Genomic DNA, 72089 nt, shown 5'->3' on the forward strand with positions numbered 1-72089 from the left:
ACCAAGTTGTGGATATGTCGTTATAATCTAGTTTTTTAAATCTTCTGCATTGTTTACATCACCTGTAAAAAGGAAAAGATAAAGCAACATTTTTAGAAGCAAAACTTTTGTTTAAAAACTTTTGTCTATAAACAAAAACTTACACAATACCCACCAAAAAATGTAACCTTTTGTAGTCCTGTAGCTTTCAGTTCCTCCCTTTCAAACTTTGTTGGTGCAACACTTTGTGTCATTCTACTTAAGCAGCAGAAAACTCTTGTGAAGCTACTGCGTGGTCTTGTAGAACGACTACGATGACTTAAAGGTCTCCTGCTGGCTTCTGCTCCATAGCTTGCAAAAAGTCTATTTACTTCAACTGTAAATTTGAAAACAATGTCAATGTAAACAACGACATTTTAAAAATGCTTTGTTTAAACTATTTTTAAAAATAAAGTTAAAAAAACATATGACAGAAGTTTTTGTACTGTATAGACCTTAAAAGACCAACATAGATATCCCACAGGAATTTGTGAGACTACAGCTGTGTCTGAAACTACTCCCCATCTCCTATATCAGTGTTTCAGTATAAGCGGCTCTATCAGGAAGCCTGACTACATCAGACTTCATACTTCCACTCAATTTCATTTCGCTTCTGTACTCAGTCTGAGAAAGCGTCATAGCTTTCCGTTTTCCTTCGGGTATGCCAGACTCTGTCTACGAAGCAAAGCGAAGTTTGGTATTACCAGGCTATCTATCAGGTACATCTAGCAGAGACGATTGTGCTTCAGTTTGATGATGACTGAGGTCATGTTGGGCAAAAAACAAAAAAGCTTCTTCAACTGTACAGTCGTGGCCAAAAGTTTTGAGAATTCCATAAATATTAGTTTTCAAAAGGTTTGCTGCTAAACTGCTTTTAGATCTTTGTTTCAGTTGTTTCTGTGATGTACTGAAATATAATCACAAGCACTTCATACGTTTCAAAGGCTTTTATCGACAATTACATGACATTTATGCAAAGAGTCAGTATTTGCAGTGTTGGCCCTTCTTTTTCAGGACCTCTGCAATTCGACTGGGCATGCAATCAATCAACCACTTAGTTTTCACTTTTGCCTTATGGCACGGAGCTCCATCGTGCTGGAGAATGCATTGTTCTTCACCAAACTGTTGCTGGATTGTTGGAAGAAGTTGCTGTTGGAGGGTTTTTTGGTACCATTCTTTATTCATTGCTGTGTTTTTGGGCAGAATTGTGAGTGAGCCCACTCCCTTGGATGAGAGGCAACCCCACACATGAATGGTGTCAGGATGCTTTAATGCGGGCATACACTGTGCAATTTCTGTGCGATTTCGGCAAGGTACCAACTCACACTGTACGGGTAGATCGCATGCGATGTAAAGCCAAAGCTCATGATTTTTGTGCGCTCACTGTACGGTCCGATTGTCGAGTTGCGATTTGACTGCTCACACTATACGTGAGGAATCAACCGAATCAACACGTAGGATCCCTCAGAACCCGGATGTTTGTGGTTGTTTCAGAATAAACATGCTTTCCCGAGATAAACGCACTGCTTTGGTGATATGCACAATTATGTGTGCTGAAACGTAAAAAAAAAAAAGGCGTCGTCGTATCTAGACGCGCAGGTGGCTGGGAAGACGTGGCCAATATGGTCAATCCATTTTGCAACGCGAACTGGAGGGAAGCAGGCGTTTTTTTCCCTCTTTTTAAAATTTATTTTTCTTTGCCATAACTCCACAAGTTATCCCTCCATCACTTCAGTCCACACTACACGCTGTATCAGGTGTCACCATGGTTTCGTTTATGGTTTCACGCATGCGCAGTGAGGGAAACACGGAAAATCGGTTCGTGGCCCTGCTTCAACAGTGCGATACCTCACGAGAGGCGACCAAAATTTCTGACATGTCAGAAATCCATCCGACCAACCGATTGCCGGTCGGGAGAGGCTTATCGCCTCTCGTTTCCCCTTGTACACTACACGACAAACGACGCACGAAAATGATGAAATTCGTCCCGACCAGAAAAAGAGTCGCATGAGTCAGAATTCGGCTCAAAATCAGATGAAAATCGCACAGTGTATGCCCGGCCTTACTGTTGGCATGACACAGGACTGATGGTAGCGTTGACCTTTTCTTCTCCGGACAAGCCTTTTTCTAGATGCCCCAAACAATCGGAAAGGGGCTTCATCGGAGAATATGACTTCGTCCCAGTCCTCAGCAGTCCATTCACTATACTTTCTGCAGAAGATCAATCTGTCCCTGATGTTTTTTTTGGAGAGAAGTGGCTTCTTTGCTACCCTTCTTGACACCAGGCCATCTTCCAAAAGTCTTGGACTCACTGTGCGTGCAGATGCGCTCACACATGCCTGCTGCCATTCTTGAGCAAGCTCTGCACTGGTGGCACTCCGATCCCGCAGCTGAATCCTCTTTAGGAGATGATCCTGGCGCTTGCTGGACTTTCTTGGACGCCCTGAAGCCTTCTTTACAAGAATTGAACCTCTTTCTTTGAAGTTCTTGATGATCCTATAAATTGTTGATTTAGGTGCAACCAATTTCCAATATTTATGTAATTCTCAAAACTTTTGGCCACGACTGTACAGTGTGCAAAACTGATTTTCATTGCTTTAATGCGTTTGACATCTTTTGACCTTATCTGTGAAACCACTTCTGTAATTAACCAATCTGAACATACCGAACATATTTTTTATGTAGTTTTTTTGCCTTTGAAAAACAATACAGGATCAGCTGTTAAAGACAGTGGTGGTTGCTGATGCTCATTTAAAGGTGATCTAAGCGATGTTGGGTGACGTCACTTCTTGTTGACGTTCAAAGTATTGTCAAACAAAACTCTAGCTAGACCCTCCCCTCCTCCTCATCCACGCACTAACCCCCCAAACCCCATCCTTAAATCCTTCTTGTCGGTTATTGGCTGGAACAGTTTGCTATGTTTCGTGGTGCAGATTAGCCCAGTTTGTTTTGTTTTTCTTGCCCCTTGTGGAGCATGGGCTGTCAACTGTTTTTTACAGGGTGTTCACGGGACAGGCAGCTAGCAAATACTGAGGAGAAGTTTGCTGTGACAAAATGTTTTGGCCTAAAAAACGCGTGATATCGCTTAGAGCTCCTTTAATTTACAGTACATATTGTACAGGATAGTCCAGGACTTCTGTGGTTTGTTTTATTTAATCAAATTAAATTAAATACTTCCAAAATATTTTATACATAAGTGTAGTTTTCTTAAATTCCCTTCTTTATTACATTTAGAAGGGTGTCACGTGATAACAATGTTCGTGACGTCATTCTTCTCTCTAAATTGTCAAATACTATATTTAATAATAAACTGAATCCCCAATAAAGGCATTTTTGATTTTCGGTTTAAACAGAACAATATAAATAGTGAATAAACCCGATCCATTATACCAGCAATCACTTTCACTGACCTGCTAAAATCATGATTTATAACTGTGACATGATCTAACAAAAATCACCATACACCAAGGTTAAAGAGCGGCTATATAATTTTGTAAATATTAAAGCAGAGCGCAGCATCGAAACAAAGGAATCAGCTGCGGGCAATGTACAGCTTCTCCCGGCCAAAACACAGATGAGACGATCAACACAGAGACGATCCTGTACTGGGAGAGCAAGACCGATACTGGAGATATTTTTCAACTGGATAAAAAGCTAAGAAAGAAAATCACTTCATCTACAGCGATATCATTGACTTGATTGCAAATAAATGCACAGACACTATTTAACTGAACAGAGATGACATCACTGAATTCAATGATGAACTGTCTTTAACTATTATTCTGCATTATTGAGACACTGTTTTCCAAATGAATGTTGTTCAGTTGCTTTGGCACAATGTATTTTGTTTAAAGTGCTATATAAATAAAGGTGACTTGACTTAGGCTTATGCAAAAAGCGCAAAAAATAAAGTGACAAAGGTGCTTCGTTAGCAACATTGGCTTTATGCGCGCCTGTGTGTGTGAGACTAGGCCAGGATGAGGCGGGTGTCTGACTAAAACAATAAATGGGTAATGTTATTTATCACGTCAAATTATATGTAATAATATTGGTATAAATCATATGTGAACAAACACATTAGCATACAGACGAACTACAAAATTTAAGAAAAGAAATAAGCAACTTTTCTTACCGTCCACGGCGTTATGTCCTCCTGGAGTTGGTCGGTCTGGGACATGAGAATTTGAACCACTATCCACATCATTGGCTAGTTTTCTTAAAATATTTGCAATGTCTGCCATTTGCATGTGTTATGCACAACAATTATCACCACAGTGCCAATCAGTCATTACCATCAATCAGCGCCTCAGAAGCCCACAGAAGTAAATTAAAACCAATGACAGTTTGGCGCTTCAAATTGAGGCGACAGTTGATTAGTTGCTCCTACGTGTGTACTGTCCAATGGCATTATTTAACTCGATTGACAAATGTATAAAGAAAAGCATCTGGCAAATAGAGAGAGAAAAGGTATGCCAAATGCTTTTTTTAAAAAAAGCAATTTAACTTGTGCATTTAAATTATTTATTAATGTACTTTTTATTGTTTTATTAATCCACGTTTAAAAACATGAATTAAATAAACAGTTTAAATGTGTCTATTTATTCATACATTTAAAATGTTTTGTTTTATTTTATTTATTGTTTTATGGTATTATTAAAATACATTTTAAAACATGAATAAAATAAACAACTTTAAAAATGTATTATTAATTTTATTAATTTGTCCATTTAAAAGTGATTTACTTATATACATTTTTATGTTTGAATTATTAAATTGATAAATTGTTTCTTCATTTTATTTTTAAGTGGCAGTCCTGGTCCTCCATAGTATGGAGTTAGACTCTGTGAATTTGACAGCATGTCTCTTCAGCTTTTTTGTCTCTTCAATTTATAACAACATTTTCAGGATTTCGCAGAGGGCAGGCTTCAAGTATAACTCGTTTGAAGTAATGGTGCTTCATATAACAATATCCAGAGAAACAAATGTTAATCATATATCCCCTGTGATGTTTGTACTGGCATTATTTAAAGAGTTTTTACATCCAAGTTATTGCTGGCTACAGACTGCTTTGTAAGTAATCTTCCTCATGTTTTCCAATTCCTTAGCATATCCAAAACCTCAGAACAACTTGATGATGTAACAGAAACTATGGACTCTCTCTTTTCTAGCATTTTAAATACAGTTGCTCCTTTACGCTTAAGGAAGGTTAAGGAAAACAGTTTGACACCATGGTATAATGAGCATACTCGCACCCTAAAGAGAGCAGCCCGAAAAATGGAGCGCAGCTGGAGGAAAACAAAACTAGAGGTATTTCGTATTGCTTGGCGGGAAAGTAACCTATCCTATAGAAAAGCATTAAAAACTGCTAGATCTGATTACTTTTCTTCTCTTTTAGAAGAAAACAAACATAACCCCAGGTATTTATTCAATACAGTGGCTAAATTAACAAAAAAAATAATGCCTCAACAAGTGTTGACATTTCCCAACACCACAGCAGTAATGACTTTATGAACTACTTTACTTCTAAAATCGATACTATTAGAGATAAAATTGCAACCATTCAGCCGTCAGATACAGTATCACATCAGACAGTGCACTATAGACCCCCTGAGGAACAGTTCCACTCATTCTCTACTATAGGAGAGGAAGAATTGTATAAACTTGTTAAATCATCTAAACCAACAACATGTTAGACCCTATAACCATCTAAGCTCCTAAAAGGGGTGCTTCCAGAAGTTATAGATCCTCTTCTGACTATTATTAATTCCTTTAGGAATTCATATCCTAATTCGAGAACAAGTCAATCGTTCGTTTGTTATCTGGCTCTACGGCTCGGTGTTCATCTTTACAGCAGTTCAGTCAGTGTATTGTTTGAGTAAATGAATTACTCCGGGATATGGTTTGTTTGAACTCAGAGGGAGTGTGAGCCACATTAAAAAAGTTAACAGCTTAAGTCATTTGTGGATTAATGCTTATAGGAGACACAAACCATTTCAAATGATTCCGTTCGATTTGGTGAACTGGTTTAAGAATCCGGTTACATCGAGTGATTAGTTCACGAACCAGATATCACTAAACTGTTGTGTTTTGAGCTCGCTCACAACAGACACGGAAGAGAAGACGATGCTGAATAGTCGTAGTTTTTGCTATTTTTGGACCAAAATGTATTTTCGATGCTTCAAAATATTCTAACTCTGATGTCACATGGACTACTTTGATGATGTTTTTCTTACCTTTCTGGACATGGACAGTAGACCGTACACACAGCTTCAATGGAGGGACTGAGAGCTCTCGGACTAAATCTAAAATATCTTAAACTGTGTTCTGGTTTGGTATGACATGAGGGTGAGTTATTAATGACATAAATTTGCTATCTGAGTGAACCAACCCTTTAAGAATTTTGGGGTAAACTAAGTATTTGTAACTTTTGAATGTTTGGTGAATCCGGCCCCAGGTTTTAGATCTAGCCTACAGTAAAACTCACTGTCTTCCTACTTTATAGACACTAATAATAACTACATTACACTTAGTCATTTAGCAGACTAACAAATGAAGATAATGGAATCAAATTAGATTTCAGTTTTATTTTGACCATTGAACTAGGACCGGTTTCCTGTTCAGAAATCTAGAAATAAGAAACCTTTTGTTGTATGTCCTTTTATTATTATGGTGCCTATCCTGTGGTATGAACACTCATACTGATAGCACAGTGCTGCGGCTCCAGCTCGAACCTGAATCTTTCCATTCACACCCGGAGACGGCAGAGTTCATTATTCCCTCTGATCCTGTTACCCGATCCACACCCGGTTCTGTCGCTCATTCATCTTCAGTACGTACTGCGCGCGGTGTGCGTCGCGGGGCGGGGCCAGTGCGCGGTGACGTCAGAAAGGTCGTGGGTGAGAGGTGATCGGGACACATCTTGTTGTCTTTGTAAGAGTGGAGCTCGATCACGCAGCCGTGTCTTCCCTCTTCCCCGAATCCTCTCAAAACTCCCTCCCGAACCTCCCCCTCTTACCCTCCGGACCCTCGAACCCTCTCCCCTTCCCGGAGCGCGCGTCAGGTGAGACTTTGCCGCGTTTTGTGCGTTCATGAGCGCGAGGGGCCTGCAGGCCGCGAGAGCGCGCTAGCACTAGCGCTCGTGCTAATCAGCGTCCGCTGCTCTCCTGCGATCTGACTCGATGTTTTATCATTAAGATCAACTCTGCGTTGTTTAAGTTCTCAAATAAACGCCGTGAATTCAGCCGAAACCGGCTCGTTTCGGTTAAAGAGCGGTCCGCTGGCTCTGTTACGCAGCTAGTAAACACGAGCTAAAGCAGCTTCGCCCCACGAATAGTTAAATGGCGTGTTTACAAAGAAAAACCGCCGATTTAAAACCAAACTCGTTTGAGCAGCAGGACTTAGCTTCATATTTAACTGAATGGCCTGTTGGTTAAACTGAGTATTTATGTTGTTTTTCGGGAGAACCTGCTGATGAAAATGAATGGCGTGTTTACGCTTCATTGAGTGTTTCATCGGGTTTCTTCAGTTTCTGATGTGTAACGTGTTTATCACGAAGAACTCTGTGGATGACTGGCATATGATTATAGTAGAGGAGTGACCGTGTGTGTGTCTCTCTCTCTCTCTCTCTCTCTCTCTCTGTGTGTGTGTGTGTGTGTCTCTCTCTCTCTCTCTCTCTCTCTCTCTCTCTGTGGGTGTCTCTCTCTCTGTGTGTTTGTGTGTCTCTCTCCCTCTTTCTGTCTCTCTCTCTCTGTGTGTATCTATGTCTCTCTGTCTCTGTGGACAGGTTGATCGCCCGTGAGCACAGATCCAGGGCTCTTCTCGTTGATCATCATGGACTCTGGTGTGATTGAAGGAGGACTGAACGTCACGCTCACCATCAGACTGCTCATGCATGGCAAAGAAGTGGGCAGCATCATCGGAAAGGTGGGTACCGTATATTTCGTACTGTAAGTCGCACCGGAGTATGAGTTGCATCAGTCCAAAAATACGTCATGACGAGGGAAAAAACATATATAAGTCACATTTATTTAGGCCCAAGAACCAAGAGTTCACATTACCGTCTCCAGCCACGAGAGGGCGCTCTATGTTTTCAGGTGTAGACTACAGGAGAACTGAGCAGCATAGAGCGCCCTCTGGAGGCTGGAGACGGTAATGTGAACTCTTGGTTCATTTCTCTCGGTTCATGTCAAATTAATTTTTATAAATAAGTTGCACCTGACTATAAGTCGCAGGACCAGCCAAACTAGGAAAAAAAGTGTGACTTATAGTCCAGAAAATACGATATTTAAAGATCTGTACCACAGTGTTTTTACTTCGTTACTGTGCTTTATTATTCTACATCAGAGAATTTTCATTTGTATCTTTTAACTTAGATATGGCCCACAAAATAACATTTTTCTTCACAGTCGATATCGATAGTTATCATAATAAATTTCATTCAAGTTTAAAAGGAGATTAAGTGAATGTTAATTTTAGTTTAAATGCTCTTGATTGTCTGAACATGACAAATACTTCACTTTTCCAGTCATTTTTACTTTTTACACTAATGTTGTTTTGAATCATGAGATGAGTTTGCATTAATAATGTAATTAGATCTGAATGCCCCACACGGTGCAGTGAGTGTCGTTAGTATGTGTCTGTAGTGGGTTCATCAGACACTCGTTACTGATGATTGTTGGGTAATCGAGTGATTGGTTGATGATTCTGATGAGGCAATAACAGGTAGTTCAAATAAAGTATAAAAAACAAGTCACTATATGGTTTTATTGAACAAAACTGTTAATGTATTAAACAACAGAGCAGTTTACATTCCTCATTATAACACATATCTGCAGAGGCGCCAGTGGCTTTTATTTTAAACTCCTTGTATTATTGTATTAGCACAGTGAAAATGACCCACAGCACGACAGAACTAATACTGCTGTCCTGGGTTTATTATACCTGTGCATCCTGAATGTGTGTCATACAGATGTACTTATCCCTGCGTGTGTGTGTGTCTCACAGAAAGGTGAATCGGTGAAGAAGATGCGGGAGGAGGTGAGCTCCGAGGCGTGTGTGTAGCTGTGCTGCTGATGCTTTTCTTCATGTGTTAGTGATGGTGTCTCTGTGCAGAGCGGCGCTCGGATCAACATCTCTGAAGGGAACTGCCCCGAGCGCATCATCACCCTCGCAGGCCCCACCACGGCCATCTTCAAAGCCTTCTCCATGATCATCGAGAAGCTGGAGGAGGTACAGCTCTTCAGTGCCGCGCTCCTCCAGAGGGGTTTCTGGGCGCTCAGACACGAATCAAAGCTTTCGTGCACTTAAGCAGCCAAATAAACACAGTGACGTCAATATCATCATATGAATTATATTATATTCGGCTGGGTTTGATACCCAACTCTACCAAAGACAGAAACTCACTCACTATTAACATTTAGTCAAATATAAAGAGATGGGAGAAAATCAGAAGTGTCACATGTATCAGATTTTAAAGAGACAGTCCTGCTTTAAAGTCAGTCCTGCTGCAGACTCTGCTCGCTGACTAACTTTGCAGTTTGAATAACCATTTATCTATATTCAGTTCATTGTTTATGCATACAGAATTATGTGAAGATTGTTTTTAGGTTCACTTAAATGAGATGTTGATAATGTGCTCCAGGACATCAGCAGCTCCATGTCCAACAGCACGGCCACCTCCAAGCCCCCGGTCACGCTGAGGATCGTGGTGCCGGCCAGCCAGTGCGGGTCGCTCATCGGCAAGGGCGGCTGCAAGATCAAGGAGATCAGGGAGGTGAGCGCGCAGGAAGTGAAGCGCTGGACTGTCTGTGGAGGAGACCGCTCATGTGTTTGTGTGTGTAGTCCACAGGAGCTCAGGTACAGGTGGCTGGAGACATGCTGCCCAACTCTACTGAGAGAGCCATCACCATCGCCGGGACCCCGCTGTCCATCATCGAGTGTGTCAAACAGATCTGTGTGGTCATGCTGGAGGTAAACACACACACTCTGCCCTCCATTCACACACACATCTCCACAACCCATCAATACCTCTGTTCTCCTTTCAGTCGCCTCCCAAAGGTGTGACCATCCCGTACCGACCCAAACCCTCAGGATCGCCTGTCATTTTCGCAGGAGGACAGGTGTGTGTGTGTTAATGCCACCCGCGGCTCTAATACGTGTGTGTGTGTGTGTTTGGTCTCATCTCAGACGTGTGTTTTGCAGGCATACGCGGTGCAGGGACAACATGCCATTCCTCAGCCTGATGTAAGAGACGCTTCTTGTGTTTCCTCAGGGAGAACACTTACTGATGTAGTGATTAGACTGTTAAACATCAGTATCTGTCTCCACAGCTCACTAAACTCCATCAGCTGGCGATGCAGCAGAGTCCGTTTCCTCTGGCCCCCAGCAGCCAAGGCTTCACTGGTAAAGCTCTTCTCTCAGACACTCTTGCTCTGCGTCTGCTCCTGTCATTGGCTGATTGTGTTTCTCTGTTCTGCAGCTGGGATGGACGCTACTGCACAGACAGGCTCTCATGAACTGACCATTCCTAACGACGTGAGTTTACCACACGCTTCTGACAATATTAGGACTCCATAATCACTACTGAAAATACCAACACAAAACTTAATCCATGTTTAATCATGCTGTGCACACAAATCAAATACTGTTTTAATAAGTCAAAATATTAAGTGTTAATACTGACCGTGGGGACTTTCGTCTGTTTATCCACAAACTGTAATGTGTCATCCCTATTTGTAACCCTGAAACTAGAGTGATCTTCAGGGACCCCTAGTGTGCTACACAGACATTAGTAATCAAACAACAGACCAAACTAATAGAGCGCTAATCACCTGATCCAGTGCTTCCCAAACTGAGGGATCACGTACAGTCAGCAGGTTACTTTCCAAAAGAAACCTCTGCAGGGTGATGAAGACCACACTGTATAACTGTCCTGCTTATAACTTGCCTGACAAGAAAATAAACAGACATATTGATGCCATGATTAGCTCAGCCATGACTCCGCACCCGCTGGAGCACTCTGTTATCAGATGTGCTTGATTCAGTATCAGATCACTTTATAATGGGTTAAATAACTCTGATATAAAGACCAGTTCAAATTTTCATAAGAGAATCATGAAAAAATAGTTTGCTTATTATATTCTGATTTCTGAAGATCATGTGACACTGAAGACTGGAGGAAGGATGCTGTAAATACAGCTGCACATCACAGGAATACTGTAGCATATATGTTAAAACATTCAAATAGATAATTTAAACTGAAAATATTTCACAATATTAGTGTCTACTGTATTCTTAATAAATGAATGTAACCTTGGTGAGCATAAGAGACTTTCCAAAAAACCAAAAGAGGGGCGGGGCCTTAAATGTTTTTCTTTACAAAAGAGGGGCCAGGCAGATTTTGGGAACCACTTACTAACTCAAAGACTATTTAATTTAATTCACACAGGCCTGCCTCATGGCTTGCACTTCTTGAGAAAAACAATGGCACAATAAAAGAAGTCCAATTGTATAATACAAATTATTCTTACTGTATTTTTTCTTCTATCGCAATATAATATCAAATATCACCTGGACATTGTAAAACATGAATTTTAGCTCATATGGTATGGAAGCATATGGGTAGCATTATTCAATTTGGGATGTAATATGCAAAATGACAATGCAATATGTAAAATGGCAATGCATTTCTGTATTTACATTTACATTTTCCAATACATTTGTGCAACGTTTGGTGCAAAATTAAAATGAAAATTAAATTATATAATTTTCATTTGCCATTTCATACACCAGTTTTGATATGTAAAATGAATATTAATTTTAACGCTTTATAAGTTGCAAAATTAAAATGAAAATGTATTACAGAAATGATTAGATATGTCTAACATGTTCAAGCAAAAACTGGGGCAAAATGATCATTTAAATGCTATTTTTCTTAAATGCATTAACACTCACAGTCAAGACACTTACGATTGCATTTTCATTCAATGACCTGCAATGAATGTAGCAAAATTCAAAGTGCACACTGAAAATGCATTCCGAGCCGATCACATCTCCGCCCCCTCGCGCCCTGTCAATCACTGCGTGAACAAGGCGGGGCTTACAGAAGGTCAGAGACTCAAGTGAGAGAACATGGACAAGACAGTTGGTCCGTGTACGTTTTGATCATTTCAGTTTATGGCTTCAATATTTCATTCACACTTGTGGGCGGAGCTGAAACGTTGCTTTCATCTGATTGGTCGAATCGCTCCGCTTTCAGCTCTGTCTTTTTATTCTTTCAGGCAGAATAAGAGTCCGTGTGAGTGAAGCACTGTGTTGTCTGAAACCACTGCTCACTGTTCATTAGCGTAATATTTGAATCAGATGTAGCTGGGCACATAATTTGTGCTGTCGAGACCTGCAAATTATTTCTAGGTTGTAGTATTGTATGAATATTGTCCCACTGATAAATACAGTGCAAATAGTTCCCTCTCTTTGGATAAAAGTGAAGTGGAAATAAAAATCAATAATAGACTGAACAGTTCCATGTCTGTAACATTTACCACTCTCATCTTTTAAGTCATAAAGCACTAGGTATGTGTGTGTGTGACATTAATAAATAATTGTAAAAATTAATATAGTTAAATTTCTAAATAAAAATAGTAAAATTAGCTCTATGCTGCTCAGTGCTCCTGTAGCCTACCCCAGAGCGCCCTCTCGCGGCTGTAGAATAAATGCGACTTATGTTTTTTTCCTCGTCATGACGTATTTTTGGACTGATGCAACTTATACCGAAAAATACAGTTAACATTATTATTATTTATTATTTATTATGAGAGTAATTGACACAGACTAGAACTTAAATGTTTCACCCAATTCAGCTCAGATCTTCAGACTCATCTGACTCGTGTTGCTTGTATAACTGGCCAGACTTACCTTCCCAAAAAATCCTATTTAATTTTATTTAATAAATGTAACTATTTATTTCCACTTCACTGTTATCCAAAGAGACAGAACTATTTGCGTGGGACAATATTCATACAATAATTAAACGGGGTCTCTTGCAGGTTTCAGCAGCACAAATTATGTGCCCAGCTACATCTGATTCAAATATTACGCTAATGAACAGTGAGCAGTGGTTTCAGACAACACAGTGCTTCACTCGCACGGACTCTTATTCTGCCTGAAAGAATAAAAAGACAGAGCTGAAAGCGGAGCGATTCGACCAATCAGATGAAAGCAACGTTTCAGCTCCGCCCACAAGTGTGAATGAAATATTGAAGCCATAAACTGAAATGATCAAAACGTACACGGACCAACTGTCTTGTCCATGTTCTCTCACTTGAGTCTCTGACCTTCTGTAAGCCCCGCCTTGTTCACGCAGTGATTGACAGGGCGCGAGGGGGCGGAGATGTGATCGGCTCGGAATGCATTTTCAGTGTGCACTTTGAATTTTGCTACATTCATTGCAGGACATTGAATGAAAATGCAATCGTAAGTGTCTTGACTGAGTGTTAATGCATTTAAGAAAAATAGCATTTAAATGATCATTTTGCCACGGTTTTTGCTTGAACATGTTAGACATATCTAATCATTTCTGTAATACATTTTCATTTTAATTTTGCAACTTATAAAGCTTTAAAATTAATGTTCATTTTACATATTAAAACTGGTGTATGAAATGGCAAATTAAACTTATGTAATTTAATTTTAATTTTGCACCAAACGTTGCACAAATGTATTGGAAAATGTAAATGTAAATACAGAAATGCATTGCCATTTTACATATTGCATTGTCATTTTGCATATTACATCCCAAATTGAATAATGCTACCCATATGCTTCCATAGTATGGCTCACCCCTAATAACAATGCTTTATTGTTAGTACTTTTATCCAGCAAGACACATTAATTTGATCAAAAGTGACAGGAAAGACATCTATTACGTTACAAATTATCTCTTTCAAATAGAAGCCATTCTTTTGTATGGTGACTGGGAAGGGACATGTTTATTCATGGTCATGGGAACATCATAGTAATTTGAGGCCAAAACGTTAGGACCATAATGGCTGTAAGCTCCACCTGCCGCGGTGTTCATCAGTGCTTTGTTTACAGCGGTAACCGAGGAAACACTTTAAGCTCCTCCCGCCGCGGTGTTCATCAGTGTTTTGTTTACGGCGGTAACCGAGGAAACGCTTTAAGCTCCTCCCGCCGTGGTGTTCATCAGTGTTTTGTTGACGGCGGTAACAGAGGAAAGCTTTAAGCTCCTCCCGCCGCGGTGTTCATCAGTGCTTTGTTTACAGCGGTAACCGAGGTAACGCTTTAAGCTCCTCCCGCCGCGGTGTTCATCAGTGTTTTGTTTACGGCGGTAACCGAGGAAACGCTTTAAGCTCCTCCCGCCGTGGTGTTCATCAGTGTTTTGTTGACGGCGGTAACAGAGGAAAGCTTTAAGCTCCTCCCGCCGCGGTGTTCATCAGTGTTTTGTTTACGGCGGTAACCGAGGTAACGCTTTAAGCTCCTCCCGCCGCGGTGTTCATCAGTGTTTTGTTTACGGCGGTAACCGAGGAAACGCTTTAAGCTCCTCCCGCCGTGGTGTTCATCAGTGTTTTGTTGACGGCGGTAACCGAGGAAAGCTTTAAGCTCCTCCCGCCGCGGTGTTCATCAGTGTTTTGTTTACGGCGGTAACCGAGGTAACGCTTTAAGCTCCTCCCGCCGCGGTGTTCATCAGTGTTTTGTTTACGGCGGTAACCGAGGAAACGCTTTAAGCTCCTCCCGCCGCGGTGTTCATCAGTGTTTTGTTGACGGCGGTAACCGAGGAAAGCTTTAAGCTCCTCCCGCCGCGGTGTTCATCAGTGTTTTGTTTACGGCGGTAACCGAGGTAACGCTTTAAGCTCCTCCCGCCGCGGTGTTCATCAGTGTTTTGTTGACGGCGGTAACCGAGGAAACGCTTTAAGCTCCTCCCGCCGCGGTGTTCATCAGTGGTTTGTTGACGGCGGTAACCGAGGAAAGCTTTAAGCTCCTCCCGCCACGGTGTTCATCAGTGCTTTGTTTACAGCGGTAACCGAGGAAACACTTTAAGCTCCTCCCGCCGCGGTGTTCATCAGTGCTGTGTTTACGGCGGTAACCGAGGAAACGCTTTAAGCTCCTCCCGCCACGGTTTTCATCAGTGCTTTGTTGACGGCGGTAACCGAGGAAACGCTGTAAGCTCCTCCCGCCGCAGTGTTCATCATTGTTTTGTTGACGGCGGTAACCGAGGAAACGCTGTAAGCTCCTCCCGCCGCAGTGTTCATCATTGTTTTGTTGACGGCGGTAACCGAGGAAACGCTTTAAGCTCCACTTGCTGCCAGAGAGTGGATCTGCGTCTCGTTCAGCTCGTCTGCTCTTTTTGTTTCATGAAGATATTTTCATGTATAGTTTCACAATGAAGTTAGACCAGTCTGTTTTTGCTTCAGATTTCAAATGATAGTCTAATTTAGATTAAAATCTGCTCATGTCGCATGTATGCTGCATCTTTGTTTGGATCATGATTGAAATTCAGAGGTTTCCTCTCATTTTAAATGGAAAGAGACAAAGTTTATTTACTTTACGTGAAGAGATTTATTTGTGTAACTCTATTGGACTTGTGGCTTGTTTTTAAATTTTAGCTTTGTTATTAACATTTACAGTCTATTTAAATTTGAATTAAAAATAAATTGTGAATCGAATCATGAAATCAAGATCTTGAATCGTGAGTGAATTGTTACATCACTACTGAAAATGCAGCATCACAGGAATAAGTGTAATTTTACAATCTGTTCAATTAGCAAGGTAATCTAAAATAGTAATGTATCCTGACAGTTGATTGGCTGCATCATCGGCCGTCAAGGTGCAAAGATTAATGAGATTCGTCAGATGTCAGGGGCACAGATCAAGATCGCCAATCCAGTGGAGGGTTCGAGCGACCGGCAGGTCACCATCACCGGCTCACCGGCCAGCATCAGTCTGGCTGAGTACCTGATCAACGCACGGTAACCAGCAGCACACAGAGCATGCTGATGCTCCACACCGACATGTGTTCGTTTCTGTCTCTGCTCAAGACACGTCTTCTCTTGTGATTTCAGGCTCTCATCCGAGGCGACAGGAATGGCTGCAAACTGATGCTGTCCGCCCCTTTCTCCTCCTCCATCACATTACGCTCTCTAAGTGCAAAAGAAAACCAAGTATTTTCAACCCCTCTTTTCCTTTCACCCACCCCAAGCTATGCTTCATGGATATACACAAGTATTTTATTTATTTATTTCATGAAAATGTTTTTAAAATCCCTTTGCGTACAGTTTTTAATGTCTATTTTCTTTGCATATTTTGTCAGTTAACATAACCGTATGGAAGTGACAGTGGAGAAAGTGGAAAAATCTGAAAACACGTACATGTTTTTGTTATCTCAGATTTTTCTTATAAAAACAGAAAAAAATAAAAAAGAGAGCAACTACAAACGATAGGTTGACCGCTTTCCCTGTATCAAAGATTTATTTATTTTAATTTAACTCTAGGAAGTTACAGATTTTAAAATCCTAGAAATGGGCTTTAGAGAAGAAGCTCTGTTTTCTGCATCAGATCGATGCGAGTCTGAGCTGTTTCAGGTGACTTGTGTTTTTTTGTTTTTTTATGGGGGGACGTTTGAATGTGTCATTCCTCAATATTTGTCTTTTTTTTTTTTTATCCTGAAGTTGGAGATTTTGTTAGAGGGAGGGATGGGAGATGCTGCAGTTTCTGCATTAATGACATTTCTGCTATAATGATGAGTTGAAAATATTTCTTTGAGAGAGAATATTGTTTTTTTTAACCCTGTGGTGTAGAGCCCAGACTGGAGGATTCCCAATCGACATTTATATGATGATGCGACTGAGTTACTGATCAATTACATGACTAGAAGGAACTTTCTAGAATTAACACTAGTTTCCTCTCTGCTCTGCCTGAGTAATAGTTATGTTCTCTATTTTTATTTCATTTTTATTTCTTTTTGTTTTGTTTTCTTGCGGGAGGAAGGAAAACCTAAAACTTTTTTTGTGCACGTTTTCAGAATATTGTAGATTTGGAGTGCAGCTGGAATGAAGAATTAAACATGCAAAATTAAAACATGAAATGCTAAACCTAAGACATGCTATTGTGTGTGGGTTTTTTCATTTTTGTTTATATATAAATAAAACATTTTGTCAACATTTTGCTCTTAAAATGTCCCGTGCTCTTGGGGAGTGCAGGTAAGTCCAGATTTGCCACTGATGAAAGCGGCTGAGAGCTACCAATGTCACACAGTACTTAAATCTCTTAAATATATCAGTCCAAACGGTTACGCACAGCAGCACGGCTTTGTTAAAATGTGCTGGAAATATAAAAAAAAAAAGTAATGATACACACACTGAAATAATTTTACCAAGTTTTATGACGAAAGCCAAAAACAAAATTAGCAGCACTGAACACTGTTATTTGGATAAACAGTGAAATAAAACATTTAAAAAAATCATGGCAAGATTTTAAACTAACAAAAAAATATTAATAAAATGTCATATACTGACATATATTACGTTCAAATATAGTTTTCACCATTTAAAAAAAAAAAAAAATTATAACTTGCCATTTAATTTTTTTTTTTTTTTTTTAAATAAAAGGATGAGTCGGAATGAAATTTTATCTGCTCCATAAACTGTTCTTCATAAGCTAATGTGCATTCCAAACATTTCAACAGTTGATGATAAAGGTGGGCTATTTTTCATCGACTGGTCAAAATCGACAACAGAAATCTGGTCTGATGTTGCACTGTGCTGAACACAAATAAAAAGACTGAATGAATGTGAATCCACAGTTCGACAGCAGACAGCTGTTTCCACGGCAACCTCTGTAAACAAAGCTGATCTTCTAAACACTGCTTTATGATGCGTTACACAGAGAAGATGCAATCTATACTTTTCTGAATACATTCGGTTTCCTATAATACATCCACAATCAATGAAATCATATATTCTTACAGATGATTCTTCTGCACAATCTGACTTTGCTGCAGTCTGGAATTGAACGACTGGTTTCGTCTGGTCAGAGGAGAACTGGCCCCAACTGAGCCTGGTTTCTACCAAGGTTTTTTTCTCCATTCTGTCACCGATGGAGTTTCGGTTCCTTGCCGCTGTCGCCTCTGGCTTGCTTAGTTGGGGTCACTTCATCTACAGCGATATCATTGACTTGATTGCAAATAAATGCACAGACACTATTTCAACTGAACAGAGATGACATCACTGAATTCAATGATGAACTGCCTTTAACTATCATTTTGCATTATTGACACTTTTTTCTTAATGAATGTTGTTCAGTTGCTTTGACGCAATGTATTTTGTTTAAAGCGCTATATAAATAAAGGTGACTTGACTGTGTCACAAAATTCTGGCAGGACTCATTATTGAATATTAGATTTAAAAAATACTTAATCAAGGACATTAGTAGTATTTACCCTGGGTCAAACCTAAACTCAAGAGTTTTTTCAATTAACTTCGAACGACATGCCTCCTTAATATAAATATATCTATGTGTGGCATCAAGCTGAAGTTGGGTAAGTCAATTAGTTAAAAAAGAGAAGTTTAACACATGCACACAAAATCAGTTTTCTTTGAATTACATTTATTTCTCGGATTGGTTTCCAGCAAACTAGCACACTGTACATGTGTTACATACAATAACCTTTAATAAAGATATCTTGAGTAAATCAGCTGACATATTGCACAAATGCTCTTCATCTGTTTCAGAATTTGAATTAGGGAAGTGCGAGAAGCAAACATTTCAGCACTAACTAAATCTATAATTAAACCTACATCATAATACAGTTTATATGGCCTCAGTCATTCTTTGTCTTGCTAAATATACAAGTGAAGCGAATTTGTCTAAAGACCTTCTGAAAGAACTGAAGAATTTGAAACAGTCACACATTCATCTGACAGACCAACATCACACAGCTCTTCATTCTGTCATCCTGACTGGCTGATCAGGATTTTGTGAGAGAAATCAGAGCTGTGATTGGTCAGAGCCTTTGGCAGAATACCCAAAGCATTAGGGGCGTTTTAGAACTACAGCAGTTTTTCATCCCAATCCTCTGATGCGAAAACAAATACAATGCAAATAAAATATAATTAAAAATGGTTTTCTTTTTTGTTCACAATTGGAGGTAGTCAGTACTTGAATATAATATGTATCAAAATCTACATGATGACACACACTGACACACAAGAGTGTGTATTTGCGCACACACCTTCACAATAGTTAACTGTCTTTAAGGCTCAGCAAGACTAAAGGAAAGTTTTTCTAGTTCTCTCCTGTATTATAATGCAAGTAATATAGATGTGAATATGCAAATAACTACTGTACGTGAGGGTTCATTTACAACCTATGAGCTGTTTTCATACTAAACAGACAAACATGCAACAGTGAGATACATGAAACAGGAAACATGGTTCGACGCTGCATGAATGATATATCCCATACAGTATAAGACGGTACAAAGCCAAGACATCGAGGAATGAAAGTTCTGGAGCTCTACGAAGATGGCGAGGGCTGGACGGCTGCATGCACACAACTGGAATATCTGGAGAAACGGGATAAAATAAGAATATGCAGAGCACACTGATGAAAACAGTAGCTTCTAAGCTCATTATATGTGTATGTGCTGGCTTACATTAAACGATTAACTGGCTGCAGTCTGCTGTTGCATGACGTAGATTCGTGAAGCATCGTCCACCATGCTGCCACAGTGAACATCGCTCCTGAAACAGAAGCAGTGACAGTAAACACTCGACGCAGTTACATGCACGGAAATGCAAGATGATGGAAACTTAAATAAAAAAGACTTCAACAAATTACAATTCTGCATAAAATCTAAAACCAGTCACTACACATTATCACAATACATACCGAGTTCACTTACCTGTTATCATTAATGTCTGTACTGTTTCCTGAAGAGCATAAAGGAAGAGAATGAAAGGTTTCTACTGATGCAAGCAAACACATACACTGTATTCTCCTGATTTTTTAACCTAAGAGTGGATGTGTGTGGCCATATGAAATGTAAATCTGTGAGGGTCTTCAATATAACTATACACAAAAACTGTCTGTTCATAAAACTGGTCCTTGATTCTGATAGGTTGAGCCATCTTCGAAGCTGTTTGTAAATTACTCTTCAAACATACATCTTTGTTTACTTCTGTGTGTTGCTCGGCAAACACTTTGTTGCAACCACAACTGTTTCTGAGGAACTACATTATTTGGCAGAAGAATACAGTTTTTTTTATATCATTACACTTTTGGCGCTGTTTTATTCTGTAAAACCTTTCTACCTATATGGAATAACTGTTTTATAAAAGCAATAAGCCCTGTGAAGCTGTAGTTTACAGTGAATATATTGTTGAATATATTGTCTTGTTTGTTTACTGTGTTGAGACGTGCTGCGTTTGGTCTCGTACTCTATCGCATACGTTGTCAGTGTTGTGCGATTGCTTGGACCTTTGTTGTGATAAACAGTAAAGTGCATTCAAGCGCCAGCCAAGAGAGTGTAAAGAAATACCCTTTGTGAGAAGCAGTTAAATCAGCGGGAGTTAAAAGCAGATCTATACCGCGGCAGTCCTCCTCGTGTGAAGACCGAAGAGTGTAAAGACCATGGACTCTACCGTGCGACTCCACCGGGCAGGGACACCGGCAAGGGATATAAGTATTGTTTTGATTAATCTCTTTTTCCTTCTCCTTGTTTCATTTTTTGTTTATAACCAAATCTTACTATGTGTTTCCAGATCCCTACTATCACTACCACTCGTAAACCATGCATCACACAATGTAGACAGCGCAATCTTAACAATCTGCACACTTTGCCTATGTCTGCTAATACACTACTTTCTTTTCCTATTGGTCTCTAGAATTGCCAGTCTGCTGTAAACAAAGCTTTTGATTTCATTTCTTCTATTATTAGTCATTCAAAGCTTAATCTCTTGGCTCTAACAGAGACCTGGATCAAACCAGAGGGCACTGCTACACCTGCAGAACTCTCCAATAATTTCTCATTTTCCCACTCTCCCCGTTTGACTGGAAGAGGTGGAGGAACTGGTCTGCTCGTCTCTGATGATTGGAAATGTAATCCTTTACCATCTTTGGGGATCTACAGCTCCTTTGAATCTCATTCAGTTACTGTTAACTACCCTTTTAAAATACATTTTGTAGTTGTCTATGGACCCCCAGGACCACTGGGTAACTTTCTGGATGAATTAGAATTAGATGCTCTAATTCTAATTTGCTACTCACAAATCAGGCAACCAACTGGACCTTATTTATACACGACACTGCTCTACTGATCATGTTCTGGTTACTCCAGTGCACACGTCGGATCACTTCCTCCTCACTCTGAACCTCAACATGGTCCCTGACACATCACTTACCCCTACACTTGTCATCTTTCAACATAACCTATGCACACTTTCACCCACCCCCAACCCATCTCTTTTAGAGAACTACAGAGCAGTTTCCCTTCTTCCTTTCATTGTAAAAACACTTGAAAGAGCTGTGTTCAAACAAGTCTCTACATTTCTCACACACAACAATCTCCTTGACAGCAACCAATCTGGCTTCAGAAGTGGACATTGAACTGAGACGGCCTTGCTCTCGGTTATTGAAGCTCTAAGACTGGCAAGAGCAGAATCCAAATCATCAGTACTTATCCTGCTTGATCGGTCCGCTGCTTTTGACACGGTTAACCACCAGATCCTTCTATCAACGCTACTGGCGAAAGGCATCTCAGGAACAACACTTCAATTGTTTGAGTCTAACCTATCAGATAGGTCCTTCAAAGTATCTTGGAGAGGTGAGGTGTCCAAGTCACAGCATCTAACTACTGGGGTGCCTCAGGGCTCAGTTCTTGGACCACTTCTCTTCTCTGTCTACATGGCATCATTAGGTTCTGTCCTTCAGAAACATGGCTTTTCATATCACTGCTATGCTGATGACACTCAACTCTACCTCTCATTCCATCCTGATGATCTGACGGTAGCTATTCGCATCTCAGCTTGTCTAACAGACGTTTCTTCCTGGATGATGGACCATCACCTTCAACTCAACCTTGCCAAGACAGAACTGCTTGTGATTCCAGCAAACCCATCGTTCCATCACAATTTCACCATCAAGTTAGGCACATCAACCATAACTCCTTCAAAAACAGCAAGAAGCCTTGGAGTTATGATTGATGATCAGCTGACTTTCTCAGACCACATTGCTAAAACTGTCCGATCCTGCAGATTTGCTTTATTCAAAATAAAGAAGATCAAGCCCTTTCTTTGGGAACATGCTGCACAACTCCTTGTTCAAGCTCTTGTTCTGTCCAGGCTGGACTATTGCAATACTCTCTTGGCAGGTCTTCCACCCAATTCTATCAAACCTTTACAGTTAATCCAGAACGCGGCAGCAATATTAATTTTTAATGAGCCGAAAAGAATACACGTCACACCTCTGTTTATCAATTTGCACTGGCTTCCAATAGCTGCTCGCATAAAATTCAAGGCATTGATGTTTGCCTACAAAACTACCACTGGCTCTGCACCCATTTACCTAAATTCATTACTTCAGACTTATGTGCCTCTAGAAGCTTGCGTTCTGCAAGTGAACGTCGCTTGATTGTTCATCCCAAAGAAGCACAAAGCCACTTTTACGGACTTTTAAATTAAATGTTCCCTTCTGGTGGAATGACCTCCCCAACTCAATCCGAGCAGCTGAGTCCTTAGCCATCTTCAAGAATCGGCTTAAAACACATCTCTTCCATCTTTATTTGACCCTCTAACTTTTTTTTTTTTTTTTTTAAATCTAACTACCTTTCTAATCTTTTAGTATTCTATTTTCTTTTAATTTATTATGCAGTTGTGTATGTGTGTGTGTGTGTGTGTGTGTGTGTAAAGATCTCTAACATTAGCTTGCTCTATTGTTTTTTATTCTATCTGTTTTCTTTTTATTTATTATATTATTTAAAATCCCATGCAATGTGTACTGTGTTAACATGACTGAGACTTGTTATAGCACTTATATATAATTGCTCTTTTTGTTGTTTTTGATTGCTTCCACTGTCCTTATTTGTAAGTCGCTTTGGATAAAAGCGTCTGCTAAATGAATAAATGTAAATGTAATATAAATGTAAATATATACTCCACTTCGCATTGTGCCTAACAGCGCCCCCTAGCTGTTATGAATTCACTGTAAAACATGGCTCCTTGGGGCTCATTGCTTTACTCTATACTGCTGGTATCTCTTATCAAGTTATTTATTTGTCTCACAAATAGTTTTCCCATTTCCTACACTTTGTTTTCTTCCGGTTATTTACCTATAGTAGCTACTGGATAGGAAGTCTCGCACATTCATAGACAATAGCTTACTTTGGTGTTGAAAAAATAAAATGGTTAAGAAAAGCTGGTTCTGGGACTGAAATAATGGCTCTGCATCAGCTCTTTAAACCTGCTGCTCCTGAACGTCAGAGGCCCAAAGACAAGGTACATCTATACCAAAAAAAGATTTTACAATAACAAGATAAACTTTCAAGAAAAAAAAGAGAAATACAAGATAAAGCAAACTGACACAAAACAGAACTCAATCCCTCCTTCTAGAAGTTCCTCATTTCTGGTCCTGAGAGCCACTTTCCTGCAGAAATGAGGTCCAGCATGCTTCAAAACTACCAAATTGATATGTAGAAGTTATCTTAACTTTGTTATATCAAAGACACTTGAGGACAGTTTGTAAGGACTGAATCAAATGACTCTGGGTGTTAAACTAGGTTAGTCATAAATACCTGAATGCATTGTGATTGTGTGTGGGCTGCTTATGTAGTAACGTGATCAGTTACACCTGAAGCTCAGATCCAGCAACATTTTGAGTGGACTAATGGTTTTAGTGCAGTGAAAACACACACACACTTACCGTTCTCCACGTCGAGCGGACAGGAGCTCAGTACGTCTGTGGATCTCACAGTGCTGTATCCGACACTACAACAAACAAAAAGCAGGTGAGAGGAGGAGAAGAAGCAGACAGGAAGTGGACAGGGAGGACAGACACTCACGTGTTGGTCTTCTGAAGCACAGCTTGTTCCTCTTGCTGCTGGAAGAGAGCGTTGCTGTAGGACGTGGCAGGTTTACTCGCACGTGTGGAGGTGTAAGAGAAGCTGCTGGGAGACGTGGCTGACACATGGTGTCCAGCTCTCACTGGTTTAGCTGTCAGCGGTTACACACAAAACATAAATATCATCATATAGATAGATCAATGAATATGTGAATTCAGTTGAGCAGAATAATATTTTCGTCTGTAGAGCTGCTTTATAGTAGAAATTGAATTATAACTGATGTTGTCCTCTTCATTACTCTAAAGCGTTTTTGTAGCAATATATATTGTAGAAAATGGCATAAAAATAAACATGACTTATTAATTATATATTAATGTATAGCACTGTTATGGTAAGGTTTGACACCAACAGAACATGCACTCTTCACTGAATCTGGGGAGAGGCAGTGTACCGATCAGAGCGGCGTTGGATCGGCGCGGAGGGCCGCGCAGGCGCATGGCGTCACGGATGCGCTCCACTTCCTGCTGGTAGCGCCGGCGGTCGTTCATAGCACCCTGTTTAGCGTCCTTCAGTGCTGTCTCCAGCGCCCGAACACGCTCAGCCGTAGAACGAAGACGCTTCTCCAGCTTCGGAAGCTCACACCGCAGATCTGCATTATCACGGACCAGCTGCGCAAACATTCATCATTGGCATGAACAGAAATTATAAATTAAAGGACATGGGATTATGAAAGTGCTTATACAATGTTCCTGCTCAAAACATCAATATATCATATATATTATATAATTTTTTTTTTTTTTGATTAACTTTTTATTGAAAGTTAACATAAACATAGGCAAAACGACACTCAAACACTGACCGTCACCACTATATATAAAAAAATAAAAATAAAAAAAACCCAAGGGAAACGTGTACACACTTAATACCAGTAACCTATATATATTATATCATAATAAGACCATATTATGTTATATACCTATCCATATGTTTCCTTATGCTCATTCATTGGGGCTAATGATGTGCTTTTTTCAAACAAAATTTCTTTCTTGATATGAATCTTTTGGTTTCTTAAGTGTATTGGAGCAAAATAAAGAATAAAAGACTGGAAATACCAAACAATGCCTGAATCTCATCTGCAAAAGGCTAAGCTGTTTGTTAATATAAATACTTTGCTCAGCAGATAAAAAGGTAAATCCATTCTGTCACATTTAATTAACAAGTTAAGACTGAATTTACAGCACCTCACCTGTTTATGAACCTTTGTAAGCTGATCCAGGTTGTTCTCAAGAAAGGAAATCTTCTGTTTCTGAGTGTTAGACCCCCCACTATCATCAGGTCCAATTTCTGTACTCTGTGTGAGGATAACACGTCAGAAAGACACACAGCAGCTGAATATCTGTGAAGCCAGATCTCCATGTTCACATGTGAACTCACTTTTTTAACCCGAGTCGTGAGGTCTTGAACGAACAGCTTGCGCAGGTTGTGGAGGGTCTGGAGTTCACGGGCCTAAGACAGAGAGAAACAGCTACATAAGACCCCAAACGAGAGTAAGACATTCAAGTATCTGTTTTGGTTATTAACAAACAATATTAGCATTGAAATTCTTCATTTTCAGGACATGGCCCAATGATTCATGATCATCAATGAAAACATATTGTGAAAACTGCAGCACTAATTTCAAACATAAGCACATGTATGTGAAGCAGCAACCTAACTAGGTTACTCTATTTCTGGGTTAGGGCATTGAATTGAGTTGTTCTTTAAAGACATCCATAAAAAACTTTTCGAAGACAGTTATTAGACACGATTAACTGGTAGAGATTTTGGACTACAGTCTCTATCACGGTTACACATTCATGTGACGTTGCTGTGGTATGTGGTTACAAAAACGTGTCTTTTTCACACATTTTTTAGCATTGCTGTTTAAAAACAAGTGATTATAAGCCACTTTTCAGCTCATAGGACTTGATGTTAATATATCTAGTAATCAGCACTTCCTAATTTTGAGTGGGGAGAGGGGTAAGAACATCATCAGGGTCTTCAGGTGGGCACCCTCCTTCACCGGTGTTTTGTTGATAGGCCCACAACACCTCCAGAGGGCTCAACTGCAACACCTGGCGTCCCAGGTGAGCCCCCTTCTGCTTTTACTGCTCCTTATCGTTTTTTGCAGCCCAGTTGGGGTCCTTCCTCTTTATCCAGATCCTCCTGCTGCTTCGCTCTGCTGCCTCCGACAGTGATCTAATGGCTTTCCTGAAGGCCTGTCCCCGAACTCCCAACCCATTGATGAGCCTGACTATGGATGTGGCCACAAATCCTCTGCAGCCAACCTCTACCGGAAGTACCTGTGTACGCCAACTAGACTTGGGGTACTCGAACTTGGACTCGGACTCGAGTCCGGACTCGAGTCCAATTTTGAATGAGCTCGAACTTGTCACGCACTCGGGTGAATTTGTACTCGGACTTGACACGGACTTGAACATATTGGACTGTGAAAATATTCAGAGTACAGTCGAGTCCGCGTCATGTGTAACAATAAAACCAGCATAAAATTGAAATGATAAATTAATGAGTGTCTCCCCTTTTGTCATTTTACTGCACCACACCGGCAGGCAGAAGTCTCCTGCTTGCAGACGAAACACACGCACCACTCACTGGATATCAGTGTGGATTAGTGATGGGAAGTTCGATTCTTTTCCGCGAACCGGCTCTTTCGGACGGTTTGATTCAATAAACCGGTTGAAAAAAAAAACAGTTCACCGGATACATAATCCATTGCGTTGTATTTGTTATTAAATGAACTTACGTTTCGTCAGATTGCCCTTCATTCAAGCCCTCGGTTTACCCGCACTCATTACATTAGCACAAAATCAGTTCAGAATCAATCACCAAAAGAATCAGTTCGGTTCAGACGCACTGTGAGTCATTCGGCTTCATGCTGATTCACGAATGCGCATTATCATCAGCTCCTCGGTTCTCGAATCGGACGGGTCCGAAAGAAACGGTCTCCGATTCAGTTTACTGATGATCTGAAAACTGATACAACCGGTTCTTGACTCGAGAACGAGAATCGCTCAAAACCCGGGTAGGAAAATCTGATGGTAGGATAAAATGTCAGGACACCCGGCACATGCTGCAGTTCAGTTTCATCAGCTGCTCTACTCGTGTTCATGTTCTGTTTACTACAAACTCAGTTTGTGAATCTGTCATCATTAACTATAAATACAGTACAGATATTTCATAAATCATCCCTTATTCATATTAAACATGGAGTCTTTAGAGTCTTAATTATTGTCTAACTTCCCTGAAAACCCCTTTGGCCCATACATAATCTACAATATACAGATTAGAAACATGCAGCCCCTATCTTAAAAAAAAAACGTATATATATTTATAGTTTTATCACACTTTCCGATGTTTAACAAAATACTTGAAAAATTACACGCATGCGCAGTATCATCAGTTCATCGGTTCTCAAATCGGACGCCTCCAAAAGAAACGGTTTTCGGTTCAGTGTACTGGTGATCCGAAAACTGATGCAACCGAGTACCAAAGACAGCAGCAGCAACCAACAGATGCTGGACAGCTCAGCATTGCAGGATTTGCAAGACCAGAACTGACCAAACAAGCAGTGCAACTTTATGATGCAAGTTCTCCAAGACAACAAGAAATTCATAATGTCATCATTAAGGATCTCCTCAATGTCATCTTTAACTGGAGGACAATATAGTGTGATACAATAATAAAATAGGTTCATTTGTATTTTCATGAACTTGTAATACAATAAAACCTTTGAAAACTTTTTTGACCCCTTTTTGGACTCGGACTCGGACTTGGACTCGATGTTTGTGGACTTGGTCTTGACTCGTACTCGACAAAGGTGGACTCAGACCCAACTCTAACGCCAACCTAGTTGTTTTGCCTCAAAAGCTATATTAGTGTACTTCAGCCTTTTCCGTTCATACGCTTCTCCCACTGCAGCCTCCCAAGGTACAGTTAGTTCCACGATGAACAGGGACTTCTGTGAAGTTGACCACAAAACAATGTCCTGCCTAAGATTGGTGTTTAAAATCTCAGGTGGAAACTTGAGTTGCTGATCTAGGTCCACTTGCATCTTCCAGTCCCATGCAGTGTCCAAGAGGGTGCTATCCACTCAAGTGGCTGGTTTTGCTGGGCACTGTCCTGCTCTCACGAAGGGGATAGTGGGTGAGTGTCCGGATGTTGGGTGAGGGAGGGCATTGATAAAGGATTGCCTTCCTTCCAGAATGACTTCCAATTGGCGTAGGACTTGGTTATGCCTCCAGGTGTAACAGCCTTGGGACAGACTGGTTTTGCAGCCAGTAAGGATGTGCGTAAGAGTTCCTGGGGTTTGGCAGAGAGGGAATGCTGGATCATCTCCAAACCCTGGTTAAGATTCTTAGGTGTAGGAAGAACATCGTAGGTGGCCCTGATGAGGAAGCGTATTTGGTTTCCTTTCATCTCCCACATATCTCTCCAAGTGAGCTTATGATGCTCCAGGTTTTCCCAGGTAGTCCACTGGTCCTGCTTGGCTTGTGCCACTCCCTTTGTGCATCTCTCTGCTTCCTGTTGATGCTGGACCTCAGCAACTACCAACTTTCTCCTCTCTGCAGAAGTTGCCTTGTGCCATGTAGGTCGACTAGTCCCAAGTCCAAGCCCGTCTCTTCCTTGCTGCACCTGTCCAACTATGTCTCCATGTCTGAGAGCAAAGTGTGCTTGCTCTAAAGCCTCAGTTGGAGTTGCCAGTCTGGGAGGAGCTGTTCGTATGGCTGCATCTCGAGACTCTGCCACTGTCATGCTCAGCCTCACTTTAGTGCACTTGTATTCTTCGGTGAGGCTAGAGATAGGTAGTTCCAGTGAACCGTTTCCATACAACCCAATGTTACTGAGGCAGCGTGGAAGTCCCAGCCACTTCTTGATGTATGCACTTACTGTCCTCTCCAGCTTCTCAACTTTGGAAATAGGAAACTCATACACTGTTAGAGGCCACATTAGGCAGGGGAGCAACCCAAACTGCAGACACCACAGTTTCAACTTTCCGGGAAGTGAAATCTTATCAATACTGACAAGGCCTTTGATGGTTTCTTCCCTCAATTGGTCACACTGCTCTGCGTCTTTGAGATTTGCATTGTACCACCATCCTAAGCTCTTGACAGGCTGCTCTGATACCAATGGAATGGGTGTTTCATTGATGTTGAACCTCTGGACGGCAAGCTTTCCTTTGATGATGGATATGCTCCTGGATTTACTGGGTTTCAACTTCATCCTTGCCCATGTAATGTTGGAGTGAAGCTTCACTAATCCAAAAGCATTGGCCAGATCGAGGAATAAAACATGCAGGTCTCTTCCTTCCCTTTTTGCAGATTGTATTTGATGCCATATCATGCTTGTGTGTTCAAGGCATCCTGAGAAACCTGGTACCCCCGCCTTTCTGTATCGACGTGTCAATCAAGTTGTTCTGTTTTAAGTAAGTATTCATTCTTTGAGCAACAATGCTAAAGAATATCTTGTCTTCAACATTCAGGAGATTGATTTGTCGAAATTGGTCGATGTTTGTGGCATCCTTCTCCTTGGGAATTACTACTCCCCCTGTTCTTCGCCATGCTTTTGGGATGTTTTGTTTATTCCATGTCACCTTCATGAGCCTCCACAGATCCGCAAGACACCTGGGGTGTTCTTATACAAGGAACTCCATTTGGTCCTGGTGCAGAGGCTGCCCTTGCCTTCCTTACTATTGTGGTCGATCTCAGTCCACCTTGTGGGGCTGTCATGAAACTGGTGATCTGGTTGGGGAATTGGTGGCACGTCTGATGGGATCTCCCTTTGCTCAAGTCTTTGGTCATCTGAGTATGTCGCCTTCAGGTGGTGCTCCATCTCCTTCTTTGGTACCTTAAGAGATCCACTCTTTTCACTTGTAAAAAGCCCTTTTACAAATTTGAAGGGATCCTTGTAGAAGTATGTTCTTGTCTTATCCTTTTTCCTGCGTTTAGTTCGGAGGTTTTCTGCTCTCCACAGTTTTCCCAAGCGACCTTTTAGCTCTGCTTGATGGAGGTCAATGCCTTCTCTCTCTTCGAGTAATGATTTCTTCCAACGTTTCCTCAAATCCCTCCTCTCTTTGACAAGGTGCTCAATTTCCTATTGCCTTCTAGACTTTGGATGTGTTGGTGTTTCCTTCATTTGCTCTTTTGTTTCAAATCTTTCTGCCCCATTGAAATAGATCAGATCACTCATTCTCTCCAGTTTCTTCTCCGCTGTTCCTCAGATTCCTTCCAGGATCATGCCTAGGTCTGCATCGACCGTTGCCCACTCGTTCTTGCTGCTAGACTTTGGCCACTTTACTTGGGGTCTGCGGCCTAGGATCTTCTTCTCTATAACAGGCCATGACGGGTTTTGTTCCAGGTTCTCAGATGTGGTGCTTGAATTACTCTCAGGCACTGGGGTACTGATGCTCATTGGACTGTGGGTTGATTCCGGCCGTTGAGCTTCACTCACCTGATTTGACCTTTTTCCCAAAAGATAGTGGTCAATGCGAGGTCCCGACCTTGCCTCCTTCAAGCACTTCATCTGCCCTTGATGTATTTTAAGGCCTCTGGTAGATGTTACCTTAGACCAGCCACAGCTGCAAGTTTGGAGTTCTTGTCTTGCAGTTGATGTTAGTGCAGTACTGATTATTTGCTTGTTGTCATGTTCTTTCCAGGGTCCGTTACCGTGTAGTCAGTTGACAAGTCATCTTCCGCCCCCACTCTCACAGACACAAGGGGTATTTTCCTCTTTGGACTTTTTGTAGCCATGAGGGGTGACTCCTGTTCACTTATCATGGTGACGGAGCCTGCCGTCATAAATAGCTAGTCCATGTCATCCCGGTTGGGGTCTTTTTCTCCTGTCATATTTTTGCCACTTCAACCGTTAAATGCACACACTTCTATGAGTCAAAATGCCCATCTTCACAAGTATCCTCGTAAAAACAGAAAACATTTAGCAGTATGTTGAATCCGGGCAGCTATTAAAGTGACCGCAGTCATTCATGTTTATCAAACAACAAAAGAGACAAAATATCTCACTGCTCATGACTAAATCACTTTTGTAACTTGCCATGGCTTAATGGTTAGAGAGTCAGACTTGTAACCCAAAGGTTGTGTGTCTGAGTCTCAGTTAAGGCAGTAATCATCAATGTGGGGAGTGAAAGTACAGTGCTCTCTTTATCTCTCAACACCAAGACTGAGGTGAGACCCTTGAACCTCCAGGTGCCACAGCAATATGGCTGACCACTGCTCCAGGTGTGTGTTTTGGGATAAATGCACAGCAGTTTCTGAGTATGTGACACCATACTTGGATACTTACTTAGGAAGTCTTAAATAGAGTTATTTCATCTTTCCATTTGGATTATGTAATGCCATGATTTACATAATTTTACATACATGATCTTTTTATAAATGCCTACACAGAAAAGTATTACATTGATAAATAGGTTTACAGTGGAGTTCAGCACATATATATTATCAGCTTCATAGACTCGTCTGCTATGCAGAACCACACAGATTTGTGCTCTGAAATGACATCATCACATGGTGTAGAGACTGACTGTAAAGTAAGAGTAAGAGTATGAGACACTTACAACAGTCTCCTCCAGACGCTTGAGATCCTGTTTGGACTGCTCGTTCCTCTCCTGCTGAAACCTGATGAGAAACCTTTGTTAACACACACTACACACACTATAGCCTCTCTTTACAATCTCAGTGGAAGTAAACGTACGACAGCTGCTCCAGGCAGGCGCTCTTGGTGTCGTCCTGCCGTTTCAGGTTACTGAGACTGGACCGCACGTGAGCCAGCTCCAGCTCCAGAGCCTGGTTCTTACTGCAAGACACATGGGGACAGCGTTAGCACCTCCTGACTATGCTAAAATGCTCTGATGTTCATCTACACAGGAAGACTGACTCAGTAAGCTCGTCAATGAGGCGCTGCTTCTCGTTGATTTCATCCCGCAGGCGGCTGAGCTGCGTCTGACGAGACTCTGCGTGTAGAGCTGGACGACCAGCGGCCTTCTACACAAACACACACAAATAAACACCTGATCATCATAACCTAGTCACATCTGACCTAATATCTGCATTACTGACCATTAGTGACTTCTCCTTAACCTGAAGAAACCTGTGCTTGAGATGAACCCATAGTGCATGCATGTGCTTCTTACTCTAGTCACAGGACGGTTTATGTATTAAACACTAGATCCATGTTTGTTCTACTTACTTTCCCATCAGTCTCTCTGTCAGCCTTCTCTCCTCCATCCACTTCTGCCACGTGACTCTCTGATATAAACACACATAATCATTAATATAACAGGACTAGAACTCAAATTCAATCTGAAATCTGACGTTCTGATACTGTATAGCAAACCTGTAAGACCAATCATTTAGAAGAGATACAGCATGCTAAGTGTGCACAGATCTTCACACTGTCTGAGTTTGAATATAGCTTGAAAACTGGTGCAATTCTGAATGTAGAAGAAGTCTTAAAGGCGCAGTATGCAAATAAAATTCATCATGTAAGGCACATAACAACATCTAGAGATTCTCATGAACCAAAATGCATCTAAACTGTAGTTTTTCAGATGTTTGGAAGTCTATGGACTGTTTGGAGATTCACTACAGGAAAAAGTTATCTCAATAAACATCATTTTAAAAGACTAATATTGAATACGTGTTATGACTGGGCTTTATATTACTCCTGTCCTCTCTTATATAAGGTGTGTAACTCTCACCTGAGTTCTGCAGCATGAAGAATTCTTCACTGAGAGCATCATAACTATCCTCCAGCTGTCGCTTTTTATGCTCCACGTTCTGCATGTATTCTGTGAGAGAGCGAATCTTTGCCTCGTGCTGCTCACACACACACACACACACACACAGAACACAGCATCACTCCACCTGTAGATCTGCTCCACGTGAACCACACTTCATGCGCTAGCTCGCTAGCAATAGGCAGATTCATGATGGAGCCGCTAGCACTGTTAAGAATGTTTTAACTTAGATATCAGATTATATGGACAGAGACGTATTTGCACACACACACACACCTGAGAGATGAGCAGCTGGCAGGAGGACAGCTCTCGGCTGGTTTCCTCCATCTTGCGGTGGCACTCCAGCTGCATGTTCTCCAGCTGTCTGCAGCGCTTCACCATCGACTTCACCTCCGACTTGATCTTACTGATGTAGAGCCGTGCCACAGTGAACTCCTCCTCGATCGCCCCGCTGATCTCCACCGGCTACACACACACACACACACTCAGATTACTGAAGTGACAGTACACACACACTCCACTGCTACTACAGGAATCCCATAAAGCCCTGTCGTTGTCTCTAGTTTCCTACACTAAACAGAGCTCTGCTCCGGATTCCATGTTTTTATTTTAAATCTCCGTTGTGCGGTTCACCTTACCAAAAAATTAATTGGCTACATTTTCATTAAATTACATTTTAAAAGATTTTTGAGAATTAATTTATATTAGATCATAAATCCAGAAAAATTAAAACAGACAGCACAGAATTTGGTAAATGAATTAATTAATTAATTCATAGGGCCCCATTATTGTAAAAAGAAATTAAAATAAATGTAATTTTCATTGTTTAGGTAGGTTTTTGGATTGTAAAAAATTAATTAAACCATTAAAACAAAACTGACTGATTTTGTAGAGCTCTCTTTTTTAACTTTTAATAAATTGATGTTAAATGCTGTTTCATGATTTCAATTAATTAGAGATGCTTTTAGCACCAATTTAATATAAAAAAAAATCTGAATTTGGGAAAAAAATGAAAAAGATTTAAAAGGGCCCTGAAGCAGCATCTTTTCTGTGTGTCCATCTGTTGGGACTATATTTATAATATGGCACAAGTTTTCTAATCTCTAATATCTCTGGGCTTACGAGCTTGATTTCTCCGTTGCCGACGATGGCGCTGAACTCGCTGAGGTCCTTCATCAGTCCGTTCAACACGTCAGCGATGCGCTTCCTCTGCTGCGAGCTCACTTCATGCATCTGAGTTAGCTCCGCCTCCAGCTCCATCAGACTGGCCTAGAAAGCAGTGAAGCGGCGGTGAACACAGCTCTGTCCTTCACTGCCTCTATCAGTGTGTAATGTCAGAATACGTCACCATCTTGAGGCTGAGCTGCTCGGCCAGCTGTTTGTTGTGCAGGTTCTTCTCCTCCACCTCCAGACTCTTCTGGTCGTAGTTGACCGCCAGCTCCTCCAGCGCCTGCAGGACCTCCCGCACCTCAGCTTTGGCGCTCTCGCTCTCCGTCTGCAGTCGGCCCAGCTCCGTCTGCACCTTATCACTGTCTCCACGCGAGGACGCCAGCAACTGCAGCGTGATGACCGTCATTAATACAGATTCATTCATTAACAATTGTCATATCACAGCCACTACAGCACAATCTGAATGTGACCTCTGACCTCATCCTGATCCAGTATCTGCTCCTTCAGCTTCTCCACCAGCTGACACTGAAGATTGATTTCATCATCCTACAAAACACACAAACATTGAGCACAATAAATCATGGTTATCTTGTTTTGAATGTAATCATGATCTGATGATGCACAGTTAGAGTTAATTTGCTGACTTCTTCTGAACGTGTCTGTTTTTCAGTAATAATGTGATGAGTGCATGTTCACCTTATCGTCCAGCTGTCGATAGAGTTTGCGGATCTCCTCCTCATATTTCTGCCGCTCTTCCTCTGAGATCCGCACCACAATAGAGGAGGAGTCAGAGTCTCTCTCTCTCTCCCGCTGGCGCTCGGATGATCTCTCATTATCTAGAGATGCTTCATCACTGCCCTCCAGCTTCACCACATCAGCGTCTGTCTGCTCCGTCTCTGGAACCTTCTCTCCTATCAGAAAAAACACCACGACTGCATCAAATACTCTTGTCAGGGAATCCTCAACATCCTCGACCGATATTTGATTGAGGATACCAGATAGGGATGACATATCATTACACTGAACACACAACCTGACATTAGCTCACATACAAAAAATGCATAATCTCAAAATTTACATTTGTATAAAGGCCTTGTCCTAAACAGCAGACATCATGTTGACTTGTGAAGCTAGGTGGTACCATTCATTACTTTATCAGTATATGCCCTAAAATCTTTTAAGTTACATAGCAGTTATTAAATTCTCATTAAAAACACAACTTGACCTAGAAGGTTTAGTCAGTTACAGACCTTATTTATAGAATTTATCTCTCTCTATCTTTCTTTGATAACAAAAACACTAGACAAAGCACACGACTGTTAATTTCTGCATTTCGGCAGAGAAATGACTCTCAACATCTGAACATGGCTGCAATGTTACGTATTACTATTCCTTAGTGCTGATTTTGACACTATTCCCTTGAATGAGCTTGAAAATTACATTGGTATCAGTGGACTGACAGTCTGGTTAAAATCTTACCTATCTTAACTGTTATCACTTTGTTTTGGTAAATGAAGAAATAGTGTATCAATCACTAGTTTAGGTACAGAGTACCACAAGGCTCAGTACTAGGTCCGGTAACACTTTATTTTGAGACATTCTACTAACAGTAATTAACTTTGCAATTACATGACAACTAGCAGTTCGTGGAGTGTTAGTAGACTGACTGCTTAATATCTTCTAACACTTTCTTTGTCAACTTATTCACTAACCCTAAACCTACCCTAACAGTCTACTCTGAGAGTTAGTAGACATGTAGTTGCAAATTAATGAGAATTAGTTGATATGTAGTTGATATGTAGTTACAAAGTTACATATAGTTAGTAGACTGTCTAAAGTGAACTATCGAAATAAAGTTGGTCCGTTGCTTTTTACCTTGTATACGTTTTTCTCAGGAGACATGATCTGGAAACATGGACCAATCTTTCAAGGCCTCATGAAACCTAGCAATTTACTAAACTAATGGACTGCATAGATGATATCAAAAGTTGGATAACTAGTAAAGTCCTAATTATTGAAACAAAAACCTCCAAAAAGGAAAACCGTCTATCTAGAATGAAGACTAAATACTGACATCTACATTAGCTTGAAATCAACAGTCACATGTTGCAATCATGTAAACTGTGCATGGTATAAAGCACTATATAAATAGAGCAGACGTGACTCATCAGAGCGGTCCAAAGGCTCACCGTTGCGCCAGCGCCGCAGCTCCAGCTCCAGCATCTGGATGGTGTCCCTCATGCTCTTGTTCTTCTCCTTCTCTTTCTCGTACTTCCTCTTCCACTGCTCCGCTGTCAGCTCCAGGTTAACGGAGGCTGTGTTCTTGATGGTCTTAGCACTACAACACAAACTCAAAAATCAACTCGCCATTGAAATTCCTTTTATACCTTTAGTATGAATACTAATGCACAGATGCTATAGTTTAATAATAACTATAACTCCTTTAATAAATGTAATTAATCTGGCTTTAAACTATCGCTCGTTATCATTTTATTGCCCAGCCCTAGTTCAACAGAACTAATCCAGGTTTGGAACAACATGAGGGTGAGTAAATGATGAAAGATTTTCCATTTTTGTGGTGAACCATCTCTTTAAGAAGCTGTCAGATTTATATTCAACAGCAATTGGTCTTTATTTTAGACTAGGCAGTGCTTAACTGTATTAACTTGGACGTACAGAGAGTACACACATCTTAACACACTTTCAAAGTGAGTCAAAAAAGCACTCTTAAGTTCATCATTTCATTTAAATGTTGCTGTTTTTATTTTAGTACTAAAGCTGTCAGATTGTTTGAGACAATTTTTCACTAAATAACTCAAAAAGAAATGCAGTGCAGATGTCTGTTTGATCTAGATGTGATGTTTTTTGGGATGTGTGTGTGTGTGTGTGTGTGTGTGCTGGAGTACCGCTGTCCAAACATGAGGGTGGATTTGGTCTCGGCGTCGTTGTAGCTGGAGGGAGAGCAGCAGATGAACATGGTGGTCCGGCAGTTTCCTCCCAGAGAGTCCTGCAGGATCCTGGTCATCTTGCTGTCGCGGTACGGCACGTGAGTCTTCTGCTCACACACAGGAGGGACATTCGGCGTGAGCAAACACAAATATGCACAGTCACATGTGTGTGTGTGTTTGTGAGCACTCACAGTTCCTTCAGCGAGAGCAGAGATGACGTTGCCCAGAGAAGACAGAGACTTATTGATGTTTTTAGCTTCATCCAGAACGGCTCCAGCCGCACCGGTCTTACTGACCTGTGTGTGAAAATACACCATAAACAAGCTTAGCTACGACACTTTAGATTAGGGAACACCGTTCACTACCAAATAGATTAGCATTTACATTACTAGCATACTGGCTGTTTCATAGTGCTTACAAAGCTCATACTAAATGCCTTATTCTGCATGACCATATTTTAAATACATAAACCTAACAACTAACTAACTATTAATAAGCAGTGAATTTGGAGTGTATTGAGGGAAATGTTGCAGCTTAACTAATCATTTCTTACAGATTTTCTCAATCATCTGTCATTCCATTATGCACATCAATAAAAAAAAAGTGTTTCCAAAGGGTCGTGATTGCAACTATGAAATATCAAACATCTGCACGTACAGTATGCAGCTTTATTAACATCAGGCAAGCCGTGGATCCCCATTTTGAGCCTCTAGTACTGATTTAAAGTTCATTTCACTTATTACTCATCTGCACACTGGGTGAGTGGAGCTCATGTCTGTGGGTTTATAACTCAGTGTAATTATGAGAATATTGCCACATATGTTTCCATTTCTCAGTCAAATAATGACTGAGATATCATTAGATATGCAGATATCATTTATATTTAAAAAAGGTGTCCTGTATGAATCAATAAAGAGGTTGTTATGGCATTGCTTTAAGTGTGTTTTGTTCTGTTTTAGTATAAAGGCCCAAGTCAAACGAGCTCGATGAGTCTCCTGGTCTCCTGATATGGCTCTAGAGGGGACTTTATTCATTTTTGTTTGCCTGGATCATTTTCTTTCTTCAGTTTTTGGACTGATGTTGTTTGTAACCTAATGTTCTTAAAAATATGTTGTGTTCCAGAGAAGAAAGAAAGTCATGCAGGTTTGATAAAACAAGATGAGATAAGACAAACAGAAGACCTTCTCACTGCCGGCCAGATCCACCAGGTAGAGTTTTCCACAGAGCTTCTGCTCCGTCTCCACGTGCTCCTGCTTGATGTTGATCAGGAAGATGCTGTGACTGCGAGAGCTGTGCTCATTCATATCTGACAACAGAACAGTCCCTCGATCACAGAGCACTCTCCAATACTCACCATGCAAGTGTACAGTTAGATTTCATCAACATTCAGCTGTCATCACAGAAATAAACTGCATTTTAAACTAGACAAGTAAACTTTGTGAACAAACTTTGAAGTTGGCTTGAGAAAACCTATTTGAAGTGGTTTAAACACTTGTAGTTAGAAGCTGTGCAGTTTGACAAGTCTGGAGTTTGAATAAAGAATAGTAGAGACAGACAGAGAGACAGACAGATAGATAGAGATGAGTCGAAGGTGACTGAAAGCCTGTGACAGAAGGCGTTCCAGATGAAAGACAAAGAGACGACTCTTACAGACACTGCAAGAGAAGCTGCTCGCTCCAGATCTGTGATTTCTCAAATATCGCAGGTTTATAATGACACTAATTCAAGTCTCCCAGAAGGCTAATCATCCACGTAAGACAAATGCCTGAGAAGACCGGATGATGCAGAGAAAGTGTGATGGTTTGAGGGATGTTTTCTGCAGCAGGACTTGGGTCGCTTATACAGAAACATGTTCATCATATCCTCCTTCAGCAACATGTGGTACCTTCCCTGCGTTCATCCCCCAATCAGCCTCCAATTATCATGCAAGACAGTGCTCCCTGTCACACTGCAAACCAGATAAAGCTGTTCCTTGAAGCTGAAAACACTCAAATGATCAATGGTGGCCCAGAGTCCCCAACTAAACCCATCTGAAAATCTCTGCGAAACCCTTGCCAACAAAAACGCACTGCGGTCAACGAACTATGAAAGAGATTGAAGAAGAGAGGACCGACTGTGAAACCAGTGCTGTCCTGATTGTGTGTATCCCATGATTTACAGTTCAGATTAAGTGAGTTCCTTTTTTAAAAACATTATTTCAGTTCCTTTAAGTCAAAATGATCAACTATTATATTAATTTAATAGTTTACTGTATAAATGAAATAACATAAATATGTTTTTATTTTTATAACGCATCTTCTTGTTGATCCGTCAGTTCACATTCACAACTCTTCATGTTTGCTGTGTAAAAACACAGGTTGATTTTCACATTGTTCTGAACAAAACCAGCAGACAGATTGATTAAAAATGCTAATTCATTCTCTGCCAGCAGGAGGCGCTTTAGAACGGATTATAAAATACTGGCCAACACACACCATATTTTTAAACATTTAACCTGAAGTGCAGTGAGTGAATGAAGTTGTGCTGAACTCACTGGTGACCGCGACGTGCCGGTTGGACTTTCCCTCGTCGATGACGTCCATGACCTCTTCAGGACTGGACACGAAGCGCTCGGTGCAGCCCTGACGCCACACAAACACAAAACATTTATTCTGATTTATTCACGTTCTCTCAAAATACACTGCTGGTGGCTGTGGAAAAGCACCTTCACGTAAGGGACGCGGTTCTTGTCCTCGTGCACAGACAGGTTGGTCTTTGTGACTGCAGAGGAAAGAAACACAAAGAGGAAGATAAAAACCATGGTAGTGAATTCTGTACGCTGCACTGTTATTGTTTTCCACAAACCGTCCAGAAGATCCCGGATTTTCTCCATGTAGATCTCAAAGTAGGACACCTGAGAAAGTCAAAACTGATTTTCAGAGCACTGTTCTGATGACTGGAGGATGGATGAGCCACAGGTTTAGCTCTTTCTGTACCTTGATGTGGAACTCCAGGTTCTCATCCATGGAGAAGATGTGGTTGAAGATGTCCTCTGCGATGCGGGGAATGATGCCCATCTGCTGCGGGTCGTGGAGCTTGCCCTGGAAGTGTCATCACTCAGTTATAACTGATCCTGGTCTAAATAGTTGCCATATTGACAGTAAGGTCATTTCTTTATCTTTGGTACAGTGCAGAGTCACCACTGGATGACTTACAAATTCACTCTGAAATCACATTAGAAAGCACGTATCATCTTGTGATTTATGTTTTGAGTGCTTCCAGGGAAACTGGCCAATCATATTTGAAGTTCATTTTAGCACAGGTACAGTGTGTACGGATGATATCAGTGGTCTGATGCATTTGTCATTTACAGGAAATGAAGCACAATGAAGTGAAAGTGTTAAGAGTGTAAGTGATGTTTCATCTCAAACATTACTGCACCTCCATGGTGTGGGTCTTTCCAGAAGAGGTCTGTCCATAGGCAAAGATGGTGCCGTTGTATCCTCCCAGCACATCTACACATCAGACAAACACAGCTGAACATCACAGGATTGATTTCCTCTGCCACACATCATCCTGACAATAATCAATACCGCTAATGTCCAAAACATGAAATACGACGCTGCTGAATGCATGCGCAGACTCTGACCTTTGACGATCTGCTTGGCGCAGGTGTTGTACACCTGTTCTTGGGTGGTGTTGGTGGGAAACACGTGGTCGAACGCATACGGCTTTCCCTGCACACCCAGAAACCAGCAGAGAGGAAGACAGGAGACATGAAGGAAAATGATACGTCATGGTTTTGGTTTCAAGCCACTAATCACGTCACAGACTGATACAGATGAACATCTCAGCTTTACAGACGCCACCTTTAACTTTACATGTCAAAAACACCCTGCCCTACAGCTGTTCCTCTTCATCCATCACCAGCCACTCCCAGCATGTACAGGAAGAGGAATGACTGATGAGACGGGCCTGCAGCCTCCGAGGCGCTGACGTCATGCTGACGCTCAGCATCACCTCTCTTTGATCTGAATGAGGAGTTCTTACCCCGATGATGACGGTGTCGTCCCCCTGGAAGGTGGGCAGGAACCTGTCCCCGCGCAGGATCTCGGCCTGGTTGAGAGGCCGGAAGCGGCAGAGCACTTTGATGTTACACTCGGCGACTGCGTCCGTCATGATGCGATTATAATCTGATGTTAGATTTCTCTCGAAGCGCGAGGCGGTCGCGTCACGGCCTGAACTGAAGCGAAGGGCGTCTGCTCGTCGAAACACGCGAAGCTGCAGATGTCTGGACTGAAAGGCTGCTGAAATCCTTGGGTTTGGTATTGTATTTCGCAGTGGTCCGGCTGTTTTGGAGGCTGCTGGTGTGTTTGTGAGGGATACTGCTGCTGCTGCTGATGCTGAGCTGTTGTCAGGAGGGATGCGGACCGGAGGGAGACAGGGCGTGTCTGCTCGGCTCGTAATGATGGGCGGGGGTCAAAACCGTACACGGATATTTAACTCTTTTCACTCTTCACTGCCTACTTTCATTCGCTACAGGCATGTCGGTGTTTATTATTAAAGTCTTAATCATAATTAATTATAAATAATCCGTTTTGCTGAAGCAGACCGTAGATCCGCTGTCACGTGGTGCCTGTGACTTTCCTCAGCGCTGCTCAGGATGGACCAATCACAGCCGATTGCGGGATAGGATGATTTTCTAATTTTAACAGAGATTGACAGAGCGGATTTTTATTTATTTATATCTCAAGCAGCCAAACTACCAATGATTATCATTTCCATCGTAAAATGTCTCGAGGTCTGAATGCTGTCCAAAAGAGGCTTTGGGTATTTACATCCCTCGCTGGAGGACAACACATTCAAACACAGGGCCACTCCTGGATGAATGGGTTTCAGAACTACTGATTAATTATAGAACATCGTTTTAATCTAGTTACAGTTGTAGACCTATAACATATGTAATTACATGAATAATATAATAAAAATAAATACTTTTCTCAAGAGTCATGACATTGGATTTCAAGTGTTTCAGTCAAAAACAGTATGAGTATGTCATTTGTCATTAATTAAAATAGGAATGCATGGGCTTTAAATAGAGTGTACAGGTTTAGATATAAACAGACTAGACAGATTGACAGTTACTAGCATTTTCAGATTTCTGTGTGTGGTTAAAGTCTCCTGACTTGCCTCATCAAATCAGTGATTTATCAGATTGAACAAAAGCAAATCAAATCAAAATAAGTTTATCAAGCACAGAGTCTACCAAAAAGAGTGTACCATGCTGTATAATTTGAAAAATAAAACTGAATACATGTAAAGTTGTTCTTGCTGCTTGCTGAGGTGCTTTGAATGGTTATTAGAGACTGGTGTATTTATCACTATGAAGCTTTGATTATTACTGTAGATCATATTTGGCTGTTCAGTCTGGCTATGGTGCTCGAGCTGGCTTTATTTAGTCTGGTACCCAAAACTGTATTAACTAAGGTTTACAGATGAAACCTGGAAATAGTAGAAAGCAGGAGACTGAGTAACTTCATAAAAAATAACTTTAGTGAATAATCCTAGTTGCATATGTTTTAATGCTCAGACTCTGTACGTTGCCCGTCCAAACTTCATCTGACCAGCACAAATCCAACAAATGTTATTATACCAGATTACTGCTCCACACTATCATCCTGTGATGATAAAAACCTGGAATGAAGACAAATATCCCTTGAAACACAATCACAATCACATGCTTTATGCTTTATTAGCTATGCTAATGATGTCTCTATGTGTTTCTCTGTTTCTGCTGGATCTTCATCCCGTGGTAACTAGGATTTACACAAGCTCCAGTCTGGATCCAGAACACCTGAGAAGAGATGATGCTGACCCTCAGAGGACCTCAGATGATGCTCACCCTGAATCAACAAACAGAACTAACAATTATTGCTACATGTATGACTGCATCATATAACAATTATTAATTAATAATATTAATAATGTTCATCGTCTGGCTGACTACGTCTTGTATTAATTTTTCTAAAAATCCTGTTAAACATGCACAAACTGACAGTCACCACCATAAGCTACTACTAAATATTGTAGAAACATAATTTTCTGTAAAGTTTCTTTGTAATGTTTCGTATTGTAAAAAGCGCTATACAAATAAACTTGAATTGAATTGAATTCAAACGTATAACCACAAATACGTAAGCATTGTGATTTATTATAATTGTTGTTATGATTATTCATGAGTAGATATAACATATTATACATTTTTATAATGTATTATGCATTCATTATAATGCCTTAAGAATACCTTTATAATGTCTTATAAATACGGGCTTCATAGAAAGTGTTACCGAATTGTGTATTTGTGAATTGTTTACAAATGTAATTGCAACGTAAAATAAGATGTAAAATAATTTATGTCTTAATAAATGTTTAAAATACAACACAGTTAAGTAAAATAAAACCATTGTCCAAAGAGAGATAGTGGAGCTAAGATATGCAAATTTCTCGACTACCTCGAGTGTGTGGTCACCAATGGAGATGCAGGGAGCGCTGCTGACATCCTGTGTCAAGGCGAGGACATTAGTGATGGGAAGTTCGGATCATTTTACCAGCTCAGACTTTTGAGTCTCATTCAGCAAAATGAACGAATCTTTTTTTCTAGTCATTCCGTTCATTTTAGCAAAATGTAATTGAAATGTTAAGTGTTACTTGCCCAACACATCTAGTACTTACGCAAATGTTGCTCACACTAAAAACAATACAAAACTAAAATGCTGTAAGATACAGAAAAGATTAATTTTTCACCTTGGTCTTCAGTCTGTGATTAGTTCACCTCATCTCTTGTTTGACAAGTCTTCGAGTTCAAGTCGTTCCTTAATCACGTGACAGACCCATGCACTATTTCTGACATTTGTCACTGTGTTTTTGTGATTTCGCCATAATATGGACAAAATTTAAAGCATAACCAACGTGCATCTCGTAACTCTAAGAGTAAATAATAATTATAATTAAAAAAATAATAAGTACTATGCACCCATTTGTAAGGAAGGTTGTAAATTAACTAACTCTAGCCAATGCTGTTACTTCTCGGGACAAAAGGACGAACAACCCAAAGACCCGAAAGATGAACTAATGAACTCTTTTAATCTTACCCAGAGTGTAATTGGGCACACACACGTCCATGGGCATACACTGGATCTGGTGTTATCTTTGGGTATAAACATTGAGAATATTTGCATTGATGAGATTCCTGTTTCGGATCATAAGCTGGTTTAATTTGAACATGCCTCGTGTTGTACAGGACGTTTCTTTTCCTCCAGAAATATCCAGAGCCATTACAGATCATACACATGATGCTTTTATGGCTGTAGAGCTACCTTTTATAAATGGTTTTTCTGAAGTGCCTGTAACAGCACCGGATGAAATGGTACACTCTTTTAATCATGTGTGTAGTAAGATTATTGATACTGTTGCACCTTTTAAGGTGAAGAGGGAAAAAGTGAATAAGCGACCATGGCTAAATGAGGTAACAGGGTTTTAGGTGGGTCTGCAGGCAGGCTGAGCGTATGTGGGTTAAAAATAAATTGCTAATTTTATATGATATTTTTAGGGAATCTTGGGAAATAATCAAAATGCAGTCAAATCAGAGAGATCATCTTATTTCTCAAGGATTGTATCACAGGAGGTGAACAACCCTAAAGTGCTGTTTGTAACCATAGATAAGGTGTTAAACCCACCTAAAAAATGTACTTCTAAGACCATCTCATGATTTATGCCAGGCTTTTTTGAAGTTTTTTTGTGGACAAAGTGAATTTGATCAGATCGAGTATATCAGGAGTAGGGCACACAGTGTTTAATATAATAAAGACACCTTCTCTACCAGTTTTGAGTCAGTTTTATTTGGTTTCCTTAGAAAAGTTGGAGGGCATTGTCTTGCATTTAAAATCTACTACATCCATTTATGATGTCATCCCCACTTAATTGTTAAAAGAGGCAATGCATGTCCTTGGCCCTAGCATTCTTTTATTTATCGACATTAGCCTACAATCTGGCATAGTACCACTTGAGTTCAAGCGGGCCATTAAGCCAGTTCTAAAAAAGACTAACTTGGATAGTCAGGATCTTAAAGAATTTAGGCCGATATGGAAACTCCCCTTTATGAGTAAGATTTTAGAAAAAGTTGTCCACTCAATTTATAGATTTTAAAAACTGACAATAATATAATGGACACTTTCCAATAGTACTGAAACAGCATTAATAAGAGTTGTAAATGACATTTTAATGAGAATAGACTCTGGGAAATGTTTTGCTCTGATGATGCTTGACTTGAGCACAGCTTTTGACACTGTTGATCATGGCATTTTATTAGCATGTCTTAGAGATGATGTTGGTATAAATGATGTGGCCTTGAAGTGGTTTGGTTCCTACCTAAGGGACAGAAAATGTTCAGTTAAGATTGGAGATTGTCTTTCTGACACTGTGGATGTTTTGAGGGGGGTCCCTCAGGGATCTATTCTTGGTCCGACCTTGTTTTCTCTGTATTTGTTGCCTCTGGGCTCTATTTTTACATGCCACAATATTAAGTACCACATCTTTGCAGATGATTTGCAAATATATTTTTCTTTGGATAGGCGTGCTGCATGGGACAGGTTCAACATATGCTTAAATGAAGTGAAGGGATGGCTTGTGAATAATTTTCTGCAATTAAATGAGAAAAAAAACTGAAATTATAGTTTTTCGGAAACAAACAGTCTATGGGAAATCTGTTTGTGAGTGAGGATTTTGCTCCCAATATAAATGGTTATGTAAGGGTGTCATTTTTAACACAAAACTTTGCTTTGACCGATTAGTAAATGCTGTCGTGAAATCATCCTTTTATCAATTAAGAAAGTTGCCCAAGCTGAAATCTATTCTTTCCAGAAAAGATTTAGAATCTGTTGTTCATGCTTTTATTTCTACGAGGTTGGACTATTGTAATGCCCTATACCTGGGTTTGAATGCATCACGTATAGCCTGCCTTCAGTATGTTCAAAATGCTGCTGCTAGGCTTTTAACTGGCACTACGAAGAGGGATCACATAACACCTGTGTTAATTTCTTTACACTGGCTTCCGGTGTTATATAGGATAGAATATAAGGTCCTAATCATTGTGTATAAGGCCTTACCATCCACAGTCTCCTGACTACATCAAAGCTATGTTGAGCCCATACAAAACATCTCGCTCTTTGAGAGCAAATGAGCATATGTTTCTGTCTGTTCTGCGATCACGGTTGACTTGTTTATTTATGACTTGGACACCTCACCTCTCCAAGATACTTTTAAGGACCTACCTAATAGGTAAGACTCAAACCACTGAAGTGTGGTTCCTGAGATGCTCTTTGTCAGTAGGGTTGATAGGAGGATCTGGTGGTTAACCGTGACAAAAGCAGCGGACAGATCAAGCAGGATAAGTACTGAAGATTTGGATTCTGCTCTTGCCAGTCTTAGAGCTTCAACAACTGAGAGCAAGGCCGTCTCAGCTGAATGTCCACTTCTGAAGCCAGATTGGTTGCTGTCAAGGAGATTGTTGTGTGTGAGAAATGTAGAGACTTGTTTGAACACAGCTCTTTCAACTGTTTTTACAATGAAAGGAAGGAGGGAAACTGGTCTGTAGTTCTCTAGAAGAGATGGGTTGAGGTTGTGTTTCTTAAGTAGTGGAGTTAAACGTGCCTGTCTAAATGATGAGGGGAAAACACCAGTGTGGAGGGAAGTCAATCAATCAATCACCTTTATTTATATAGCACTTTAAACAAAATACATTGCGTCAAAGCAACTGAACAACATTCATTAGGAAAACAGTGTCTCAATAATGCAAAATGATAGTTAAAGGCAGTTCATCATTGAATTCAGTGATGTCATCTCTGTTCAGTTAAATAGTGTCTGTGCATTTATTTGCAATCAAGTCAACGATATCGCTGTAGATGAAGTGACCCCAACTAAGCAAGCCAGAGGCGACAGCGGCAAGGAACCGAAACTCCATCGGTGACAGAATGGAGAAAAAAACCTTGGGAGAAACCAGGCTCAGTTGGGGGTCAGTTCTCCTCTGACCAGACGAAACCAGTAGTTCAATTCCAGGCTGCAGCAAAGTCAGATTGTGCAGAAGAATCATCTGTTTCCTGTGGTCTTGTCCTGGTGCTCCTCTGAGACATTTTAAAATCTATACGATGTTTGATAGGGAGCCAGTGCAGTGTGGACAGGACCGGGCTAATATGGTCATACTTCCTGGTTCTAGTAAGAACTCTTGCTGCTGCATATTGGACTAGCTGTAGTTTGTTTACCAAGCGTGCAGAACAACCACCCAATAGAGCATTACAATAGTCTAACCTTGAGGTCATAAATGCATGGATTAACATTTCTGCATTTGACATTGAGAGCATAGGCCGTAATTTAGATATATTTTTGAGATGGAAAAATGCAGTTTTACAAATGCTAGAAACGTGGCTTTCTAAGGAAAGATTGCGATCAAATATCACACCTAGGTTCCTAACTGATGACGAAGAATTGACAGAGCAACCATCAAGTCTTAGACAGTGTTCTAGTTTATTACAAGCAGAGTTTTTAGGTCCTATAATTAACACCTCTGTTTTTTCTGAATTTAGCAGCAAGAAATTGGAAGAAAAGGCAGTGTTGATGATGTGAGTGAGTGCAGGTATAACTGCAGGAGAAATAGCTTGAAAGAGAAGTAATAGGGTGATTAGAAAGGATGAGTTTTGAGACTTCTTCCTCAGAGAGTGAATAGAAGGATGTAAATGAGTGTATTTTTGCTGGTGATATGAGCTTGAATGATTGTGGTGTGGAAAACTGTGCACTGATGTTTTTAATTTTATTAATGAAAAACATTGCAAAGTCGTCAGCTATTAGAGATGAAGCAGTAAGGGACAAAGAAGTGAGGAAAATTTTGTAAAAAGCATGTGAGAGTTACACAAATTGTTAATTTTGTTTTGGTAGTATGTCATTTTAGCAGTGGAGACATTAGCAGAGAAAGAAGATAGGAGTGACTGATACACAATAAGATCAGTAGTATTTTTGGATTTGCGCCACACCCTTTCAGAAGCTCTAAGCTTAGAATGGTGTTCGCGTAGAACATCAGATAACCAAGGGGCAGAAGGGGTGTTACGGGCTGGCCTGGAAGATAAGGGGCAAACAGTGTCTAAACAAGATGTAAGAGTGGAGCAGAATCAATATCAGTAGCACTGTTAGCATCCAGCAGTTTTGTGTATAAATAAGGTCCAGATGGTTGCCTGATTTGTGAGTAGCAGTAGTTGACACTCAGTTGAGATCAAAAGAGGCAAGCAGAGTGTGGAAATCAGCAAACAGAGATTTATCTAGATGAATGTTGAAGTCTCCAAGCATAACTAGGGGAGTACCATCCTCAGGAAAGGTTTGAGAGCATCTAATTCTAATTCATCCAGAAAGTTACCCAGTGGTCCTGGGAGTCGATAGACAACTAAAAAAGTATTTTAAAATGGTAGTTAACAGTAACTGAATGAGATTCAAAGGAGCTGTAGATCCCCAAAGATGGTAAAGGATTACATTTCCAATCATTAGAGATGAGCAGACCAGTTCCTCCACCTCTTCCAGTCAAACGGGGAGAGTGGGAAAATGAGAAATTTTTGGAGAGTGCTGCAGGTGTAGCAGTGTCCTCAGGTTTGATCCAGGTCTCTGTTAGGGCCATGAGATTAAGCTTTGAATGACTAATAATAGAAGTAATGAAATCGTTTTGATTACAGCAGACTGGCAATTCCAGAGACCAATAGAAAAAGAAAGTAGTGTATTAGCAGACATAGGCAAAGTGTGCAGGTTGTTAAGATTGCGCTGTCTACATTGTGTGATGCATGGTTTACGAGTGGTAGTGATAGTAGGGATCTGGAAACACATAGTAAGATTTGGTTATAAACAAAAAACCACTGAAACAGAAATGAAACAAGGAAAAGAAAAAAGAGATTAATCAAAGCTATACCGTATTTTTCTGACTATAAGTCGCACCTGAGTATAAGTCGCATCAGTGCAAAAATACGTCATGATGAGGAAAAAAACATATATAAGTCGCATTTTGTTTTACAACCAAGAGAAAACATTACCGTCTACAGCCCTCTCGCGGCTGGAGATGCTAATGTTTTCTACTGATTCATTTCTCTTGGTTCATTTCTCTCGGTTCATTTCAAATTAATTTTTATAAATAAGTCGCACCTGACTATAAGTCGCAGGACCAGCCAAACTATGAAAAAAAGTGCAACTTATAGTCCGGAAAATATGGTACCTATATCCCTTGCCGGTGTCCCTGCCCGGTGGAGTCGCACGGTAGAGTCCATGGTCTATGTTTATGATATAGTGTCCTTTGTGTGTGTGTGTGTGTGTGTGTGTGTGTGCGTGGAAACCATTTGCATGTTTCTGTCAACATATTAAATAAAATGTTTTCCTTCTTTTCTGTTTCAGTATAAACCTTCCATTGTGACAAGCACAGGGTTTCAATTCCAGGATGTGAGTTAATTCAAAAATATTTATAAGGATGAAATTAATTATTTAAATGTTTCTTATATATATATATATATATATATATATATATATATATATATATATATATATATATATATATATATATATATATATATATATATACTTGTTTATCTTGAAGTAAAGAGATACATTAAAAACTAAAGACTGTCCTTATCATTCACACATTTCTTTCAGATGGACATGCCTTTGATTCGGAGGTGGTGGTGTCTTCTTCTAATAGTGTTTCAAAATTGATGGGTATGACAGCACTAAACAATAAACAAGACATGTATGTTCACCTGACTATATTAACTTAATATTATAAGTAGACACCAATAATTTTTTTTTTTATGCATTACTTTAGATTAATCTTTATGTTAATGTTTAAAAGGTATGGCCAGGGCATTGTCTTCTGGACTGATGAGGCCCGGAGCCAATCAATTGTCAATTATGCGGCCCATTTATTGGCAGTGATGGACCACTACAAATCCTGTCTATGATTGGCCTACCTGCCTCTCTAAATACATACCTGCCTACCTGCACACAATCTGCCCATGCACTCACTGATCTCCAGCAGAGTACTCCAGCAGTCCTCAGGCAGTGCATGTTCATTTGTCTTGGAGGTTTGGCTTTGAAATAAGCCCTAAATGTAGGGGGTGCTAGTTTGTCCAATTCTCCATATTTTAGCTTTGAAATCAGTTGTATCTTTCCTAACATCTATCACACAATACATTTAAAAATCCTATTACCACCAAATAATTGTTATAATTGTGTCAAAATAATGTACCCCTAGGACGTACTCAGCAGGAAGACTTCAAAGTGGTATCATCCGAAGTCCTTTCACCAGATGCCTGTCTACCTTGACCGTGAAGAACAAAAGGACAAACTTTTTACGTTTCTGAAGTCAGTACTACATAAAACACCTACGCAACTGAGCTTCACGAATGAAGTGCAGTTAATCTGTGGTGTTCTATTTCCAGAGGTATGCATGACCATATAATGTATTGTGCATGTTTCTGCCCTTTCAAACCCTACTGCATATTATACTGGACATTTCTTATGTACATACCTTTATATATTTCAATTAACACTTTTCTTTTGATAGGCCATCATATATGGCCTGACAGGGCTCCAGAATTGGTCTCTGCAGGATGCTGAGCAGGCGTTCCTCTCTGCTCCTGATTATCATCACAGGTAAGAGTAGAAAATGCAATTGTTTTTACACAATGTCCAATCTATCCTTTTTAAAAGAGTTAACCGTATTTCTTTTAAACCAACAGTGATTATGTTCTCCATTTACCATTTCAGTGAAGTGGAAGAATTTAATAGGGTTATAGACAAACAATTGAGGAAAGAGGGTAGAGCATCCAGGTGGTAGGTAATGCTGCTGTATACATCACAATGTGTACTTTAAATATTTAAAGGTCAGGAAAAGTCATGTCAATAATATGTTATTTCTATTCAGATTTCTTGCATCTCTCTCTATTTTTTCCCCAGTTCAGATGGGCTTTATTGACATGAATGCTTCAAGAACCTTTGTTCCCACAATGTCAAAATATTTTTTTTTCTCCAAGTCTTTGAACAGTTTGCAACATGAATTGGTTTGAAGATGTATATAATTATTTTTGTATGGTATATGTGTGTGCTCTGTGGTCACTAAGATCTTTTAAATATGAAATGTTAAATTAGACAGTACAACATGTGCAACTAAATGCTTCTTCTTTCATTTGCTTCCCTCTCTTTCTCTCTTTTAGGAGTCAGTGAAGACGTTGTCCATCAACTTATTTCTATGTGGTTCGCATTGTGAACAAATTTGTTTTTGTGTGGGAATAGAAACAGAAATAGAAATAAACAGAAACAAAGAACCAGAAACCAGCTTCATCAAACTGCACTGTTCATTTTTTTGAATATTGTGATTTGTATGATTTTGTTGGCTTGGACTGAAATGGTGACTATGATTTACTAAACTTCACGTAATCAGCTGTGTTTGGAGTCCTACCTCACCTGGATAAACCTGTTGGCAACATGCTGTTTTGTTTTTTTATTCAGTTATATTTTTTATTGTGATTTCAATTGGAGCTTCAAGCAAGAAATACTTCAAACATTTGGACTTCACCAAGGCAAAATACCTTCCAGCTGAACTGTTAAACTTACAGCCCTGTCTACCTCTTCTTACCTATGTTTTGCAAACGCTGCGATCACTGCATCTTCTCCACTGACCCAAATATGTTCCCGCCAGAGTCTTCATACAGGTGGTGCCAGAGTAAACGCAGTTTGATCGGAAAGGCACATGGAGTTTGTTCTGCTAATCTCTCCTGTCCTCATAAATCTACTGCATTGATTGGAGGTGTCCATCTTGAAAAAAATCAGGTTTGCACATCTGAAAACTCTGCTAAATAAACAATAAAGTGGCTTCAATGACATTATTGTGGACAAGAATCTGGACTTTCTTTGTCTCTGTGAAACATGAAATCAGCCAAATGACTATTTGAATCTTAAACTGCGTGTCTTCCCAGGCTACACTTACACTGATCAACCACTAACCACAGGTAAAGGTGGCGGTCTTGCTGTTCTGATGTCTCCATCACTGAAGTTACACTACCTTGCTTTTATTCACCAATTCTTGTCTTAAATATTTACCTCGCTCCAAAGGTAACACTGCATTTTTCTCTGAATTATTTTTAGCTTTAGACACTTGTCAGTGTAATTTGTTCAGCTGTTGTTTTAACTGGTGATTTTAAACTCCATATGGACAATCAAAATAGCAATAATACTGTTTGTTTTATGTAAATATTAGAATATTTTAATGTTACTGAATAAAGCTTCAGCAGGACCTTCAGGACCTGCATAATTGAAATACAAATCAAAACACTCTTTCCAAAGGTTTATTTTTCACCATTTTAGTTTATTGTCAAACTTAATTATATGTGTATGTTTGTTTTTAATGTTTAATTTATTAATAAATGAGGACAATCCCAGATGGACCTGCTCACACTCTGTACAAAACCTGCAGTGGAATGCCCAGTTTTATTATTAAAAGCTATGGTATGGTAGGAGTCCCCAGTGGATAGATATCTGAAATGGGAATGTAAGAACCAAACAGTTATTTTTGGCAAAAAGAAAAATAATTAATCATAACTAATAATTTCTGTACAGTGTTGAAAGAAAAAAACACTGCAAATCAGAGCTGCTGTGCAGTGGATATATTCTCCCTGTAATTTGTCTCCATCTTTGTGATGCTGGGTCCTACCAGGCTCAGGAGGTCTTAAGATGGCTGGGTATTAAGCCTAAAATACACTTTAAACATAGCACCATCTAGCTTCAGCTTCCGCTGAGTTCATTCCCTACATTCCTTCACTACTTTTTACCCACAATCCTCTCTGATTTCGAGGGTACAACCAATGTACACTCACTGAAGCACCAATGCAGAGAGGACAAACGAGCTGGAGCAAGACAGTTTTTGAGAGATGCATTCTTACTTCTGCTTTAATGGTTAAATTCATGGATTATTAATGTTTTAAAAATATATTAATTATGTGTAATATGTTTATCTTTGTTGCCAGTATTTTAATAGTATTCAGTTATTATGAACATAAGCAGCCATCTTTGAAACCACACAGAGATAGCCTAATTATAATATAAGTTTGTGTACAATGTGAGTGTTGTTGTTATTAACATTATTTTCTAAAATAATATTAATGTACATTTGTACATATATAATGAAGAAGTTTCTGCGACTGCAGTGTACATGTCAGAGTCTGACTTCGTGCACTTTATTTTGTTGACTCCTTTCTGATAGTGTGCACTCAACTGCCATACACTACATAGGGAACAGTGAACGAGTGAGCCATTTCAGACGCAGCTCCTGACTGTGAAGAATCTGCATTCACGCTGCTGCTGACCAGTTAATATATTCTGTAGACGCTTCATGTCTTTATCACTGTATCTGTATTACAAACATTCAAATAATCACACAAATACCAAGATAAACTTATAGCGATCAAAATAATATATATCACCTTTTGAAAGTGTCTTGATGCTTCAAATGATTGTATCCATTACAACGTAACACTTGTTAAAATAAGATTTGTTCCAAAAAAGACAAGTTTAGCATGAGTAACTCACTAATATAAGGGCTAAACTAAAGAAAGAGCGAGTTCTAGTAACCATTTATCACTGTAAAGCTGAACTTTCAACACAACTTTGTGAAAGTAAGTAGGAATAAATACCAAAGGTTTTAAAAAAGACCATGTTGTTAATATGTTGTTTAATGAGTTTGTGAGCATTCATGATGAACAGTTTTTAGATAAACATTTTCTGTAGTAATGATCTTGGGTTCAAACTGACAGGCCTGCAGTGAATCTGTGAGTGACTAGAACTGACTGCATGTGTTCATGTCTGTCAACTGGACAGAGAGAGGGGTCTTATTACTGTTCGTCATCTACCATCTGTTTAAAACACTCAGAGCGACACAGATACACATGTACACGTTCCTCAGCTCAAACCAGTCTGCTTATTAATGAGTTAAGACTAACTTACTCTAGGACAACACCTCTGACTGATAACTCATTGGAGACATTGGATTATAGTCAACATCATAAGGCAAAACATCATTAACAGGTATGAACAGTGTATTTATTATAGTTTAGGTCACATGATTCACTCCTATTGATAGAAATAGAAACTGTATGTGTGTGTGTGTACTTGATATTCCATATATGAGGACCAGTTGTCTCCACAAGTATAGTAATACCAGTAAATGTTCACCTTATGGGTCCCCATGAGGAAAACAGCTTATAAATCATATATGAATGAAGTGATTTGAAAATCTAAAAATGGCAGTAGTTTTGTGTGAGGGGTTGGTTTATGTGTATGGTTAGGGGAAGGGATAGAAACTATATATATATATATATATATATATATATATATATTATACAGTATGTGTCTATGAGAGAGAGAGACAGATTAAATGGTTAAGTTGATGTTTTTGATGGGACAGTATTTAATGTTTCTTTATGTAATGATGAAACTTCTGCAATCTGCTGTACTTGAAATGAATGTTGTAATATGAACAATAACAACACAGTTCAACAATTTGTACAAAAAATGGTACTTTGTCAAAATTAAGCTAGACATTATTAACATCAGATACACATTGCCAAATCTGCACAGCAGGATTTTCAATGAATCTATATTTGTCTTCAGTCGCTTATTAACAGTATGATTGGTTTAACTTTACTCTGATTTCAAATCACACTGTAAATCCTATATGGCAACATAAAAAAGGCACACAGTGCTAATTTGCATAATTTAAATGTTAAACTAGCCTGTACCCTGAACTCTGGTGATGTGGCCATGTCGAGCAATTCACACACTAACCTTAAACAGCTCGCCCTTTTACAGCAGATTTTCAACAACTGACAGTCACGACCTTAATAAGAATTTTATTAACAATAATCAATACTACAAGTTGCTTTAATGTCCTTTTTCACACCATCCCTCACACACACACACACACACACACACACACACACACACACACACACACACACACACACACACACACACACACACACACACACACACACACACACACACACACACTCAAACTCAGAGGATCTCCTGATATTTGCCTCTTTTGGACTCAACAACTGACTTGAACAAGTGCTTCTGCATTCTGCTTATGCCATTTTAGGCAGTAAAACCTACCCTTATACAGTAATTTTACAATTTAGTTCAATATGTGATAATATGATAAGAGGTTTGTGATTCAAATACGAATCTTGATTTGCTGTAACAATGACATTACATAGTATTACAGAAAATTGTGCTGCTATTTTGTATAAAAACATGCAATGAGCAACATGCTTATTATCATTTCTCATCACAATAAAGGTCTCTAATAAACAAAATGAATGCTCAACAGACCACAAGCAATTAAACCTAAATAACAGACTGAAAATATTTAGGCCGATCAAGATCAGGATGAGCAATGTAACCTAATGAAACATTCAGCAGCCAGTAGACTTTTTACAAAGTACAGTATCAGTCTTTAAAGAAGTCTTCAGAAGTGCTTCGGTTCATCTGATGCATATCTAATTTAACCTAAAGCAGCGCCCGTGACCTGCTGTGTTTAGGTGTAACCCGGGGTGGTCAATCCTGCTCCTGGAGGGTCACTGGCACTGCTCCTACATTTCACCAAACCACCCCGGACAAGCTAATAACAGTGTTCAGAATGACTTTTGAATTACAGGCAGGTGTTTAATTAAAGAGTAAGTTGGATTCAGACACCAACAAACATTAGTCTGGGTTCAGTGAGAGAGACATTAACAGATATACTCATGCTAGACTTTTAATTTCATGGACTTCAGTGTGTTAGACTTCAGTTGTGGCTGGATTTAACAGTTTAGTGAGATTTGCCTCATGAAGCTGGAGGAAGTGTTTAAAATGGAGGCACAAATGATTTGTATATTTTATAAGGTACTAGGTTCCTATGCTCAAACAAAAAAAAGCAAACATAATTATGAAGCAGCCCTCTGATAATTATTTATAGGAAATAAAGCTGGATGTTTGCACTGCAGAGGTGCACAGACGCTGCATCTGAAGACACATTTATATGTATTTACATTGCTGTTCCAATTGTATAAATAATGTTATACGATTATATTGATCTTAAACACTTCTCCTGGAGAGCTACAGTCCTGCAGACTTCAGTTCCAACCTACTTCAACACACCTGTCGGTAATTACCAAGTAACTCTGAACACCTTTATTGCCTTGTTCCCATGTGTGTGATTTGGTTTGGAGCTGAAATCTGCAGGACAGTAGCTCTCTTGGAGATCTGGATGAACACCAGATCAGTTAACATGTCATGGTTGTGCAGGTGCTGAATTCTCCTGACTGACTGTAGGCTGAAGAAGCTGTATTTATGGCTCAATATGACCAGTGAGTGTCTCCACAGACTATATTGTCGATCTAGAACATTATGTAAGTGCACAACTATCAAAATGCTGATTGTGTTTCAGACTCGAGGATAAAGATTCTCTGGATATTCATGATAATCCTCCTGCTCCAGACAATGTTGTAAAGGAGGACGACAACACTGTGCGTATGTCAGTCTCTCTCCTTGTGTTGGTATCATGTAGACACAGCTCACTTTCTGTCCTCCTTAGGTTTATTTTGTGTATGATGAAGAGGTTGAGGAAGAAGAGGCCCCTCCTCCTCCAACCCCTGAGCCTGTAATTCAGATCAATGACAGGCCACACAAATTTAAGGACCACTACTGCAAGAAACCCAAGTTTTGTGACGTCTGTGCACGAATGATTGTCCGTAAGTTCACATTTCAGATAATTTCGAGATAATTTGGTTCCTGAAAAAGGCAGTCCAGTACTAAAATCGCACCTAGTACTGTCAGGACCACTACTATGATTGATTGACGATTAGCATACAGTTTGGATTGGCAGTATCCATGCAGTAATTTTATATAATAACTGATTTCTTTTCTACTTTCAGTCAATAATAAATTTGCCTTGCGCTGTAAAAACTGCAAGACCAACATTCACCACTCGTGCCAATCATATGTGCAGTTCCAGAGATGCTTTGGGAAAATAGTGAGACAACATTCTATATGCATTCTATTTTTATATATCATATGATGACAGTACAGTCACACTCTCAGTTTCATTGTTTTTATTAATATCTTCCTTGTCAGCCTCCTGGATTTAGACGGGCATACAGCTCTCCTCTCTACGATCAAGAGATCAATAACCCTGGTGAGTGTGATGTATTTAGCATGCATATTAGTAGCATATTAGCTTTTCATTACTACTTAAAGAACACATTAAATGCATGACCATATTTCATACTTCGTAATCTGACCCCATACCTAAATTTAACAACTACCTTGCTAAATATTAATAAGTAGTACATCTTTTGATGCAAGGTCACAGTTAATATTGAGAAGTGGGCCTTAAACTAAAGTGTGGTGATCAAGTATATTTTATGCCAATGTTTATGGCATATTTTCATGTGTAGTTCTGGTTTCTGCTCAGATTTACCTTTGTTACTTCTGATTGTGTGCACCTGTTTCTTGTTAGTCTTTTTACCCTGAGTGTATATATAGCTCTTGTGTTTCCTATGTTCCTTGTGAAGTCTTGTTCATGGCTGTTGTGTATGGTGAGCCTAGTTCTGATAAAATAATGTCTAAATTTTACAATGTTTGAAGATTTTTGTAGAATAAAATGCTGTTAAAAAAGACTGAATGATAAAACATCATCAAATAAAAAATAAACTGAATACAATAAAATACTTGAAAAATGTAAACTGCATGTGTATAGGTCAGCAGAACCGCAGTGACCCGGTGTTTGAAACACTGAGAGTGGGTGTGATCATGGCCAATAAAGAGAGGAAGAAAGGCTCTGAGGACAAAAAGAACGTATGTGATCATGTTCTGCTGTCAGGAATTATCGGACATGTTTCTGAGCTCATACTATTATGATGAATATCATGAACATTTATCTTTTCTAAGTTGTTGATGATGATGATGGAGGAGGAGGAAGCTCAACAACCAAAGGAGGTTGAAGAGGCTGGTGAAGGTAAGTTACAGCAGAATTTACTCATTGTTTGTTCTCTTTGTGGCAAAATTCCACAGGTGAAAATCAGTGATCTCATTAGGAAACCATAAGATTGGGTGTTTCAAGTGAGGGGTGTGTGTCTTGAAAATTACTCTCTCCTCTTCTCTAGTGTCTGCAAAGCAGTAAACCAATCAAATCTACTTTCACTCTGCCAAATTTCCTCCAGAATTACTGCAAAATATATTTGATGCCAGTGTTAGAATGGGCCATGACTGATAGTTTAGAGAGGACACCATTGTCTTCTTGTCTGTCCTCATCTTGACACCTCTTGATGGAAATAGAAGTAGAAGGCAAGCAACCAGAAAGGTGTGAAAGAAGAAAACAATAATCTAAAATGGATTTTTAATCTTCAGTCAGGGTCTCTATCATCTAGTCCAAGTGTCATTTTTTCAATGCATGGGAGATGATCCCAAGCAGCTCTGTAAGCATAACTGTAGGGTTAAAGTCAGGCTTCAGTCAGTCCTCCAGTGAACTCCACAGATTCTAATTCCATCATAGACATACCATTCAGCTCTTTGTGCTCAAGCCTATAGGAAAACACAGAATGTGTTTCAGGGGTGAGAAACAGGGACCTTCAAGTGAACTCAGCATGAGAGTCTGGAGAGCTTGATGCCCACATGCTCATCTTTCAGCACTGCTTTTGTAGAGAGTTGCTACCATAAGTGCACAGAAGCATTTCTAAGTTTGCAGTGTGGGCAATCAGATCCCTCCAATGCAGCCCTGTTGCAACAAACTTCCAAACAACATATATGCTTGGGCATTTTATCACAGACTCTTCCAGTTAGTCACAGAAATAATGGGCTGAGACAATCTGGGCACTGAAGAATCTGACGCGATGATGTAAAGCCTGTGCTCAGCAGGGGCGTAGCAGCCATTTTAAAAGTGGGGGGGACAGCTGTATGGTGATTTGACCCAAAGCTGATGTTCATAATAAATTCTAAATAGAATACCAATTGGCATTTTACTTTTTCAAATTTGGGAACATGACATGATAGCTTACAGGAACCTATTTTTGTTAAATCATACTCGAAATTTAAAAATACTGCAGGACTTTGAGACCAATGGGAGACCATCTATAATTATTATTTTTTTTTTTATGAAATAAAGATATTTTATGATATTTACAATATTTCAGTTGCACTACATTTGAACAATAACTTTTTTTTAACAGTTATACAAAAACAGGTGTTAAATGAGTATACAGATTACATCTACAGTAATTTTATACAACATACATTTTATGAAAAATATGAGACAGATAATCTGTGAAAAGATCAAGCTCCTCTGGCTCCTCCCAGTGTCCTATTGACATTTGCAGAAATACATCACTCACGGTAAAAAACAACCAATCAGAGCTGCGGTCCGTAACTTTGTTTGTGTTCAAAATGTAGAAAAATGTATATAATAAGCGAGTACAACAAGAATCTATTTTCCAAACCGTGTTTTTGGCTTGTCCTGAATCACTAGGGTGCACCTATAATAAGTGTTTATATTCGGACTATTTTAGATTGCTTCGGGGATACCGCGGCGGAGTAACCCAGATACAAATCTCACCTGTACACATTCTGGAGAGGTTGAGCAACTGCCCCCTCTCTCTGCCAGTGACGTCACAGCCTGCCTTTCCTACAGACTAGTTTGGACATAAAGTAACAGTTATGAATTAAAAGAATAAAATTTGATAAAGTATTTTAAGATATTCGTTGCAAAACAAATATGATTTATTGTGAAATGATAATTTTACTCCGCGAGCAGCACGTAGACAAACAAAAGACAGCAGAAACCAATAACATTGTTACGTCTTATTTAGCAGACGCTTTTATCCAAAGTGACAATTAGGAGAGCATTTAACACACTGAATCCGGCGCGACGTGACGAGGTCCATATGGGTTCAATGGGTTAAATCATAACATGAAAACTTTATTGCGCGATTCATGTAATCGCGACATACTGTAACATACTTACAGTGTGTGTTTGAAAAAAGGATGTAATCGTCCTTTACTTTTTTCTGGGGTGCATTTTATCCCAGACGGCCTAATAGCAAAGTGAACAAACGAACGAACGAAAATTCAGAAGAGCAACAATTGAGATTTGAAGCTCATAGCAGACGCGCCCAGGAGATGATTCGCTCTGTGATTGGCTGAATGTTACTTCACTCAAATCTAGGTAACAAATCAGAGAACACTACAGGAAATATTCACGCTGGATCCTAAAAAAAAAAAAAAATTAGCAGGGGTCAGAATCACCTGTTTCTAAAAGTGCGGGGGACATGTCCCCCCGTCCCCCCCGGTTGCTACGCCCCTGGTGCTCAGTAGGCTATGATGGCATCTACTTATGGGCATTTGGACTGTACCAGAAAACTGTTGTGATTCTGTAGGACTTCAGAGCATGTGACCACGGATGTGTTCTCATTGTGCCGTCAACAAGTACGTGTACGAAAGAGAAAACACCACCTATTGAGCCAATATATATAATCACAGGCTTAACTGCTTATTGATCTCTTTCACCTAACAATGTGAGGGTGGCCTGTTAATTCGGGTATTTTGAGAGGAAGAAATAAGATAGTTTGCATTTTAATCTAAATTATGCTGGGTTTATATATTCATTAATTCCAAAACTATATTTTAATGGGCACACTTTATCCTTTAGGAAAGCAAGATGGAGACAAGAAAGACAAAACTGCAGCAGATGACAAGGTAAAAGGCCTTTGCACTAGTCTTCATGCTGTGGCAAATCAACAAATGTTTGCATTTAAAAGTTGCATGGACTGGTCTGTCAACTTCATGCAGCCTTTATAAACTTTCTTGTTCCAACCCTGATTGTGTCCATAATATTGAATATTATTATTTCATTATGAGTTTAAGTGTGTGTGTGTGATAGAGTTTGTCATGTTATTTTTACGCTTGTTGTAACTTGGGTAGCTTTTGGCTGTGAGTAGTGGTACTTGCTAAGCCTCATATCATCACTATCACTACTCTTCATAGTGACGAGTCAAGGGTTTAAACATACCCCTAAACACAGCACTTCAGTGATGAACTCGTCCTACAGCATGTGCTGTGGGTATCAAAGGTACCATAAAATGTGTGGTTTGCTGTGGAGATATGTGCTATTTAAGACTTCTGCCTAGTAGGTGATGAAGTGTTTGAGTGTAAAAATCCTGTAAACTCAAACCATATCTAGAGACAAGTCTGTCCAGAAATAACATTTTTGTACTCATTACCCTCTGCAGCACTGCTCAAAAAATAAAAATTGCTCAAAAAGTTGTTCCGTGTATCATCATCCTTAGATACATGGTTAAGAAGCAGAAGTACTTAAAATATGAAATCAACAGTTAAGTAGTTACGTAACATGTTAACATGTTTTAACGGTGCAACTGCATCTGAATCTGGTGCTGGCTGTAACAGGCAAATAAAACCCTCAAACTGGCTGTTGATGTTGATGTTTGCAGAACAAGAAGCAGCAGCAGACATTCAGTCAGTCTCACTATTATATGGCTTTGTATCGCTTTAAAGCCATCGAGAAAGATGACCTGGACTTCCAGTGAGTCTGTTCACATATTTGTTAACTTTTCAGTTTAGCCATAGCACTCATGCATAGTCATAAGCATCATACGTTATATATTTGTGTCACTTGTGAATCTGGTCAGGTGTGCTAAGTGTGTGTGTGTGTGTTTGTGTTTCAGTCCAGGAGATCGCATCACAGTGCTGGATGACTCCAATGAGGAGTGGTGGAGGGTGAGTAAATAATTACTGTGATTTTAATGGTAAAAAAAAACTGTAAAAATGCTCCAGTACAAACCTGTTAAATGGTTAACGGTAATTACCTGTAAAATTTACTGGGAAAAACCGTAAAGTTACGTTTCCAGAATTATCTGCGTTGCGTTTCAAATTTTGTTTGAATTTGATGTTTTTTCTTTGAAATAACTGTTTCTTCTTTTTTTTTTTTTCTTATCTGTTATGTTTATTAGGGTTGTATGTTACATATAATGTTGTCAAATTAATGTTTATTGCATATTTCAGTTTATTAAGTCTCACCATGATGGTGTTTAGTGCTTGTGTGAATCACACTGTGCACCATCTATATATGTTATTATTTATAGCTTTGTTTCTTCAGGTGACTTTTTTGTCACCACCTGCTGTTGGTGGATACCAGTGTATTACAGAGGTACAAAACAGATTTCAGTACTTCAATAAGTCGGTATATTAATATTATATCAAATTACGGTATTAAACTGTAAATTTACCATATGTTACCGTATTTTTTACAGTATAATTCTGGCAACCACAGCTGCCGGTTTTTAACCATATATTTTACAGAATATTTTTTATATGGTAGAAGAAAACGTAAAGTGTTCTTTCTTTCATACGTTTATTAGCAACGGGATGACTGGGAGAGATCTCAACAGAAGTCTCCTCGCCACAAAGGATTACAATATTTATCACTGACACATGCAGAGCTAAAATATCATTGATTCATTTCATTGTGTCACACAAATACAATAAAGAGTTTTGCAGCTTCCAAGCAAACAGGAAAGTGGGTAGAAAGAATACAAGGATGAGATAATGGTTGCAATCCATATTCTGGTTGGCTTGAGATTTTCTGATATAAAGTTGGATTTATAACACACATCTAATCATATAATCAGGGGTGCACATAAGTGGTCCGCAGGTCCGCATGCGCGGCCAATATAAAGGTGCATTAAATAAATATGTTCTGACAGCACATTTGCGTACCGACATGGTTGACAGCTGTTAATACACAATTACCATTTTAGATCACAAACTGCACTATATAAGTTTTATTTTCAACCTGAAAGCATAAATCTAGTCTATCCCATGCCGTTTTCAAAGCAGAATGCAAAACTGTGACATGCATCCACTGACACTCTTTAATCAGCAGCGCTAAATCCAGACGTGCGCATATACTTATTTGCCGGCAACCTGCCAAAATAAAAGTCTGATGATTTTAAGTTTGAATAAGATGAAAACGCTTTTATTTATTTATTTTTAGACGTTTTTATCCAAAGCGACTTAAAATTGGGGAATACATAAAGCGATTCTTCTTTAAAAGGCAAACTAAGAAATTAGTAGTAAATATTAACATTTTATTTTTAAGTTTACTATAAAATAAATGTATTTGTATTTAAAACTAGGACAACCTTTTATTTTTAATAATATTATCACACAATATTATTTAGTTTATTTACTGTTATTTTGTTTAAAAAAAGTGCAATAATATTATAACTATTATTAATTCTTTTTTTATAGTTATATTTAATGGGTCACGGTATATGCAGTGTGAGGACCAAACCAAATCTCCAGGTTCTCTTATGAGAGCCAGGCTTAAAAAATTACGTGCACCCCTGCATATAATGCATGTATAAAATTACCATATATTAGGTTTTCATGCTAAAAACATGCACCTCCTGTGATAATGATATCACTTTGATTTCTTGCATGTTTCCCATCACATTTAACAGTAGGCATTGCATTTTAGAAGTGAAATGTCCAGCAAATGGTGCCAAAAGGATTAGGACCAACAGTTAAGCAAGAAGGCCAGGCATACAGAAGTGCTTCGGAACAGGTGTATGCGCTCATCAATTAAATGAATGCTGGATGAGCTTGCCAAATCTTAGATATATTAAATTAATGCTTTAACTGGCCTATTCACTTTTGTAAACAGTTTATAATGATACCTTGGGATTCTCATCATTGAATCACTGAAGGGGAGTAGCTTCAAGCAGTGTGTGGAGACAGGCTTGCTGTGGGTCACTCGGAGAGAGAGCAGGGTGAAATGACAGAGAAGCACAGCTTATATACGCTTATGTTATATGGTCAGAATAGTGCAGAATAAAGCAAAAGGGAGATTAAGATTAATACGTCATTTAGTTAACAATTATTAAATAGTTGCTAAAAAAATATAAGAATAGCTTATTCTTAAAGTGTTTACACCTTAAACTGAGACAGAACAGAGAATAGAGGAAAACACTACACTGTTCCTTCAAAGTAAACACACTAGCCCAGATATGCTTTCATCTGTGTGTGTGTGTGTGTGTGTGTGTGTGTGTGTGTGTGTGTGTGTGTGTGTGTGTGTGTGTGTGTGTGTGTGTGTGTGTGTGTGTGTGTGTGTTCTAGGGTAAGATTGGGGAGAAGACAGGATACTTGCCCATGAATTACATCATCAGGGTGCGAGCTGGTGAGAGGGTGTATAAAGTGACACGCTCCTTTGTTGGAAACAGAGAGATGGGCCAGATTACCCTGAAGAAAGATCAGGTCAGTGTGTGTCTCTGTGATTAACTTTTGTTTTGTTTTCTACCATTTTCTATACAATACTTTAACTGTAAATGTACATAAAAAAACTCTTAACATCAGAGTTTTTTCAAGTTGTTTCATGTGATTCTGTTCAAAATGTGGCAAAAATAGCAGGAAATGCCCATGAAGAAGGCTGAAACATTCTTGGCTTAAAATATATGATGGCATAATGTAATATCCACTAACTGTACTGTAAGACTGTTATCATCTTCTCATTAGTGCAGATAAGGGTGGGTCCCTAATTAATGTTTGTACCTGATTAAATGTGAAGAGGAGCAATTCAAAATGTATTCAGAGGCAGTTTATTGGCTGATTACTGATTGAATGTTCAGATCTCAGCATGTATAACTGTGTGCTGTAGATTGTGGTGAAGAAAGGAGAGGAGGTGAATGGATATCTGAAGGTCAGCACTGGCCGCAAACTGGGCTTCTTCCCTGCCGACCTGCTACACGAGCTCTGAACGAAGATATAATCCTGAAGAAAACAAGTCAAGCAGAAGAATGGACGGAGAAAGAGGAACAAATAGACAAGCCATGACAAGAAAGACAACATTATCTGACCTCACTGTCATTTTGACAGAAATATGAACGTATGTGCGTGTACACAGGGTCTAAATGTAATACTCACCAAGCACTATATATGAATACAAAAGAAAAGTCAAAATAGTTGCTCAATCGTTGAGGAACATAATACATTAATTTACACTGCAAGAATGATGTTCATAGTTTTTTTTTTTCTCTAGGACTAATTGTGGCAATACTTACTTTACATTGATCACAGTAAGCAAGCAGAAACAGATCGTGGAGTCTGGCTAATCTCAGATGTCAGTGGTTTTCAACCCTGTTCCTGGAGCTCAACAGCTAAAATTTTACATTTCTATTTAAAACAGAGTTGAAAACCACTGTCATAGGTTATGTGATTAAATGACATAACAAAATTATCTGCTTCTGTTGCTCCTTCTGATGAATATTTTTGACAGTTTTAGTAATTTCTTTGAGGGCAAATCTCAATGCTACACCATACAATGACCTTCACGAGAATTGTAAGCTTGTCTGAACAGCTTGGGAAACAGACTACTCTGCATTAGCATTAGTTCCTCTAAACAAAGTGAGTCAATCATGAAATGCTTTATTGAGATGTGAAAGAACTTGAGTGCTGAGCCCTGCTGAACACCTTTGATGAGGTGTTAAATGACCCTCCTAAAGCAGCAAATATTGAAGTACACATGTCTGGAAGAAATTGGCATAATGGGTGAAACTGCTTATAACACATTTAAGGTCATTTAAGGTCATTAAAGGCCAAATGGGATCATTGATTCAAATTCTGTAAATATCCTTGGCACAAGCTAAATGGCTGAATTTGTCAAATAATAGGCAAGTCCTTGTTCAGTTTGTGAACCAGTGTTTTAGGAGTGTGTGTGTACAGTGCAGTGTCTATTCATTAGCCTTCCCATTCATCTCAGTGACAGGTGCTCTACTGGACACAATCATAGATGTCATGTGTTTATCAATTTACAAAAGAACATAAAAACAAATCTATTCTAGCTCTCAGACAATAAATAAATAGAAATTACAGTTGTGTATTATAGTAGATCTAGAAATGATATTCCTTGCAAGTGGTAAAAATTATTAAAAAAAGATACAACCTGATTAGCCATTTAGTTATCACATGAGTGTGCATAAAATATGCACCAAAATGTAGTAAGAAAGGAAATATTAAGTTTTCATTTCTCATAATGACAATGTAAATTTCCTGTCAATAAAAACCTAAAATACAATTGATGAGTCAAAAAATAAATACATTTAGATTAAAAAAAAATAAAAAAATAGTGGAAGTGGAAGAGAGAGAGAGGGACAGGATTGACATTTTAAAATTTTACATTTAATGTTTCATTATACCATTTCTTTTATAATTTTTGGCTCTTTAAATTAAATTAATTTATACACTTAGTACAACACATGGTATAAATAAAAACGGAATTGCTGTATGATCAGATGACAGCTAACAGAAAAAGGGTAGAGTGTGTAAGGTCCCCTTGATGTTGTGCAGGCGTTCGTCAAGATGTCCTCTGGAAGTTCACTGGGACATTTACAGGACGTCCAGTGACCTTTCATGATCCTCTGTCCTCTGAATGTCATATTATTTTATGTCTTGTCTAACCAAAGAAGATAGACACATGCAAAATAGTTGGGAAGAAAGTAGGCTATATTTTATGTGAACAATTGTCTTTTTTTTTTGTGAAAAAGGTCAAATTAAATTCAATTATGGAAGTAGTCAGCAGTGCTGCAGAGGACTTGCTCAAGAAGAATGTCTCTGAAGAAGTGTGTTTTTGGATGTGAGGGAAAGATAGCCTTGTTTAGCTTCCCAAAGAACCCAGCGTTACATAAACAGTGGATGCAGTTTGTTTGTCTGGGATAAAAACGTAGTTTCACACTTCTGCATTTGTTCATTCCAGTGAAAATGTTTTTATAAACAAGGCCCAGTTCAACGATTGATTTGCACATTATTTGACACTGAAAGATGGAGCGTCCCCAGCGATGAAAGATCCCAGTTGTGAGTCGGAGCCGCAGGCAGTAAGTAATAGTGCAAAAAAAGTTCTGTTGGCAAACGGCACATAAGTGCTCAGGACGCTTTAGCTCCCCCCAGGGGAGGCCTCCAGTAGCACGGCTGTTTTTCCAGAGAGGATTGTAAGGCTGTATCTTTCTTTCATAAATCTAATAAAACTAAAGACTCTTTGGAGATATGAAGAATGTAATACTACTATATAGGTACTCAGTATAAACCTGAGATTGGCGATGTGTGTGTTATGTCCCCTTTAATAGCTATAACGTGTGTGTGTGACTTGTCACAGGGTGATGTGATGCGATTTGTGTAGCAGTGCAGCAGCAGGAGACAGTGTGCAGCTGCATGCTTCTCTTCCTGCTTACAGCCTTCTGCCACTGGCTAGCCTTGCGGTGAACAGAGGAGCAGTTTATAAGTCTCCTCTTGCCAGTACATAGCCTCTCCATTGCCAAGATTCTCACCGGGCCTCCTCGTGCATGCATTAGCTGGTCTGGTCGTCTTGGGTTTCACTTGCCATCAGGATATCCTACATTATGGTGAAGATAGTGTTATTGGGGGGCTGCGCATCCCCTATGGCACTTTTGAAACTTTCATTTGCACAGGTCTCCACCTCTGACTACGGCATACTCTGATCTTATACTTGGTTTAAGTCTGGCAGCGATGGGGTATCTGGTGACGGGAGCAGGGAAGAATGGCCTGGAAGCTTCTAGCTAGAACTCTGCATGGCAGCGGCATAGGGTATGGTTGCTAGCAGCTGGCAATGAGTGGATGCTGCTTTCGGCAGACCCCTGTGCGACTGAACAGCACTATTGAGGGATTGCACTGCTCACCCTATCGGGGAAGGGCCTAGAAAAGGTGGCCTTAAAATTGCCCACTCTATCATTTACTGGGTAGGTTACCGCACCTTATGGGAATTCCGTCATGTGGTCGAAATAAGAAAAGTATATCGTTCAAATTGGCAACATGGAATGTTAGGACTCTGAAGTATAATGATGGCAGTAGACCTCAAACGAGGATCGCACTGATTTCTGAAGAACTAAAGCGCTATGATGTGGATATCGCTACCCTTAGTGAAACAAGGCTTCTGGGTGAAGGTTCATTGAGAGAAGAGAGAGGTGGGTACACATTTTCTGGAGAGGTTATCCTCCTGGCGGCAAACATCAGCATGGTGTGGGAATGGCAGTTAAGAACAGTCTTCTATCCAGCCTCGCTGAAACACCTATTGGAGTAAGTGAGAGGTTGATGACCCTCTGCATCCCTCTAGTAAATTTTGCCTATGCTACCCTATTAAGTGCATACGCACCAACACTGCCATCAGACGAGAGTGTAAAGGATGGATTCTATCAGTTATTGGATGACACCCTTCACCATATCCCTAGGAATGACAAGATTTTTCTTCTAGGTGATTTTAATGCAAGCGTGGGAAGAAATAATGAATTATGGAGTGGAGTACTGGGTAGACATGGTGTTGGACAGGTGAACGCAAATTTTCTGAGGTTATTAACACTGTATTGTGTCTATGCTGGAAACAATGCACAGAGCACACACTGATACCATCAACTGTCCTGGATCCACCATCCTTCCACAGAAATGGCAAACTGTACACAGCGAGGTTAAAAAAACTTTACACTGTCTGCAGAATGAATGGTGGCTGAATAAGGCTCACGAAATTAAATTATATGCTGACAGAAATTATATGCATAACTTTTATAACTCTTTAAAAACCATATATGGCCCAATAACTTATTCTATTACATCTTTAAAAGCAGCTGAAGGACTTACAATTTTAAAAGATAAAAAACAGATTTTGGCGAGATTGGCTGAATATTTTAATGCCCTCATTAACCATCAGTCACTTATAGATTATTCAAACCTGGAGGAGCTACCAAATCGGCAAACTATTCAAGACCTTGATTGCCATCCAACATTTTAGAGGTGTTGACAGCTATTAACTCTCTCAAAAATAATAAGTCCCCTGGCAATGATGGCATCCCTGCTGAGCTCCTTAAACAAGGTGGCTACCTGTGTACCAGGATGATCCATCAATACATCCTACAGGTTTGGGAACTGGAGTGTGTCCCTAAACAATGGAGAGATGCCAATATTGTCACTCTATACAAAAACAAGGGTGAAAAGTCTATTTGCAGCAGCAGTCGAGCTATATCACTACTGGCAGTAGCTGGGAAGGTCCTGGCAAAAATCATGTTATATCGGCTGATGGAGAACCTAACTGAACTCAATATCCTGTTAATCTTGAGTACCTATAGAGTAGTACTGCATCCTTCATAACTCCAAAAAGTCTTTAGTTTTATTATATTCATAAGAGAAAGATAGTCTGTACCGATTTTTCCCGGAAAAACACGAGTGGCTGGAGGAGTGAAGTGTGGGCGGAGCTAAAGAATCACGAGTGCCAGTAGGCTTTTGCGTTGAGAGCGTCTGGAAGCTGTGACAATACCGTGAGGATAAAACCAACCAAAACAAACCATGGCTAACAGTCAGATTCAGCGTATATTTATGATCCAGAATCAGATCCAGAGGCTGAAATTTAACAAGAGCAGCATCAGCAACGACGTCTCTATGTGGTATGTATTGAAACTGTATATATTTGCTTAGCGGTTTTGGAAAATGACTAAGTTCCACTTTGTCGTCTTTTTTTTTTAAGCTGTACATGTGGAAAGTGCAGTTTGATGACAACATTGCATGTTGTTTACTTGATGTGCTTACGCGCCGATAGCTAAGTTAACAACACAGAGATATTTGAAGCAGTTTTACTCACCGCCTGCGGTTCCAACACACGATCGTGACCCTTTTTCGTTGGGACTGCATTATCCTTAAGAAATAAACGATGTGCAAATCCGTCGTCAAACTGGGCCTTGTTTGTAAAACAAGCATCTTCGAAATGCAGGGAAACAAACACAAACACTTGCACAACTCCGTCGATGCTCTGTAAAAATAAACTCCAACCACTGGTCCCTTAATGCTGTTTCTCTTTTGGTAATCTGTGCAGGGTTGTCTTGCCCTGGCAACCAAAAACACACTTCTGTGACATTTCGCGACGCTCTGGCTCTGATCAGTGAAGTCTGTTGTGCTCTCAGTGCTCTGCTATACGGGAGCGCGCTCTTCCGGCAGACGTGCCTCAGGACCCATATAAGGAAATTCCGCTCCATCTAACGTCACACAGAGCCATACTCGAAAAAAACTTTCCGAAACTTGTGACAAACCGGAAGGAGTATTTTTGGAAAAAAAAATACTCCTTCAAACGTACAACTTAATTTTTGAAACTTTGTCCATGTTTAGCATGGGAATCCAACTCTTTAACAGTGTAAAAAACTCAGTATGCATGAAATAGTATTTCACCCCCTCTTTAATGTACGCACTGGAGCAAGGCAAGGATGTGTGCTGGCACCTGTAATTTTTAACATCTACCTCCTACGGTATGTGTCACAAAGCTCCTGCATGATAAACTCATTGGGATCATTGTTGACTTCAGGCTGGATGGAAACCTTTTTAATATCCGCAGGTTCCAGGCCTCTACCAAGGTCTCAGCAATGCAAGTTCTTGAGTTACAGTATGCCGATGACTGCGTGATTTTGGCACATACACCAGAAGACCTACAAACTATCCTTGTTGCTGCTGTGAAGACATACAGCAGATTATGTTTGTCAGTCAATACTGCTAAAGCAGCAGTGATATGTCAATGGAAGCTCAGCTCTCCACCCACTATGCTTGTTTTTACTATAGATAAACAGCCACTTACAATAGTACCATCTTTTAAGAATCTGGGCTGCATTGTATCAGAGGACTGCAATCTCGATGACAAAATTGAAAACAGGATAAAGCAAGCCTCTGTAGCCTTTTGTAGACTTCGACGTAAGGTAAATAAACACCTTCAATTGCTTACTAAAGTTACCATCTATAAAGCTGTTTGCATTAGTACTCTTTTTTTACAGCTGTGAAGTCTGGGTTATATATAGCCACCACCTAAGATTGCTGGAGCGTTTCCATATAAGGTGTTTGCAGTGAATTTTGGGGATTACATGCTATGACCGTGTACCTCATTTTGAAGTGCTTGCCAGAACAAACTGTAAGAGCATTGAAGCCACAATCACTGAGCATCAATTGCATTGGCTTGGGCACGTTATTAGGCTACCTCAAGATCGTTCACCACGTCTAATCCTTTATGGTCAGCTCTATCAGGGACGCCGTTCTTCGGGGGGTCCAAAAAAGTGATATAAAGACCAACTTAAAACATCATTAAGAAAGTGCCAAATTAATCCTTCATGCCTGGAAGAATTGGCAGTAAATAATTGCACCAACTGGAGGCAGCTCTGTCACGCAGGAATTGTGCAGTTGGAATCAGAGAGAAATAAAAGGAAACAACAAAAAAAAAAGACTAAGGAGACACACAGCCATGCTTGCCCCAACAAATTCTGATTTTAATAGCCCAACCTGTAATAAAATTTGTGGATGAAGGATAGGGCTCTATAGTCATCAAAGGATACACCGCAAATGAGGAGGAAGGTCATCATCAGAACTGATGGACTACCAGAAAGAATAGCTATAACAATTTTAATGTATTTGTAATGATGACAGACTCGACATGGGATCCATTTGCAAGCTTTTATTAGAACACTCGTAGTCGTACAGGCGAAGGGTCAGGATCAGCAAACACAGTATAGTAGAGATATCAGAATCGTAGTCAATACCAAGCAGTGGGTCGGGGTAACCAGCAAGTATCACAGTCCGTATTACAATCTGGGTTCAAAGGTAGGCAGCAAAGGTTCTAGGATCGATAATCATCAAGGGTTGGCAACTGGGATAGCAAGACAGGGTATAACGCTCAGAAATGTTAGCCGTGGCAGAAACAAGACTTCGCAATGAGGTGACGCCAAGGTCTGGCTTATATGGCAGTCTCTGATATGGAACACCTGGCCGGTGATCAGTCCAAGGTACGGGGCTGTTGGGTAATGTAGTGCGTATCAGTGTAAGTGAGTGTTTGGATGCCTGTAGGTGTCAGTATTCGGGCGATGGTGCCCTCTGCTGGCCTCTGGAGGGACTC

General features: G+C 39.7%; 3 protein-coding genes across 4 annotated transcripts; 2 read left to right on the top strand and 1 right to left on the bottom strand.

Moving 5' to 3' along the window:
- Positions 1–6897: 6897 nt before the first annotated feature.
- Positions 6898–17128, top strand: LOC113053684 (poly(rC)-binding protein 2-like). The gene is made up of 12 exons (XM_026218868.1): positions 6898–7078; positions 7802–7941; positions 9022–9054; positions 9130–9246; positions 9659–9790; positions 9859–9987; positions 10062–10136; positions 10219–10260; positions 10347–10419; positions 10496–10551; positions 15832–16001; positions 16095–17128. The coding sequence occupies exons 2-12, from the start codon at positions 7849–7851 to the stop codon at positions 16129–16131; spliced, it is 957 nt and encodes a 318-aa protein (XP_026074653.1). The 5' UTR covers positions 6898–7078; positions 7802–7848; the 3' UTR covers positions 16132–17128.
- Positions 17129–18629: 1501 nt separating this feature from the next.
- kif5aa (kinesin family member 5A, a) lies at positions 18630–41471 on the bottom strand. 2 transcript variants are annotated; one of them, XM_026218869.1, is made up of 29 exons: positions 41045–41469; positions 40644–40731; positions 40436–40509; positions 39991–40095; positions 39860–39908; positions 39720–39775; positions 39549–39636; positions 38197–38321; positions 37207–37311; positions 36974–37122; positions 36257–36405; positions 34764–34978; positions 34545–34613; positions 34246–34452; positions 34020–34166; positions 33174–33362; positions 32859–32976; positions 32348–32406; positions 32036–32142; positions 31853–31954; positions 31716–31776; positions 25520–25591; positions 25332–25436; positions 24537–24753; positions 24086–24236; positions 23947–24011; positions 19934–19961; positions 19685–19772; positions 18630–19594 (listed from the first exon to the last, which is right to left on the bottom strand). In XM_026218869.1, exons 1-28 carry the CDS (start codon positions 41171–41173, stop codon positions 19694–19696), a joined length of 3108 nt encoding a protein of 1035 aa, XP_026074654.1. In that variant the 5' UTR covers positions 41174–41469; the 3' UTR covers positions 18630–19594; positions 19685–19693. The 2 variants fall into 2 exon arrangements, 1 of the variants encoding a protein (XP_026074654.1); XR_003277279.1 differs by lacking the exons at positions 18630–19594; positions 19685–19772 and adding an exon at positions 23409–23528 and having other exon boundaries at positions 41045–41471.
- Positions 41472–53988: 12517 nt separating this feature from the next.
- On the top strand, positions 53989–66247 carry stac3 (SH3 and cysteine rich domain 3). The gene is made up of 13 exons (XM_026218870.1): positions 53989–54148; positions 56411–56472; positions 56553–56631; positions 56700–56856; positions 57040–57137; positions 57239–57299; positions 57864–57961; positions 58055–58121; positions 60807–60853; positions 61606–61697; positions 61840–61891; positions 64292–64429; positions 64830–66247. Exons 2-13 carry the CDS (start codon positions 56456–56458, stop codon positions 64926–64928), a joined length of 1005 nt encoding a protein of 334 aa, XP_026074655.1. The 5' UTR covers positions 53989–54148; positions 56411–56455; the 3' UTR covers positions 64929–66247.
- Positions 66248–72089: the final 5842 nt, after the last annotated feature.

The sequence above is a fragment of the Carassius auratus genome, chromosome 34 (assembly GCF_003368295.1).
Source record: "Carassius auratus strain Wakin chromosome 34, ASM336829v1, whole genome shotgun sequence".
Classification (NCBI taxonomy): Eukaryota; Metazoa; Chordata; class Actinopteri; order Cypriniformes; family Cyprinidae; genus Carassius; species Carassius auratus.

Excerpts from the sequence above, each read along its gene's own strand:
- LOC113053684 (XM_026218868.1), top strand. The coding sequence starts at position 7,849 with ATGGACTCTGGTGTGATTGAAGGAGGACTGAACGTCACGCTCACCATC. Across the intron at positions 9,247-9,658 it reads TCATCGAGAAGCTGGAGGAG|GACATCAGCAGCTCCATGTC; the intron begins GTACAGCTCTTC and ends AATGTGCTCCAG. Across the intron at positions 9,988-10,061 it reads TCTGTGTGGTCATGCTGGAG|TCGCCTCCCAAAGGTGTGAC; the intron begins GTAAACACACAC and ends TTCTCCTTTCAG.
- kif5aa (XM_026218869.1), bottom strand. The coding sequence starts at position 41,173 with ATGACGGACGCAGTCGCCGAGTGTAACATCAAAGTGCTCTGCCGCTTC. Across the intron at positions 40,510-40,643 it reads CGCCAAGCAGATCGTCAAAG|ATGTGCTGGGAGGATACAAC; the intron begins GTCAGAGTCTGC and ends TCTGATGTGTAG. Across the intron at positions 25,437-25,519 it reads TCACGACTCGGGTTAAAAAA|AGTACAGAAATTGGACCTGA; the intron begins GTGAGTTCACAT and ends ATCCTCACACAG.
- stac3 (XM_026218870.1), top strand. Across the intron at positions 61,698-61,839 it reads AAAGATGACCTGGACTTCCA|TCCAGGAGATCGCATCACAG; the intron begins GTGAGTCTGTTC and ends TTTGTGTTTCAG. Across the intron at positions 64,430-64,829 it reads TTACCCTGAAGAAAGATCAG|ATTGTGGTGAAGAAAGGAGA; the intron begins GTCAGTGTGTGT and ends TGTGTGCTGTAG.